We start from the raw sequence: 72089 nt of genomic DNA, 5'->3' as shown, positions 1-72089 counted from the left end.
GGCGCTTGGATGACCCTTAGTTCGCATTAAACACCCCACCCTCCTTCGGTGTGGGGCTCATGTTGGCAATGCCCCAGCCCCTGAAGCATTCAAGCTGATTTCTTGCAGCAGCTTGGCACTGTAACAGCTCCAGAGCTGCTATGTAATGCAAGTAAAAGTTTGTGGGCCCTGCAGCACTACCTGTAGTTTGCATTGTGCATTGGAAGGCACAAAGTAAGCAGACAGGAGGAGAAATCAGGATAGTGCACAAGGGTATAGAAGGGAGGGGCTCAAAAAAAAAGAAGTGGAAACAGACTGCAAACTAGGCTGGAGAGAGACCTGAGACAAAGAGATCTGAATTATATGAAAGCCGACCAGTGGAAACACAAATTATGCAGTCAAGTTTCCCACATTTGGGGAAATCACAGGGGCAGCACACCCAGAGTGCAATGGGTGAGCCTTGCCCTGGGAGAAGCACCTTCATGATCATAGTATCTCACCTGGCAGGTAAGTAGGAGTTGGGCTAGAGCTGGGGAGGGTCGCTGCTTGGGCACCCCCCTGTCAAGTGAAGGAGATCCAACTGAGGCAGCACAAGGGAACTCTCGAAAGAAGAACAAGGCTAGAGGAAGATCTGAGACAAAGAAATCTGACTTTTACCAGAGCTGACCAGAGGAAAGCACAAACACAGTCCCCCACTACCACAAATAATGCAGTCAAGTTTCCCACATTTGGGGAAATCACAGGGGTCAGCATACCCAGAATGCAATGAATGAACCTCACCCTGGGAGAACAATCTTCATGACCATGGTATCTCCTATGCAAAATAAGTATGATTTGGGATAGGGCTGGGGAGGGCCGCTGCTCAGGCACATCTCTGTCAAGTTAAGAAGATTCAACTGAGGCAGCACAAGGGAACTCTCATCTGGGGACAACAACTGCAGGGAGAACACATATTTTCAGATGAACATGGGAGGGCAGAAGGCTGCCTAATACTGAAGCACCCCCAAACAACAAACCAAATGCAACAACTAGTGCAAGCATTCCTGGGGGAAGGCCTGCAGCAGATGGATTTGCATATGGTGATGTCATCCAAGCAGTGGGTCAAAGTTGGCTTCAACCCTCGTCTGCATATGAAAAGAGAAAAGGGGCGTGCAGGGCATGGCGGCCTTTTGCGGCGCTTGGATGACCCCTAGTTCGCATTAAACACCTCCACCCTCCTTCGGTGTGGGGCTCATGTTGGCTATGCCCCAGCCCCTGAAGCATTCAAGCTGATTTCTTGCAGAAGCTGGGCACTGTAACAGCTCCAGAGCTGCTCTGTATGGCAAGTAAAAGGGTGTGGGCCCTGCAGCACTACCTGTAGTTTGCATTGTGCGTTGGAAGGCACAAAGTAAGCAGATGGGAGAAGTCAGGATAGTGCGCAAGGGCATAGAAGGGAGCGGCTCAAGAAAAGAGAAGTGGAAACAGACAGCAAACTAGGCTGGAGAGCTCTTCTGTCTATATTTTGCAAACCTGCTCTTGTCCTCTCCAGCTGCTCCATGTAGATTTGACGTCTGGAAAGGTGCATAACCCACTGACAAGCAGGCACACTCCTGCATGAGTTTTCTCTCTCACTAGCTGGATGATACACAATCATTTGCATGTGCTCCACCTCTGACACACCACCCACCCAACCACCCAGTGACCAGAGCCACCCACAAGCCAACTGGCTCCGTGATTTAATTTGCACAGTGTAGTCATCCAGGCAGCATGTCCTTCTCAATGGAAGGATCTCTGGTTCCATGGAATCTTCCACATTGGAATGCTGCGGAATAAAAAGGATTTAAATATTCAGCTTGCTAGCATTCAATGTACCTGCGGCTTGGCTTTAGCACATGGGTCTTCATCCTGTGGCCCTCCAGCTGCTGTGAAACTACACATCCCAGCATGCCCTGCCACAGTTTTGCTATTAAGGTATGCTAAAACTGAGGCAGGGCATGCTGGGATGTGTAGTTCCACAGCAGCTGGAGGGTCGCAGGTTGAAGACCCATGTTCTAGCATGCCTGTTCTATGATGCATGTACCGTGATGTCACAATCAGCTTGGAATGGGGTGTCTAGCAGGCATTTGCTGACAGCCACTTGAGGGAGACACACATCAGGAGATGCAGCATATCGGAGGTCTTCGATGCCTTTCCAGCAAATGCACACCACCTGCTGCTGGTCTGGACACAAAACAATGCCCACAATTGAAGTCCCAAAATGCCCAACTACAGGATTCATGTAAGTAGTGAATTTAGGAATGAATTTAGAAGTAGGAAATTAAGTTAGTTCACAAGTACATTCAAATTCAGATCTAAAGTCTAGGTAGGCCTCACATCCTGGCAGCCCCCAGCACTTAAAAATGCCTTGATTAGAGGTAGAGAATTAAATGTAGATAAAAAGTAGACACAAAATAAGACTCCACAGAGCAGTTATCAGGTGTCTTTATCAATTGTTGCATTTAAAAAATCAAGCAATTAGGGAACACAATGTTGCAACAATGTAACCCTATTTGCAAAAAAGTACTAAATAAGTTTGTCGATGTAAGACATTTGCAAAGGCGCATCCAAAACACGCTGGAAAATGCAACTGAATCTGTTTTTGGAGGCTAGAATAGGAAATGAGCATTGGTCCTACAAGTACTGAAAGCTCTTCTCCCATCTCCCTTTTCTGAAAAGCCATTTAATATATGGTTCCCAGATAGGGGACATATCAGATATTGCCTTTCAAAAGCAGCAAATATCATACCACTTCTATTGCCATCAAAGATAAACATTGATTGTTTTCAGATATTGGATTGAAAAAGCAGTCTTTATTGACATAAAGAAGCAAAAAAACATACATAAACATTACACACATAAGTACCGTGTTGCAGCACAGCCAAAACACAATACAAATGCTGTCGGTATAGTACAGTTCAAGAACTACAGCACAGGCCAGCCTACACTATAAATCATGAACTGCACTATACATTTAAACAATACAATAATACAACAGTTAATAAGGCTATGGGTGTGGAGTGTAAGAGGGTGAAGGAATCACAAGCCCGAAGCTTTATTGAAAGACAGACACATATAAAGGGAGGATTAATAAATACAAAGATATCCTTTACTATAGAATGTAGTCCAATCCGGTCTTTCAACTCTTCCACAACTGAAAAACGGATAGTGTTCCCAAGCCTTCCATCCTGGAATATCTTCAGTCTCTCGCCAATGAAGAAAACAATCCCTCCAGCAGACTCTTCAACCACGATACAAGATCACAGCCAAAAGGGCGAGAAGCAACTACACTTGCGTTTAACCAAAATGGCTAAAACTTAGTGAAGGAAAGTGCAGTGCACCAAAACATAAGCTGACACAATCATGGAGAATGCGCCAGCATATATGCTCTTCTATCTATATTTTGCAAACCTGCTCTTGTCCCCTCCAGCTGCTCCATGTAGATTTGACGCCTGGCAAGGTGCATAACCCACTGACAAGCAGGCACACTCCTGCATGAGTTTTCACTCTCACTAGCTGGATGATACACATTCATTTGCATGTTGTCACAAACTGAGGGCTGGTGCTGACCAGGGGGAAGCCTCAGTTGTAGGGGCTGAGGTATATGTGTACCTGGGAGGCAGTACAGGGTTCTTAGACAAGCAGGGAACCTTTAGAACAAATGCCCAAAGGCGTGACCAAGACAACGAAGGAAAGTTCAAAGGTTTATTAAACACAGTTCAGAGGAATACGGATGACTTGGTACAGGTAACAGGAATCACAGTTCAGAGAAATACTTGGGATCGATGGCGGAGCACCGATGGAGACTTGGGATCGATGGCGGAGCACCGATGGAGACTTGGGATCGATGGCGGAGCACCGATGGAGACTTGGGATCGATGGCGGAGCACCGATGGAGACTTGGGATCGATGGCGGAGCACCGATGGAGACTTGGGATCGATGGCGGAGCACCGATGGAGACTTGGGATCGATGGCGGAGCACCGATGGAGACTGGGGATCGATGGCGGGACACCGATGGTGACTGGGGATCGATGGCGGAACACCGATGGCTACTGGGGATCGATGGCGGAACACCGATGGTGACTTGGGATCGATGGCGGAACACCGATGGTGACTGGGTATCGATGGCGGAACACCGATGGTTACTGGGGATCGATGGCGGAACACCGATGGTTGCTGGCAGGGCAGAGCACCGCTGGAAGCTAGAAGCTGGAAGCCGGTCTCAGGTAACTGCCAGTCACAGGGAGCAATGTAGACACTGCAGAGTCAGGCTGTACAGCAGAGAAAGTCCATGGAAGGACTGCACACTGGAATCACTGAAGACAATTGAAGCACTGACAAATCTTTCCAGCCCAGGAACAAGATATTTATACCAGCTGGGAAACAGGGATTGGCTGGCTGATTAAGCAGAGTCCAGAGTGCAGCTGCTGGGTAATCAGGCCGAGAGCAGAGTACAGCTGATAGGCTGAAAAGTAACATGTGATGAAAACAAACATGGCTGCGCCCATGTTTGAACTTGGAGGGAAAGACTGTTTGTAACTTGCATGTGAAACTTAACCCTGATGCTGCCAGAATCACAGTAAAGAGATTAGAAACAATGAGATGCAGCGTGCTGCACACAGACAGTGCAGATGGAATCCAGGCTTGGAACACTGGGACAGTCTCAGGAGACATTTGGAAGGTAAATACTGATAAGGAATTACCTGGATCGTGACAGCACCCTCTCCTTTAGGAGTGGCCCCAGGACACTTCTTATAAATTCTTTACCTGAACAAACGGAAGGATCTAGATTGAATCCTGATGAACTTGAACTGGCTGGAACCAGATGAGACTGTACTGGACCTATGGACGAGACCAGATTGAGTCCAGACAAACTTGAACCAGCTGAGACCGGCGGAGACTTTGGGCCGACGGATAGGACAGGATTGAGTTTGGAGACCGTTGAATCAGCTGGAACTGAAGGAGTCTTTGGACCTACGGATGGAACCGGATTGGGTCCACAGATATCGGAATCGGCTGGAACTGAAGGAGTCAGAATCCGGTTAGAACCGGAATGAGTTGTATCAGAGTGTTCAGTTAGACCATCCTGGACATGGTCCATGCTGGATGCCAACAGGGTGGTGCTCTCTGAAGACGGCAAACTGGAGTTCATAACTGCATCTGTAGCACAAAAATTTCCATCTGGGAACTTGGCTCTGGATACTTCCCTTGGGGCTGAAACTTTGGTGACCCCTCCTGGGGTTGACGAATCAGACACCTCTCTCAGGGTTGTTTTCTCCAGCACCCCTCCTGGGGTTGACAGATCATAAACTCCTTTTTGAGAAGACTCATATGCCCCTACTAGAGCTTGAACATTGGATACCCCTCCTGGGGTTGTAGACACAGACGCCCCTTCTTGGGCTGTAGACACAGACGCCCCTGAACCACGGAGGGTTACTTGTATTCCATCCAGCCGAGAGGAGAGGTCCTGGAGACAGCGGATCACATGGCCCTGTGCAGTCTCCTGACGTTCAAGGCAGGCTGCAAGTTCTTGCATCGGCCTGGTCGCTTGGACCTGGTCTCCGGCCGGATCCATTGGGTCAGTGCTTACTGTCACAAACTGAGGGCTGGTGCTGACCAGGGGGAAGCCTCAGTTGTAGGGGCTGAGGTATATGTGTACCTGGGAGGCAGTACAGGGTTCTTAGACAAGCAGGGAACCTTTAGAACAAATGCCCGAAGGCGTGACCAAGACAACGAAGGAAAGTTCAAAGGTTTATTAAACACAGTTCAGAGGAATACGGATGACTTGGTACAGGTAACAGGAATCACAGTTCAGAGAAATACTTGGGATCGATGGCGGAGCACCGATGGAGACTTGGGATCGATGGCGGAGCACCGATGGAGACTTGGGATCGATGGCGGAGCACCGATGGAGACTTGGGATCGATGGCGGAGCACCGATGGAGACTTGGGATCGATGGCGGAGCACCGATGGAGACTTGGGATCGATGGCGGAGCACCGATGGAGACTTGGGATCGATGGCGGAGCACCGATGGAGACTGGGGATCGATGGCGGGACACCGATGGTGACTGGGGATCGATGGCGGAACACCGATGGCTACTGGGGATCGATGGCGGAACACCGATGGTGACTTGTGATCGATGGCGGAACACCGATGGTGACTGGGTATCGATGGCGGAACACCGATGGTTACTGGGGATCGATGGCGGAACACCGATGGTTGCTGGCAGGGTAGAGCACCGCTGGAAGCTAGAAGCTGGAAGCCGGTCTCAGGTAACTGCCAGTCACAGGGAGCAATGTAGACACTGCAGAGTCAGGCTGTACAGCAGAGAAAGTCCATGGAAGGACTGCACACTGGAATCACTGAAGACAATTGAAGCACTGACAAATCTTTCCAGCCCAGGAACCCAGGAACAAGATATTTATACCAGCTGGGAAACAGGGATTGGCTGGCTGATTAAGCAAAGTCCAGAGTGCAGCTGCTGGGTAATCAGGCCGAGAGCAGAGTACAGCTGATAGGCTGAAAAGTAACATGTGATGAAAACAAACATGGCTGCGCCCATGTTTGAACTTGGAGGGAAAGACTGTTTGTAACTTGCATGTGAAACTTAACCCTGATGCTGCCAGAATCACAGTAAAGAGATTAGAAACAATGAGATGCAGCGTGCTGCACACAGACAGTGCAGATGGAATCCAGGCTTGGAACACTGGGACAGTCTCAGGAGACATTTGGAAGGTAAATACTGATAAGGAATTACCTGGATCGTGACACATGTGCTCCACCTCCGACACACCGCCCACCCAACCACCCAGTCACCAGAGCCACCCACAAGCCAACTGGCTCCGTGATTTAATTTGCACAGTGCAGTCATCCAGGCAGCATGTCCTTCTCAATGGAATAATCTCTGGTTCCATGGAATCTTCCGCATTGGAATGCTGCGGAACAAAAATGATTTAAACATTCAGCTTGCTAGCATTCAATGTACCTGCGGCTTGGCTCTAGCACATGGGTCTTCATCCTGTGGCCCTCCAGCTGCTGTGAAACTACACATCCCAGCATGCCCTGCCACAGTTTTGCTATTAAGGTATGCTAAAACTGAGGCAGGGCATGCTGGTATATGTAGTTCCACAGCAGCTGGAGGGTCGCAGGTTGAAGACCCATATTCTAGCATGCCTGTTCTATGATGCATGTTCCGTTATGTCACAATCAGCTTGGAATGGGGTGTCTAGCATGCATTTGCTGACAGCCACTTGAGGGAGACACACATCAGGAGATGCAGCATATCGGAGGTCTTCGATGCCTTTCCAGCAAAATGCACACCACCAGCTGCTGGTCTGGACACAAAACAATGCCCACAATTGAAGGCTCAAAATGCCCAACTACAGGATTAATATAAGTAGTGAATTTAGGAATGAATTTAGAAGTAGGAAATTAAGTTAGTTCACAAGTACATTCAAATTCAGATCTAAAGTCTAGGTAGGCCTCACGTCCTGGCAGCACCCAGCATTTAAAAATGCCTTGATTAGAGGTAGGGAATTAAATGTAGATAAGAAGTAGACACAAAATAAGACTCCACAGAGCAATTATCAGGTGTCTTTATCAATTGTTGCATTTAAAAAAATCAAGCAATTAGGGAACACAATGTTGCGACAATGTAACCCTATTTGCAAAATAGTACTAAATAAGTTTGTCGATGTAAGACATTTGCAAAGGCGCAAACAAAACACGCTGGAAAATGCAACTGAATCTGTTTTTGGAGGTTAGAATAGATGGAGGATCAAGTAGCTCAATGGGTAGGGTATTTGATTAGAATTCAACAGGTTATAGGTTTGAATCCTGGGTATGATAGTTTGAGGTGTTATTTAATAAAGTATGTTTATATATTAGTCACACATGGTTTACTTGTACAAATGGCATGTCACCAGTTAGTGCTGACTGCTGATATGCCATTTGCACAAACACGCCATGTGTGACTGTATATGCATTTAAGGAGGGCACCCCGGCAATACCACAAACCATTGAGTGTCAAGTATACTAGATATATCTTCATATCTCATGTGCTTTCTCTGAGACCAATCTTGTTATGCCCCTTCCCCACAAGGCATGCGCCTTTTGTCCATATTGCAAAAATGGGGAGGGGGGAGGGGGGCATATAATTATCTGTCACAGGGCACCAAAAAGTCTAGTTATGGCTCTGGTATGCATTATGCATTCTGGCTGACCATATCTCCAACACTGGCTGGTTGGAATAGAAATCCGGTTATCTATGTGAGCAAATGACCATCAACGATTTACTCTCAAACACTAGAAAATGGACAAAAATGGTCCCCTAAACAAATTGGTTAAATTTTGGGTTTAACCAATTTGTGTAATGACCATTTTTGACCACTTTTCTAGTGTTTGGGAGCAAATGGTTAATTGACATTTGCTCCTATACATTACCAGATTTTCATTCCATCCATCCAGACTGGATAGATAGCCTGACAGATAATTGTGTAGTGTACGCCCAGGATAACTGTCAGTTGTGCTTTCTTTTATGACGGCACATAAATGGGTGGGCAGATCCAGAGCAAGCACTGCCCACTCATGCATAGTTGTCAACTGATGTGAAGTTCCAGTGGGCAATCTCAGTTATAAAGAAAAGTATCTGGAAATTGTCCCTAGTTTAAAAAATAAATAAAAAAAAATTGATCAACTCCATTTATTTAGTATGATATCCCAGGTGATAGGATGCCGGCAGTTAGAACAACATACTTTATTAAATAACACATCTCAAACTACCATACCCAGGATTCAAACCTATAACCTGTTGAATTCTAATCAAACACCCTACCTATTGAGCTATTTGATCCTGCATAAAAATTGTGAACATTATATGAAGCTATTGGTACTTTGAAAAAAAAAGTATCAGCATTACAACGCAGCAGATCCATGCAGTTTGCAGCCACACACTACATGTATCTGCTCAGCCACAATGCTGATTATTTCTTCACAAAGTACAAGGTGAGCTCCAAACAGAATTCTCTAGCTTAGAATTATGCCAAACCTAGAAGTCGGGCCCCCCACCCTGGGATCCCCCAGAGGGAGGCCTGCACCGTCATGCGGCAGGCTTGTCCGTTTTGGAAGCAGGCTGATGGGCAGCCCAGGCTTGCTTCAGTCTGGGCTTGGCAGGTCTGGAAGCATGAGCTTGCTTTGGGTATGCCTGACAGTAGTATAGTGAACCACTTTCCGTCAAACTCATTTTTGACAGGTGGGAACGCCTCTAATTATGCAAACCACACCCAGATCCTCCCCTAACCCCACCCAGATACACCCTTAACCACGCCCCTAACCACGCATCCTGATACGCCCACTTTTCATTCCCTTCTGCTGGTATTTTATATGAAATAAGCCTACAAAATCAGTTATAAGCGCTTTTTATACATTGTGTATTATCACTGATGATGCAACGATGTATATTATTTCAAAATGATTTATAAAATAAGTATTAACTCTTAATATTAATAATATTATATGAAGAAATCATTGTGTGTTTAAAGTATTTTTTTCTTCATACATTCACTGTGGTTCTGGGATCCTCTTACACGCTGAAAGTCCGGAGGGGGGATGATGAGTGGCCTGTTGTTTAAGATAAATGCTAATAATGAGGGCTACCAGCACCCAACATGACTTGTGTAATTAGATAAGAAATTGCTAACTTTAAAAAAAAAAAAAATGCATATTACAAATACTCAGCAAAACACAGTACACATTTTTTTTTTGATCAGAGTGCTGATGCTAATAATAAAAATACAATGTTTTACATGTCTATTTATAATATGCTGGTGCTTCATCTTTTTGACTTCGCCCTTGATATTTTAGGAACAATAGTATATATTGTATATGAATCAATGTTTTGGCTCATAGGACCGTTATCATGAGGTATACTGCAAATATGGCTTGTTTATAATCATTCTGATGTATAAGTGTATACTATTCCCAATTGATTTATCACTGATGATGGAGCGTTGTATATTATTACCAATTGATTTATAAAATAAACGTGCTGATTCGATCATGATATAATTTTGCATTTTAAAATGATTTTTAAAATGAGTCATTGCTGGAGGACGTATTTTTTTTTCTTCATACAGTCACTGATCTAAATATCTCACAGAAAATGGGGTGTATGATCTAACCATCATTTCAAAAAATATATACTTTATTCATGCTGGACATGCTCAGACATGTATATACATGTATTATTTTAAAAAAATATTTGCGTTATTTTTGCAAACATATGTAGAAACAGCATATTTGTGCTTAAGTCGTAGAATTTTTTTTTAAATATGTGCATTTTTGTTACATCAATAAGGTAAGTTTATTAAATATTAATTATATATTAAAGAAGCCTTGTTATCCATCACAAGAAGCAAATCAAAAGAAAATTCACTGATTCCGTAATTTTAACCAATTTAAATAAAGGTTGTATTTTATTTTAACTCAGTGTTTAAAATACCTTTTTTTCCCACCAAGTAATTGCTGGTGGGTTGCTCTAATGAAAGACCCTTACAAGACATGTACTGTGCCAGATAAGACTTTACTTACAATTCTGTTACAGGACATCTCTATTCTACAAAGTGATAACAACTGTTTAATATCACATTCATATCTTTCCTTGAAATGTAAGTGTACATTGTACTTATTGTATCCTCTTTTCATTTTCTGAACATGCTCTGCAAAATGATCTTTCACAGATTGCTGCAAGTACTGTTCACTAATTGTATACTGCAACTCTAGTAGTAGTATGACATCTTGTTCACTGGTGGTTAATACAGTATGTGCATTTTCGTAATAAAAAAAGTATATTTGCATTTTTGTTACATCAACAATACAAGTTTATTAAAGGTTTATGATATATTAAAGAAGCCTCCTTGTTATTCATCACAAGAAGCAAATCAAATAAATTATTTACACATATATTATATTACATTTTTCTTATGCCAGCACTGCTATTATATATTTGGTGCCACAGTAACTAAACAGGAAGGGAGAACAGTGTTATTGTGAGGCTGGACATGACAGGACAGGAAGCAGGCAGTGGTGATACAGTATGAAGTAGAGATGGTTCAATCTGCTGAAAAGCTCTTTGAGGTATGAATTTCAGAAGGCTGTGTATTTGGAATGGATGCATGTTTTTATGTAAAATGTGTGGTGTTATTGAGTGTAGATTGTGTTAGAAAGTGTTCAGTGAATGTACATGAACATTAATGTATCCACAGCAAGAAATCCACAGTTTCTAACATGTTGCTGCTTTGATGTAGCATATGGATAATCATTGATATATTTTTGTTACAGTACATATGATATAAAAAAATACTAAAAAAAATTCTAAAGTAAAAAATTAGGCTCCATTCAGAAATAGTAAAATGTAAAAATAAACAGTATGTAGGTTTGGTGCTTCCATTTTTGTAGATGTTGAATTGCCAGAAATAGGTGAACTTTTCTCAGTTGTCTGTTCATTGTAACATGTTTAACTTTTTTGAGTGGAGTCTATTTTATAAATATAGTACAATATTCTTGTATTAGAAAATAGCAGAACAGTGAACAAGGAGCAGCTAAGTTGTAAAAACAAAAGATTTCACTTTTGCATCTTTAAATGCTGCAAAAACAATTAGTATAATTCCACTTAATTCAGGAACAAATCATATTTTGCAGTTCTCTTTAAGGATACGTAAAAAAGACCAAAGCACATGCAACAGGACAACACCGTGTGACCAAGTATACGGAAACCTACTCACATGTATTAAATCCATTTAAAACATAATATAATAAGCCACCATACAGCAAGTTACCCCCCTTTTTGTGTAAGATTTCTACTTGATGTAAAGATGGCAATGAGCACTTCAAACCTACAATGCCCCAATCAAATTAGGTGCAGCTGGAAAATCCTACAGTCAGCAAAAATGACAAATACTTCTGATCCAAGGGAGCTGGTGCCGGTAGTAAACGTGATGTGTAAACAACTCTGCTAATTATCTAAAATATATGTGGAGTTTTCAGAAAACCAGAAGTAACATGGCCGCCAAACCAGTACTGCAAGTATTCCAGTAAGCGTTCCAAGTGCTCCAAACAGAAAGTAATGTGCCCATTCTTACACTGTATTCTAAAGACTTAAACAGGAAGTATATGCGTCCATTCATGCGGTCCACACCATCACTAGTGCAGGAGTTGCAGAGCACACGATATGATAATCATTAGGTATCTTCATTTTAAAGCTTTGAGTTCCATTGGCATCATAAGTTTTTCAAAGGATATTTGTTGCATTCAAAAAAAGATTTAAAAATATACAGTACATTAAAATAAACATAATACATAAATAGGTTTTTTTTCTCCAAGTCATAGGGCGATCACAAAAGTCTCTTACACGACATGTGTTGTTTTAGATAAGAGCTTAGATACAACACCACACCTTTGTGCAAAATTAACCCTTAGATGGTGCAACTTAGAGGAAGATTGATAAAGTCTCCATTTACATTATCCCAATATGGTATATTACTACTCTATACCAATATTCTTTACAAGCCAGCATACAACTAATATGGAATGGATCATGTTGTGCAGTAACTTAGAGGAAGAATTATGTATTTTATACCCAGAGAGGCACTGGTTACAGATACTCAATGCAGAGGAATGGCACATTAGGTGTAAAATGTCATATTTGTTTCTACACAGGGCAGTGGTATCTACAGCTCCCACACACCGCTGTGATTTAGTCTTCCGGGATATTACATGTTGATAGACCCATTTGAATTTGCTACCAGTATTAGCATTGGAAGACCTGAAAAAATACCAATTGTCACAGTAACAGGCTTATCTATAAATCTGGCATTGGAAAGGTATAGCGGATGAAATGTAGTTCAAAGGGGTTGTATTCTAATTCTACCTTTTCAGATTTTATACAGCATTAGTGGTTTATCTGAATGGGCATAACAATTTTTCTCCTTGTTATACAAGGCCTTGGGACTGTATAAGAGTTAAAATGACTCCAAGAAAAAATGGATTGATACTGCGTCCCACTGAGTGCCATCAGAAACAGCATTGCTGTAACAATTCCTGTCATTTGTAATAGTGGTTAAATAGACTTTAATCTGTGTTACCCATGGATATTTACATATGTATACATATGTATGGTTAATATTATTTATAGCACATTAATTGCCAGTTATTGATTTATAATTATTTGTATCTCTACATCTACTGTAATTTATATATGATAAATCCATGTTATCCATCTGGAAATAGTAAACTTTTCTTACAGTTGTTATCAAAGGATATATAATGTAAACTTCCTATCAAAATTTCCCTTAATATTTGCTTTTAGTAATAATACTGGACTTTGCTGTGGCAGTTTGCTAATATATCACCCCTAGACTATGAAAGCGGTGTTGAAACATTTATAAAATTAGATTACTTACATTTAAGAAGAAATAATTTGTGAATTAATCCTCTCAATCATGGACATATTGTGTTTCATTTTTGCATAATGTTATTTTACAGATTTTTCCAGTGAAACTTAATGTTAGTATTGTAAACGTGTGCTGTCCAATAGGCACACAGACATTTGCCCTCAAGGTTTACAGTCCCTGAGGCCCTCCACAGAGGGTTGTATGACTTTTTTTAATTATGCTGTGTGTATTTAGTACTTATTTTGTGCTTGTATAAATGAAATCCACATATGGAAATCCCTAAAACCTGGACTGTAGGGTGCCTTGAGGCCCGCGTTTGGGTACCACTTTACTAGTGAGTACAATTCAGACAAAACCAACTACAGAGGAGCAATGAAATTGTGCATGCAATCATCATTTCCAGGGATCTGCCAGTTTTTAATACAGAGTCACATGTGACAGTCATGCTCATTCTAATGGAAGCTGGAATCCAAGGGCGTAGCTACCATAGGTGCAGGCAGTGCAGCTGCTATGGGGACCAGAGCTGAGAGGGGCTCAACTTCCCTGTCACAGTTACATGTGTTATAACCATTTTTCGCCATTGGATGATACATAGGGGCTTTACAAACTTTTGCCTTGGGGCCTACAATATATCTAGTTATGCCCCAGTACCTGCTCATCATAATGTTGCTTAAAATAAACTGGAGGGCATTGGAATGTTACATAACATGAACCAGGGAACTGCAATGTGGCACAATATGAAGTGAAGGCACTATAATGTAGCATAATAGGTAGTATGTGCACTGTAATGTGGCATAATATGAACTGGGGACTCTATATGTCATAATGTGAATTGGGGATACTGTGTTATATAATATGAATTGGCAGCCCTACAAAGTGACATAATATGAACCACCAGAGCACTACTAATCATAAAATAAACTATTACACTTCCATAGGGAATACATTAACTAAGGCACTACTATGGATTAGATAATCAACTACTGTAGGGCACTATAATGGGGCATAAAATGAACAACTTCTGTGGTGAGGTGTCTCTCTAAAACCATTGGGACAGTGGCCTCTTCAAAATGTTGTTATGGGGCCCACAAAGTTCTGGCTACGCCCCTGCTGGAAGCCATGTGATTCACAGGTAATAGTATAAATGTCTGATAGGAGTTTCTGTGTGAACTTTGTGGGCCCCATAACAACATTTTGAAGAGGCCACTGTCCCAATGGTTTTAGAGAGACACCTCACCACAGAAGTTGTTCATTTTATGCCCCATTATAGTGCCCTACAGTAGTTGATTATCTAATCCATAGTAGTGCCTTAGTTAATGTATTCCCTATGGAAGTGTAATAGTTTATTTTATGATTAGTAGTGCTCTGGTGGTTCATATTATGTCACTTTGTAGGGCTGCCAATTCATATTATATAACACAGTATCCCCAATTCACATTATGACATATAGAGTCCCCAGTTCATATTATGCCACATTACAGTGCACATACTACCTATTATGCTACATTATAGTGCCTTCACTTCATATTGTGCCACATTGCAGTTCCCTGGTTCATGTTATGTAACATTCTAATGCCCTCCAGTTTATTTTAAGCAACATTATGATGAGCAGGTACTGGGGCATAACTAGATATATTGTAGGCCCCAAGGCAAAAGTTTGTAAAGCCCCTATGTATCATCCAATGGCGAAAAATGGTTATAACACATGTAACTGTGACAGGGAAGTTGAGCCCCTCTCAGCTCTGGTCCCCATAGCAGCTGCACTGCCTGCACCTATGGTAGCTACGCCCTTGGATTCCAGCTTCCATTAGAATGAGCATGACTGTCACATGTGACTCTGTATTAAAAACTGGCAGATCCCTGGAAACGATGATTGCATGCACAATTTCATTGCTCCTCTGTAGTTGGTTTTGTCTGAATTGTACTCACTAGTAAAGTGGTACCCAAACGCGGGCCTCAAGGCACCCTACAGTCCAGGTTTTAGGGATTTCCATATGTGGATTTCATTTATACAAGCACAAAATAAGTACTAAATACACACAGCATAATGAAAAAAAGTCATACAACCCTCTGTGGAGGGCCTCAGGGACTGTAAACCTTGAGGGCAAATGTCTGTGTGCCTATTGGACAGCACACGTTTACAATACTAACATTAAGTTTCACTGGAAAAATCTGTAAAATAACATTATGCAAAAATTAAACACAATATGTCCATGATTGAGAGGATTAATTCACAAATTATTTCTTCTTAAATGTAAGTAATCTAATTTTATAAATGTTTCAACACCGCTTTCATAGTCTAGGGGTGATATATTAGCAAACTGCCACAGCAAAGTCCAGTATTATTACTAAAAGCAAATATTAAGGGAAAATTTGATAGGAAGTTTACATTATATATCCTTTGATAACAACTGTAAGAAAAGTTTACTATTTCCAGATGGATAACATGGATTTATCATATATAAATTACAGTAGATGTAGAGATACAAATAATTATAAATCAATAACTGGCAATTAATGTGCTATAAATAATATTAACCATACATATGTATACATATGTAAATATCCATGGGTAGCACAGATTAAAGTCTATTTAACCACTATTACAAATGACAGGAATTGTTACAGCAATGCTGTTTCTGATGGCACTCAGTGGGACGCAGTATCAATCCATTTTTTCTTGGAGTCATTTTAACTCTTATACAGTCCCAAGGCCTTGTATAACAAGGAGAAAAATTGTTATGCCCATTCAGATAAACCACTAATGCTGTATAACATCTGAAAAGGTAGAATTAGAATACAACCCCTTTGAACTACATTTCAACCCCTTTGAACTACATTTCATCCGCTATACCTTTCCAATGCCAGATTTATAGATAAGCCTGTTACTGTGACAATTGGTATTTTTTCAGGTCTTCCAATGCTAATACTGGTAGCAAATTCAAATGGGTCTATCAACATGTAATATCCCAGAAGACTAAATCACAGCGGTGTGTGGGAGCTGTAGATACCACTGCCCTGTGTAGAAACAAATATGACATTTTACACCTAATGTGCCATTCCTCTGCATTGAGTATCTGTAACCAGTGCCTCTCTGGGTATAAAATACATAATTCTTCCTCTAAGTTACTGCACAACATGATCCATTCCATATTAGTTGTATGCTGGCTTGTAAAGAATATTGGTATAGAGTAGTAATATACCATATTGGGATAATGTAAATGGAGACTTTATCAATCTTCCTCTAAGTTGCACCATCTAAGGGTTAATTTTGCACAAAGGTGTGGTGTTGTATCTAAGCTCTTATCTAAAACAACACATGTCGTGTAAGAGACTTTTGTGATCGCCCTATGACTTGGAGAAAAAAAACCTATTTATGTATTATGTTTATTTTAATGTACTGTATATTTTTAAATCTTTTTTTGAATGCAACAAATATCCTTTGAAAAACTTATGATGCCAATGGAACTCAAAGCTTTAAAATGAAGATACCTAATGATTATCATATCGTGTGCTCTGCAACTCCTGCACTAGTGATGGTGTGGACCGCATGAATGGACGCATATACTTCCTGTTTAAGTCTTTAGAATACAGTGTAAGAATGGGCACATTACTTTCTGTTTGGAGCACTTGGAACGCTTACTGGAATACTTGCAGTACTGGTTTGGCGGCCATGTTACTTCTGGTTTTCTGAAAACTCCACATATATTTTAGATAATTAGCAGAGTTGTTTACACATCACGTTTACTACCGGCACCAGCTCCCTTGGATCTGAAGTATTTGTCATTTTTGCTGACTGTAGGATTTTCCAGCTGCACCTAATTTGATTGGGGCATTGTAGGTTTGAAGTGCTCATTGCCATCTTTACATCAAGTAGAAATCTTACACAAAAAGGGGGGTAACTTGCTGTATGGTGGCTTATTATATTATGTTTTAAATGGATTTAATACATGTGAGTAGGTTTCCGTATACTTGGTCACACGGTGTTGTCCTGTTGCATGTGCTTTGGTCTTTTTTACGTATCCTTAAAGAGAACTGCAAAATATGATTTGTTCCTGAATTAAGTGGAATTATACTAATTGTTTTTGCAGCATTTAAAGATGCAAAAGTGAAATCTTTTGTTTTTACAACTTAGCTGCTCCTTGTTCACTGTTCTGCTATTTTCTAATACAAGAATATTGTACTATATTTATAAAATAGACTCCACTCAAAAAAGTTAAACATGTTACAATGAACAGACAACTGAGAAAAGTTCACCTATTTCTGGCAATTCAACATCTACAAAAATGGAAGCACCAAACCTACATACTGTTTATTTTTACATTTTACTATTTCTGAATGGAGCCTAATTTTTTACTTTAGAATTTTTTTTAGTATTTTTTTATATCATATGTACTGTAACAAAAATATATCAATGATTATCCATATGCTACATCAAAGCAGCAACATGTTAGAAACTGTGGATTTCTTGCTGTGGATACATTAATGTTCATGTACATTCACTGAACACTTTCTAACACAATCTACACTCAATAACACCACACATTTTACATAAAAACATGCATCCATTCCAAATACACAGCCTTCCGAAATTCATACCTCAAAGAGCTTTTCAGCAGATTGAACCATCTCTACTTCATACTGTATCACCACTGCCTGCTTCCTGTCCTGTCATGTCCAGCCTCACAATAACACTGTTCTCCCTTCCTGTTTAGTTACTGTGGCACCAAATATATAATAGCAGTGCTGGCATAAGAAAAATGTAATATAATATATGTGTAAATAACTTATTTGATTTGCTTCTTGTGATGAATAACAAGGAGGCTTCTTTAATATATCATAAACCTTTAATAAACTTGTATTGTTGATGTAACAAAAATGCAAATATACTTTTTTTATTACGAAAATGCACATACTGTATTAACCACCAGTGAACAAGATGTCATACTACTACTAGAGTTGCAGTATACAATTAGTGAACAGTACTTGCAGCAATCTGTGAAAGATCATTTTGCAGAGCATGTTCAGAAAATGAAAAGAGGATACAATAAGTACAATGTACACTTACATTTCAAGGAAAGATATGAATGTGATATTAAACAGTTGTTATCACTTTGTAGAATAGAGATGTCCTGTAACAGAATTGTAAGTAAAGTCTTATCTGGCACAGTACATGTCTTGTAAGGGTCTTTCATTAGAGCAACCCACCAGCAATTACTTGGTGGGAAAAAAAGGTATTTTAAACACTGAGTTAAAATAAAATACAACCTTTATTTAAATTGGTTAAAATTACGGAATCAGTGAATTTTCTTTTGATTTGCTTCTTGTGATGGATAACAAGGCTTCTTTAATATATAATTAACATTTAATAAACTTACCTTATTGATGTAACAAAAATGCACATATTTAAAAAAAAATTCTACGACTTAAGCACAAATATGCTGTTTCTACATATGTTTGCAAAAATAACGCAAATATTTTTTTAAAATAATACATGTATATACATGTCTGAGCATGTCCAGCATGAATAAAGTATATATATTTTTGAAATGATGGTTAGATCATACACCCCATTTTCTGTGAGATATTTAGATCAGTGACTGTATGAAGAAAAAAAAATACGTCCTCCAGCAATGACTCATTTTAAAAATCATTTTAAAATGCAAAATTATATCATGATCGAATCAGCACGTTTATTTTATAAATCAATTGGTAATAATATACAACGCTCCATCATCAGTGATAAATCAATTGGGAATAGTATACACTTATACATCAGAATGATTATAAACAAGCCATATTTGCAGTATACCTCATGATAACGGTCCTATGAGCCAAAACATTGATTCATATACAATATATACTATTGTTCCTAAAATATCAAGGGCGAAGTCAAAAAGATGAAGCACCAGCATATTATAAATAGACATGTAAAACATTGTATTTTTATTATTAGCATCAGCACTCTGATCAAAAAAAAAATGTGTACTGTGTTTTGCTGAGTATTTGTAATATGCATTTTTTTTTTTTTAAAGTTAGCAATTTCTTATCTAATTACACAAGTCATGTTGGGTGCTGGTAGCCCTCATTATTAGCATTTATCTTAAACAACAGGCCACTCATCATCCCCCCTCCGGACTTTCAGCGTGTAAGAGGATCCCAGAACCACAGTGAATGTATGAAGAAAAAAATACTTTAAACACACAATGATTTCTTCATATAATATTATTAATATTAAGAGTTAATACTTATTTTATAAATCATTTTGAAATAATATACATCGTTGCATCATCAGTGATAATACACAATGTATAAAAAGCGCTTATAACTGATTTTGTAGGCTTATTTCATATAAAATACCAGCAGAAGGGAATGAAAAGTGGGCGTATCAGGAGGCGTGGTTAGGGGCGTGGTTAAGGGTGTATCTGGGCGGGGTTAGGGGAGGATCTGGGTGTGGTTTGCATAATTAGAGGCGTTCCCACCTGTCAAAAATGAGTTTGACGGAAAGTGGTTCACTATACTACTCCTGACCTTGGGTACGCTTTACCTTGAGGATGAAAGGGCCAAGGGAAAGTACTTTTAGCCTTCTGCGTGGTAGGAGTCATACTAGGTAGGCAAGCTGTTTTAGCAGTAGCCAGATCAGCTACAATCTTATTGAGGTCTTCTCCAAAGAGAGTGTCTCCCTTGAAAGGAAGCACCTCCAGGGTTTTCTTGGAATCCATATCCACCGACCAGGATCTCAACCAGCTGTATAAAGTATTACCTTGGAACTGGCTCTCCACTCCCCATTATCTGGTTATCATGGCTTCCTCCGCCAGTGTCCAGACTCGCTTGCTGAAGCTCGGCCACTTCTTCCTAGCAGCAGGCTCCTGGATCACTGGGCAGCAGAGGTGCTTGGGAGCCAGAAGGGGGCGGAGCAATCAGGCAGGCAGTTGCAGTGCTGCCCAGCTATCTGTGGTGTGAGAAGAAGCAGGGGCACCCCACCGCTTGCAGTGCTGCAGCTAGCGGTGGTGGCAGCGGCGAGGCTGCTGGGCTGGGTCTTGAAAAAGGTGGAAAGAAGGGTGTTACGGCATGGAATGTACAAACTGCGAGACCCTGCTGGTAGCGCCTTTGTCTATTTAGTAGGAAGGGCACGTAACAGCCGGAGGGCAATGGAGGAAGCCCCTTTAGGGCTGGAGCCCGGCGGCAACTGACTCCGTTGTCTCTGGCAGTTCCGCCCCTGGACTAGAGGAATGGTCAAGAACATGGCAACATTTAATGCCAAAAAATGCAAAATCATACACGTCTCAAAAATACAAAGGCTAACTATAATATTAAGGGCATTATAATGGCAAGAGGAAAGCTATCTAAGTATTACTATTTCAGGTGAGCAATGTAACAAAGCAATAGGAAAGGCAAGTCAGATGCTTGTTTGCATAGGTAAAGAACCAGTAGCAGAAAAAAGTAATACAGGTTGAGTATCCCATATCCAAATATTCCGAAATACGGAATATTCCGAAATACGGACTTTTTTGAGTGAGACTGAGATAGTGAAACCTTTGTTTTTTGATGGCTCAGTGTACACAAACTTTGTTTAATACTCAAAGTTATTAAAAATATTGTATTAAATGAACTTCAGACTGTGTGTATAAGGTGTATATGACACATAAATGAATTCTGTGAATGTACACACACTTTGTTTAATGCACAAAGTTATAAAAAATATTGGCTAAAATGACCTTCAGGCTGTGTGTATATGGTATATATGAAACATAAATGCATTCTGTGCTTAGATTTAGGTCCCATCACCATAATATCTCGCTATGGTATGCAATTATTCCAAAATACAGAAAAATCCGATATCCAAAATTCCTCTGGTCCCAAGCATTTTGGATAAGGGATACTCAACCTGTAATGCCACTGTATAGGTCCTTGGTACAGCCACATTTAGAATCCTGTGTTCAGTTCCAGAAGCCATATCTCAAGCGCCTTGAGTCCTGTTGGAGAAAGAGCACTATATAAATAATTAGTATCAAAATTTGTTTCACGGCACCCCTAGGCCAAAGTTTTTTTTATTGAGAAATTCAGAAAAAAATATAAAATTAAGTAAATTGTGTTTATAGCATGTCATCCTCAGGTTCAGTTATGTTGTGAGGGAATGGTTTTGCCAATTTAATAAAGTATAAATAATTTTAATTGGTCCTGGACCACCAAACTTTGCTACCAGTGCAAGAACCCCAGTTTGGAAACTACTGCCATAAAATAAACCTTTTTTGTTTTTTTTAAACTACATGTAATACACCTTAGATCTCAGTTCCTAAAAGGTTTTAAACCCTTGCATACAGTAAACTACACATATTTAAAAATCCTACACCGGGCACAAGTGCTCACGGGCCAATTTCATGGCAGTCTCGGATAGGAGGGCATTGTGGATTCATCAAGGGAATGCTGATGCTGACTCCAAGAAGCCTCTTCAAGATCGCAGGAGCAGAGTCCTCTGCTTCTGCCAAATCCACTGCATGACGCTGGGGCTCTCTTGCAGGAGCCCACACCAGTGGGGGGCACCAGGGGTGGAACTACTGGCAGGGCAGGCAGTGCATTGCACTGGGGCCCCGCCGCACTCAAGGGCCCACAGCCGCCGGCATTACAATGAGTCACAATGACTCATTGTATCATGCCGCAGCCGCACACCAGCGCTCCCGTCGGGTCTGCGTCCTGCGACTCCCGCCGCCCGTCGTAACGAACAGATCAGGCCAGGGCACTACGGGCAGCAGCCGCAGCACCAGACAGGCTGCCGCCTCTGTAACACACGAAGAGGGAGGAGGGTCGCTTGGAGATGAGAGGAGCAGCGGCACGGGGGGGAGGAGGAGGAGGAGGGAGGTGAAGGAAGGAGCCGCAGCAGCGCTTTGTTACTGGTGGAGGCGCTGCTGCTGCTGCCCCTCTGCTTCACTATAGGCTGTCTTCCGAGAACAGCCTATAGTGAAGCAGAGGGGCAGCAGCAGCAGCGCCTCCACCAATAACACAGCGCTGCTGCGGCTCCCTCCTCCACCTCCCTCCTCCTCCTTCTCTACTGCCCGGGAATCGTCAAGCTGCACGAGGAGCCTGAGCCAGCGGAGAGGGTAAGTATAATTCTTCTTTCTTTCTTTCTTTCTTTCTTTCTTTCTTTCTTTCTTTCTTTCTTTCTTTCTTTCGTCTTCTTCTTTCTTTGTTGGGACTGCCTGCCGCTATGTGTAAAAAGGGGGAATCTGCCTGCCGCTATGTGTAAAAAGGGGGAATCTGCCTGCCGCTATGTGTATAAAGGGGGAATCTGCCTGCCGCTATGTGTAAAAAGGGGGAATCTGCCTGCAGCTATGTGTAAAAGGGGGGAATCTGCCTGCAGCTATGTGTTAAAAGGGGGAATCTGCCTGCAGCTATGTGTAAAAAGGGGGACTGCCTGCCGCAATGTGTAAAAAGGGGGAATCTGCCTGCCGCTATGTGTAAAAAGGGGGAATCTGCCTGCAGCTATGTGTAAAAAGGGGGACTGCCTGCCGCAATGTGTAAAAAGGGGGAATCTGCCTGCCGCAATGTGTAAAAAGGGGGAAGCTGCTTGCCGCAATGTGTAAAAAGGGGGAATCTGCTTGCCGCAATGTGTAACAAGGGGGAATCTGCCTGCCGTAATGTGTAACAAGGGGGATGCTGTCTGCCGTAATGTGTAACAAGGGCACGCTGTCTGCCATAATGTGTAACAAGGGCAAGCTGTCTGCTGTAATGTGTAACAAGGGCAAGCTGTCTGCTGTAATGTGTAAAAAGTGTACGATGTCTGCCATTATGTGTAACAAGGGCAGGCTGACTGCTGTTATGTGAAAAAAGTGTACGCTGTCTGCCGCTATGTTTAACAAGGGCAGGCTGTCTGCCGTTATGTGTAAAAAGTGTACGCTGTCTGCCGCTATGTTTAACAAGGGCAGGCTGTCTGCCGTTATGTGAAAAAAATGTACGCTGTCTGCCGCTATGTGTAACAAGGGCACGCTGTCTGCCGTTGTGTAAAAAAGGGGGATGCTGTCTGCCGTAATGTGTAAAAAGGGGACGCTGTCTGCTGTAATGTGTAAAAAGAGGACGCTGTCTGCTGTAATGTGTAAAAAGAGGAATCTGTCCGCCGTAAGGTGTAAAAGGGTCTCTAGAAAGGAAGGCTGCGCTTGAGAGGAAATGAGCAATATCCACTAAATGTACTCAATTAATAACAATTTATTAAAAACATATATTTACTTAAAAAACTGTGATATTATGTGCAATTACATTATACCATATGCATGCTATGGAGTTGTAAATTTTACCCAGGTGTTATTCCGGACATGTATCATAAGACTCTGGAGGATCTGTTCCAAATATTGCCCAAAGACGGTTTATAACCAGTAATTTTCCACTATATAAGTCCCATTCAAATGGTACCAGAAGAGTCCTTTGTAAATTCCTTTGAAAAAGCTGCAAGGCATATGCAGCGAAACGCGTCAGGTTATCTGGATACTGCATGCTTTGAGCACGACTATCTTCAACCGGATCTGAACCAGCCCACAACAATTTCCAGCTACCCAGAGGAACTCCAGAGAGGCACCATCCAAACACCGCATTGCATGAGGTACCCACAAACTTTGGGACATTTACATCTTTTAAAATCCTCTAGCGGTCCATGGAATTTACAAAGGACTCTTCTGGTACCATTTTTGCATGCAGGGGTGGGGCTCCAATGCCGTTTCTTGCACACACTGCTAAAATGTCTAGTTACGGCACTGTTGCTAGGTATCCACTTCCCTGAGCAGGCCCCCCTCACCAGATCCTCTCCAGGGGTGAGGGGGTGGACTTGGATGGGAAGGGATGGGGGGGGGCCCAAGCCATTTTGTCGCACATGGGCCCACTGCTCGCTAGTTCCGCCACTGGGGGGCACGTCTAAAACTCTTCAGTCAGTTCTGGATTCATTCGGACCTGGACTCGTGGGTTTTACAAATAGTGTCCCAAGGGTACAAACTGGGGTTTCAAGAAGTTCCCCCTCACTGATTGTTCAAATCAGCCTTAGTCAGCAGGGAGAAGGTTTTTATTCAAGCCTCTTAGTGGTCCCGAAGCCGGACGGCTCAGTCAGACCAATCTTAAATCTGAAATCCCTTAATTTCTACCTAAAGAAATTCAATTTCAAGATGGAATCTCTCAGGGTAGTGATCTGCAGTCCGGGGGATAAAGGAGATTTCCTGGTTTTGGTAGACATAAAGGATGCCTACTTACATGTTCCCATTTAGCCACTGCATCAAGCTACCTGAGGTTTGCAATTCAGGATTGTCATTACCAATTTCAGACGTTGCCGTTTGGTCTGTCCACGGCTCCGAGGATTTTCACCAGGGTGATGGCGGAAATGATGGTTCTCCTTCGCAAGCAAGGAGTCACAATTATCCCGTACTTGGATGATCTCCTGATAAAGGCGAGATCCAGGTACCAGTTGGTGCAAAACATCTACTCTCCCTGACAGTTCTTTAACAACATGGTTGGCTCCTAAACTTGCCAAAATCGCAGTTGGTCCTAATGACGCGGTTGTTGTTTTTGGGAGTGATACTGGACACAGAAGAGGTTTTCTTCTAGTGGAATGGCTCTGGAGATCCAGAGTCTGGTCAAACAAATTCTGAAACCAGCAAGAGTGTTAATCCATCAATGCATTCGGTTGCTGGGGAAGATGGTTGCGGCCTACGAGGCCATTCAGTTTGGCAGGCTCCATGCCAGAGTGTTCCAGTGGGACCTGTTGGACAAGTGGTCCGGATCCCACCTACACATGCACCGGAGGATAATCCTGTCTTCCAAGACCAGAATCTCACTCCATTGGTGGCTGCACAGTTCTCACCACCTAGAGGGGCGATGGTTTGGGATCCAGGACGGGATCCTAGGGACCACGGATGCAACCCTCCGAGGCTGGGGAGCAGTCACACAGGGGGAAAACATCCAAGGAAGATGGTCAAGTCAGGAAAGTTGTCTCCACATAAATGTTCTGGAGTTAAGGGCCATTTAATAACTGCAGACACAGTACGCACTGGGACGGGTGCCCAGCATCCTCTACGGACTAAGAGAAAAGGATTTACCAGTAGGTATTAAAATCATATTTTCTCTAAAGTCCTAGAGGATGCTGGGGACTCCGTAAGGACCATGGGGATAGACTGGCTCCACAGTAGACATGGGCACTTTAAGAAAGACTTTAGTTCTGGGTGTGCACTGGCTCCTCCCTCTATGCCCCTCCTCCAGACCTCAGTTTGATACTGTGCCCAGTGGAGACTGGGTGCTTTTCAGGAGCTCTCCTGAGCTTTCTGACAGAAAGTATTTTGTTAGGTTTTTAATTTTCAGGGAGCACTGCTGGCAACAGACTCCCTCATCGAGGGACTGAGGGGAGAGAAGCAGCCCTACTCTCTGAGTTGCAAGGTCCTGCTTCTTAGGCTACTGGACACCATTAGCTCCAGAGGGATTGGTACGCAGGATCTCACCCTCGCCGTCCGTCCCAGAGCCGCGCCTCCGTCCTCCTCGCAGAGCCGGAAGATAGAAGCCGGGTGAGTATGAGAAGAAAAGAAGACTTCAGAGGCGGCAGAAGACTTCATGATCTTCACTGAGGTAACGCACAGCACTGCAGCTGTGTGCCTTTGCTCCCATACACCTCACATACTCCGGTCACTGTAAGGGTGCAGGGCGCAGGGGGGGCGCCCTGGGCAGCAATATAAACCTCTTTCGCAAAAATATAACATATATACAGCTGGGCACTGTATATATGTATGAGCCCCCACCAATTTTACAGTTTAAGCGGGACAGAAGCCCGCCTCCGAGGGGGCGGGGCTTCTCCCTCAGCACTCACCAGCGCCATTTTTTCTCCACAGCACCGCTGAGAGGAAGCTCCCCGGACTCTACCCTGCTTATACCACGTTAGACAAGAGGGTTGAAAAGAGGGGGGGGGGGCACATAATTCGCAAATTACATACAGCAGCACTACTGGGCAAACATTAAGTTACTGTTTTATTCCTGGGTTATATAGCGCTGGGGTGTGTGCTGGCATACTCCCTCTCTGTCTCTCCAAAGGGCCTTGTGGGGAAACTGTCTTCAGAAAAAGCATTCCCTGTGTGTGTGGTGTGTCGGTACACGTGTGTCGACATGTCTGAGGAAGAAGGCTATATTAGAGAGGAGCGGGAGCAAATGAATATGGTGTCTCCGCCGACAGCTGATTGGATGGATATGTGGAATGTTTTAAATGCTAGTGTAAACTCATTGCACAAAAGATTAGACAAGGCAGAAGCTTTGGGACAGTCAGGGTCTCAACCCATGCCTGATCCTATGTTGCAGGGACTGTCAGAGTCTCATAAGCGCCCACTATCCCAGTTTGTTGACACAGATACCGACACGGATTCTGACTCCAGTGTCGATTACGATGATGCAAAGTTACAGCCAAAATTGGCAAAATCCATTCGATTTATGATTATGGCAATAAAAAATGTTTTGCACATCACAGAGTAACCCCCTGTCGCTGACAAGAGGGTACATATGTACAAGGGAAAGAAGCCTGAGGTAACCTTTCCCCCCTCACACGAGCTGAACGAGTTATGTGAAAAAGCTTGGAAATCTCCAGATAAAAGACTGCAGATTTCCAAAAGGATTCTTATGGCGTATCCTTTCCCATCAACGGATAGGTTACGATGGGAATCCTCCCCTAGGGTGGACAAAGCATTAACATGCTTATCCAAGAAGGTAGCCCTCCCGTCCCAGGATACGGCTACCCTCAAAGAGTGTGCTGACTGCAAACAGGAGATTACCCTGAAGTCCATTTATACACATTCAGGTACCTTACTCAGACCGGCAATTGCGTCGACCTGGGTGTGTAGTGCTGTAGCGGCATGGACAAATGCCTTATCTGAGGGGATGGATAGCCTAGACAAGGATACTATTTTATTGACCCTGGGGCATATAAGAGATGCTGTCCTATATATGTGTGTATGCAAACTACCGGTGGTGCTGCAGGGCCCACACCCTTTTACTTGTCTTGTAGAGCAGCTCTGAAGCTGTTACAGTGCCCAGCTGCTGCAAGAAATCAGCTTGAATGCTTCAGGGGCTTGGGCATGGCCAACATGAGCCCCACACCGAAGGAGGGTGGGGGTGTTTAATGCAAACTTGGGGTTATCCAAGCGCCGCAAAAGACCGCCATGCCCCGCATGCCCCTTTTCTCTTTTCATATACAGATGAGGGTTCCAGCCAACTTTGGCCCACTGCTTGGATGACATCACCGAATGCAAATCCGTCTGCTGCAGACCTTCCCCCAGGAATGCTTGCAATAGTTGTTGCATATGGTTTAATGTCTGAGGGTGCTTCAGTATTAGGCAGCCTTCCGCCCTCCCATGTTCATCTGAAAAGATGTGGTCTCCCTGCAGTTGTTGTCCCCAGACGAGAGTTCCCTTGTGCTTCCTCAGTTAAATCTCCTTAACTTGACGAGGGTGTGCCCGAGCAGCCGCCCTCCCCAGCCCTTTCCCAACACATACTTATCTTGCATATGAGATCTCTTGATCATGAAGATAGTTCTCACAGGTTGAGGTTCATCCTGGCCCCGCTCCCCGCTGGAGAGCGCTGATGGGGACAGCAGCGGGGCTTCAGCAGCAGGGTGAGTATGTGTGGCCAGAGACCTCCCTTCCCATGTGCAGGCCTGCAGAGTGTGCCGCGCAGGATGGGGCATGTGACACTCTCCCTCCCTGGGGCTCTTCCAGATGTAGCTCCTCAGCAGTATTTTTCCCGGGCTGCGCGGCGCTCTCCCCGACTGGCATCCGCCCTGGAACACTGCCTTCCTCAACGCAACATCAGCAGGGGGCCCGGGCCTCATCACCTTCCCAGGTCTTTCTCATGTATGTATCATGTATGTGTGTGTGATATATGTATGAATCATATATGTTTGTGATATATATATATATATGTATCTATCTATCTATCTATCTATCTATCTATCTATCTATCTATCTATCTATCTATCTATCTATCGTATGTGTGTGTATATATGTATCTATCATGTATGTATGTATGTATCTATCTTGTATGTATGTGTTCTATCTATCTATCTATCTATCTATCTATCTATCTATCTATCTATCGTGTGTGTGATATATGTATGTATCTATCATGTATGTGTTATATGTATGTATCACACCTTCCTCTATACATATACATACATACATACATACATACACACACCTATATCTGTACGTACACTGACATACACACACCAACATCTATACATAAACACGCTGACCCCTAAACGTACACCAACGTACCCACATGTGAATCTATACATACATGTGCTGACACCTGGACATACACTGATGTACCCACACCTAACATCTATACATACACATGCTAACAACTGGACGTATACAGACGTACCCACATTTGCATCCATGCATATATAGATGTAGGTGTGTGTACGTCAGTGTACGTCCAGGTGTCAACGCGTGTATGTATAGATGCAGGTGTGGGTACGTCTGTGTATGTCCAGGTGTCAGAATGTGTATGTATAGATGCAGGTGTGGGAACGTCAGTGTAGGTTCAGGTGTCAGCGCGTGTATATATAGATGCAGGTGCTTGTATGTCCAGATGTCAGTGCATGTATGTATAGATGCAAGTGTGGGTACGTCGGTGTATGTCCATTTGTCAGCGCGTGTATATATAGATGCAGGTGCTTGTATGTTGGTGTATGTCCAGGTGTCAGCATGTGTATGTATAGATGCAGGTGTGGGAATGTTGGTGTATGTCCAGGTGTCAGGGCGTGTATGTATGGATATTAGGTGTGGGTACATCAGTGTATGCCCAGGTGTTAGCGCATGTATGTATAGATGCATGGTATCTCCTATGCAAAATAAGTATGACTTGGGATAGAGCTGGGGAGGGCCGCTGCTCAGGCACATCTCTGTCAAGTAAAGGAGATTCAACTGAGGCAGCACAAGGGAACTCTCATCTGGGGACAACAACTGCAGGGAGAACACATATTTTCAGATGAACATGGGAGGGCAGAAGGCTGCCTAATACTGAAGCACCCCCAAACAACAAACCAAATGCAACAACTAGTGCAAGCATTCCTGGGGGAAGGCCTGCAGCAGATGGATTTGCATATGGTGATGTCATCCAAGCAGTGGGTCAAAGTTGGCTTCAACCCTCGTCTGCATATGAAAAGAGAAAAGGGGCGTGCAGGGCATGGCGGCCTTTTGCGGCGCTTGGATGACCCCTAGTTCGCATTAAACACCTCCACCCTCCTTCGGTGTGGGGCTATGCCCCAGCCCCTGAAGCATTCAAGCTGATTTCTTGCAGCAGCTGGGCACTGTAACAGCTCCAGAGCTGCTCTGTAAGGCAAGTAAAAGGGTGTGGGCCCTGCAGCACTACCTGTAGTTTGCATTGTGCGTTGGAAGGCACAAAGTAAGCAGACGGGAGAAGTCAGGATAGTGCGCAAGGGCATAGAAGGGAGCAACTCAAGAAAAGAGAAGTGGAAACAGACAGCAAACTAGGCTGGAGAGAGACCTGAGACAAAGAGATCTGAATTATACGAGAGCCGACCAGGGGAAACACAAATTATGCAGTCAAGTGTCCAACATTTGGGGAAACCGCAGGAGCAGCACACCCAGAGTGCAATGGGTGAGCCTTGCCCTGGGAGAAGCACCTTCATGATCATAGTATCTCACCTGGCAGGTAAGTAGGAGTTGGGCTAGAGCTGGGGAGGGTCGCTGCTCGGGCACCCCCCTGTCAAGTGAAGGAGATCCAACTGAGGCAGCACATGGAAACTCTCGAAAGAAGAACAAGGCTAGAGGAAGATCTGAGACAAATAAATCTGACTTTTACCAGAGCTGACCAGAGGAAAGCACAAACACAGTCCCCCACTACCACAAATAATGCAGTCGAGTTTCCCACATTTGGGGAAATCACAGGGGTCAGCATACCCAGAATGCAATGAATGAACCTCACCCTGGGAGAACAATCTTCATGACCATGGTATCTCCTATGCAAAATAAGTATGATTTGGGATAGGGCTGGGGAGGGCCGCTGCTCAGGCACATCTCTGTCAAGAATTTATAAAGTCTATACATATATATAACCAAATGTCAATATATATATATAGAACCCAGCGCTCCTATCAAAACGTATCTATTTCACCAATTTGTTGCTTATTTAATCTTTATACTAGAGATGAGCGCCTGAAATTTTTCGGGTTTTGTGTTTTGGTTTTGGGTTCGGTTCCGCGGCCGTGTTTTGGGTTCGAACGCGTTTTGGCAAAACCTCACCGATTTTTTTTTGTCGGATTCGGGTGTGTTTTGGATTCGGGTGTTTTTTTCCAAAAACACTAAAAAACAGCTTAAATCATAGAATTTGGGGGTCATTTTGATCCCAAAGTATTATTAACCTCAAAAACCATAATTTACACTCATTTTCAGTCTATTCTGAATACCTCACACCTCACAATATTATTTTTAGTCCTAAAATTTGCACCGAGGTCGCTGTGTGAGTAAGATAAGCGACCCTAGTGGCCGACACAAACACCGGGCCCATCTAGGAGTGGCACTGCAGTGTCACGCAGGATGTCCCTTCCAAAAAACCCTCCCCAAACAGCACATGACGCAAAGAAAAAAAGAGGCGCAATGAGGTAGCTGTGTGAGTAAGATTAGCGACCCTAGTGGCCGACACAAACACCGGGCCCATCTAGGAGTGGCACTGCAGTGTCACGCAGGATGGCCCTTCCAAAAAACCCTCCCCAAACAGCACATGACGCAAAGAAAAAAAGAGGCGCAATGAGGTAGCTGTGTGAGTAAGATTAGCGACCCTAGTGGCCGACACAAACACCGGGCCCATCTAGGAGTGGCACTGCAGTGTCACGCAGGATGTCCCTTCCAAAAAACCCTCCCCAAACAGCACATGACGCAAAGAAAAAAAGAGGCGCAATGAGGTAGCTGACTGTGTGAGTAAGATTAGCGACCCTAGTGGCCGACACAAACACCGGGCCCATCTAGGAGTGGCACTGCAGTGTCACGCAGGATGTCCCTTCCAAAAAACCCTCCCCAAACAGCACATGACGCAAAGAAAAAAAGAGGCGCAATGAGGTAGCTGTGTGAGTAAGATTAGCGACCCTAGTGGCCGACACAAACACCGGGCCCATCTAGGAGTGGCACTGCAGTGTCACGCAGGATGTCCCTTCCAAAAAACCCTCCCCAAACAGCACATGACGCAAAGAAAAAAAGAGGCGCAATGAGGTAGCTGACTGTGTGAGTAAGATTAGCGACCCTAGTGGCCGACACAAACACCGGGCCCATCTAGGAGTGGCACTGCAGTGTCACGCAGGATGTCCCTTCCAAAAAACCCTCCCCAAACAGCACATGACGCAAAGAAAAAAAGAGGCGCAATGAGGTAGCTGTGTGAGTAAGATTAGCGACCCTAGTGGCCGACACAAACACCGGGCCCATCTAGGAGTGGCACTGCAGTGTCACGCAGGATGTCCCTTCCAAAAAACCCTCCCCAAACAGCACATGACGCAAAGAAAAAAAGAGGCGCAATGAGGTAGCTGACTGTGTGAGTAAGATTAGCGACCCTAGTGGCCGACACAAACACCGGGCCCATCTAGGAGTGGCACTGCAGTGTCACGCAGGATGTCCCTTCCAAAAAACCCTCCCCAAACAGCACATGACGCAAAGAAAAAAAGAGGCGCAATGAGGTAGCTGACTGTGTGAGTAAGATTAGCGACCCTAGTGGCCGACACAAACACCGGGCCCATCTAGGAGTGGCACTGCAGTGTCACGCAGGATGTCCCTTCCAAAAAACCCTCCCCAATCAGCACATGATGCAAAGAAAAAGAAAAGAAAAAAGAGGTGCAAGATGGAATTGTCCTTGGGCCCTCCCACCCACCCTTATGTTGTATAAACAAAACAGGACATGCACACTTTAACCAACCCATCATTTCAGTGACAGGGTCTGCCACACGACTGTGACTGATATGACGGGTTGGTTTGGACCCCCCCCAAAAAAGAAGCAATTAATCTCTCCTTGCACAAACTGGCTCTACAGAGGCAAGATGTCCACCTCATCTTCACCCTCCGATATATCACCGTGTACATCCCCCTCCTCACAGATTATCAATTCGTCCCCACTGGAATCCACCATCTCAGCTCCCTGTGTACTTTGTGGAGGCAATTGCTGCTGGTCAATGTCTCCGCGGAGGAATTGATTATAATTCATTTTAATGAACATCATCTTCTCCACATTTTCTGGATGTAACCTCGTACGCCGATTGCTGACAAGGTGAGCGGCGGCACTAAACACTCTTTCGGAGTACACACTTGTGGGAGGGCAACTTAGGTAGAATAAAGCCAGTTTGTGCAAGGGCCTCCAAATTGCCTCTTTTTCCTGCCAGTATAAGTACGGACTGTGTGACGTGCCTACTTGGATGCGGTCACTCATATAATCCTCCACCATTCTATCAATGTTGAGAGAATCATATGCAGTGACAGTAGACGACATGTCCGTAATCGTTGTCAGGTCCTTCAGTCCGGACCAGATGTCAGCATCAGCAGTCGCTCCAGACTGCCCTGCATCACCGCCAGCGGGTGGGCTCGGAATTCTGAGCCTTTTCCTCGCACCCCCAGTTGCGGGAGAATGTGAAGGAGGAGATGTTGACAGGTCGCGTTCCGCTTGACTTGACAATTTTGTCACCAGCAGGTCTTTCAACCCCAGCAGACCTGTGTCTGCCGGAAAGAGAGATCCAAGGTAGGCTTTAAATCTAGGATCGAGCACGGTGGCCAAAATGTAGTGCTCTGATTTCAACAGATTGACCACCCGTGAATCCTTGTTAAGCGAATTAAGGGCTGCATCCACAAGTCCCACATGCCTAGCGGAATCGCTCCCTTTTAGCTCCTTCTTCAATGCTTCCAGCTTCTTCTGCAAAAGCCTGATGAGGGGAATGACCTGACTCAGGCTGGCAGTGTCTGAACTGACTTCACGTGTGGCAAGTTCAAAGGGCATCAGAACCTTGCACAACGTTGAAATCATTCTCCACTGCACTTGAGACAGGTGCATTCCACCTACTATATCGTGCTCAATTGTATAGGCTTGAATGGCCTTTTGCTGCTCCTCCAACCTCTGAAGCATATAGAGGGTTGAATACCACCTCGTTACCACTTCTTGCTTCAGATGATGGCAGGGCAGGTTCAGTAGTTTTTGGTGGTGCTCCAGTTTTCTGTACGTGGTGCCTGTACGCCGAAAGTGTCCCGCAATTCTTCTGGCCACCGACAGCATCTCTTGCACGCCCCTGTCGTTTTTTAAAAAATTCTGCACCACCAAATTCAAGGTATGTGCAAAACATGGGACGTGCTGGAATTGGCCCAGATTTAATGCACACACAATATTGCTGGCGTTGTCCGATGCCACAAATCCACAGGAGAGTCCAATTGGGGTAAGCCATTCCGCGATGATCTTCCTCAGTTGCCGTAAGAGGTTTTCAGCTGTGTGCGTATTCTGGAAAGCGGTGATACAAAGCGTAGCCTGCCTAGGAAAGAGTTGGCGTTTGCGAGATGCTGCTACTGGTGCCGCCGCTGCTGTTCTTGCGGCGGGAGTCCATACATCTACCCAGTGGGCTGTCACAGTCATATAGTCCTGACCCTGCCCTGCTCCACTTGTCCACATGTCCGTGGTTAAGTGGACATTGGGTACAGCTGCATTTTTTAGGACACTGGTGACTCTTTTTCTGAGGTCTGTGTACATTTTCGGTATCGCCTGCCTAGAGAAATGGAACCTAGATGGTATTTGGTACCGGGGACACAGTACCTCCAACAAGTCTCTAGTTGGCTCTGCAGTAATGATGGATACCGGAACCACGTTTCTCACCACCCAGGATGCCAAGGCCTCAGTTATCCGCTTTGCAGTAGGATGACTGCTGTGATATTTCATCTTCCTCGCAAAGGACTGTTGAACAGTCAATTGCTTACTGGAAGTAGTACAAGTGGGCTTACGACTTCCCCTCTGGGATGACCATCGACTCCCAGCGGCAACAACAGCAGCGCCAGCAGCAGTAGGCGTTACACGCAAGGATGCATCGGAGGAATCCCAGGCAGGAGAGGACTCGTCAGAATTGCCAGTGACATGGCCTGCAGGACTATTGGCATTCCTGGGGAAGGAGGAAATTGACACTGAGGGAGTTGGTGGGGTGGTTTGCGTGAGCTTGGTTACAAGAGGAAGGGATTTACTGGTCAGTGGACTGCTTCCGCTGTCACCCAAAGTTTTTGAACTTGTCACTGACTTATTATGAATGCGCTGCAGGTGACGTATAAGGGAGGATGTTCCGAGGTGGTTAACGTCCTTACCCCTACTTATTACAGCTTGACAAAGGGAACACACGGCTTGACACCTGTTGTCCGCATTTCTGGTGAAATACCTCCACACCGAAGAGCTGATTTTTTTGGTATTTTCACCTGGCATGTCAACGGCCATATTCCTCCCACGGACAACAGGTGTCTCCCCGGGTGCCTGACTTAAACAAACCACCTCACCATCAGAATCCTCCTGGTCAATTTCCTCCCCAGCGCCAGCAACACCCATATCCTCCTCATCCTGGTGTACTTCAACACTGACATCTTCAATCTGACTATCAGGAACTGGACTGCGGGTGCTCCTTCCAGCACTTGCAGGGGGCGTGCAAATGGTGGAAGGCGCATGCTCTTCACGTCCAGTGTTGGGAAGGTCAGGCATCGCAACCGACACAATTGGACTCTCCTTGTGGATTTGGGATTTCAAAGAACGCACAGTTCTTTGCGGTGCTTTGCCTTTTGCCAGCTTGAGTCTTTTCAGTTTTCTAGCGAGAGGCTGAGTGCTTCCATCCTCATGTGAAGCTGAACCACTAGCCATGAACATAGGCCAGGGCCTCAGCCGTTCCTTGCCACTCCGTGTGGTAAATGGCATATTGGCAAGTTTACGCTTCTCCTCCGACAATTTTATTTTAGGTTTTGGAGTCCTTTTTTTACTGATATTTGGTGTTTTGGTTTTGACATGCTCTGTACTATGCCATTGGGCATCGGCCTTGGCAGACGACGTTGCTGGCATTTCATCGTCTCGGCCATGACTAGTGGCAGCAGCTTCAGCACGAGGTGGAAGTGGATCTTGATCTTTCCCTAATTTTGGAACCTCAACATTTTTGTTCTCCATATTTTAATAGGCACAACTAAAAGGCACCTCAGGTAAACAATGGAGATGGATGGATTGGATACTAGTATACAATTATGGACGGGCTGCCGAGTGCCGACACAGAGGTAGCCACAGCCGTGAACTACCGCACTGTACTGTGTCTGCTGCTAATATAGACTGGTTGATAAAGAGATAGTATACTCGTAACTAGTATGTATGTATAAAGAAAGAAAAAAAAACCACGGTTAGGTGGTATATACAATTATGGACGGGCTGCCGAGTGCCGACACAGAGGTAGCCACAGCCGTGAACTACCGCACTGTACTGTGTCTGCTGCTAATATATAGACTGGTTGATAAAGAGATAGTATACTCGTAACTAGTATGTATGTATAAAGAAAGAAAAAAAAACCACGGTTAGGTGGTATATACAATTATGGACGGGCTGCCGAGTGCCGACACAGAGGTAGCCACAGCCGTGAACTACCGCACTGTACTGTGTCTGCTGCTAATATAGACTGGTTGATAAAGAGATAGTATACTCGTAACTAGTATGTATGTATAAAGAATGAAAAAAAAACCACGGTTAGGTGGTATATACAATTATGGACGGGCTGCCGAGTGCCGACACAGAGGTAGCCACAGCCGTGAACTACCGCACTGTACTGTGTCTGCTGCTAATATATAGACTGGTTGATAAAGAGATAGTATACTCGTAACTAGTATGTATGTATAAAGAAAGAAAAAAAAACCACGGTTAGGTGGTATATACAATTATGGACGGGCTGCCGAGTGCCGACACAGAGGTAGCCACAGCCGTGAACTACCGCACTGTACTGTGTCTGCTGCTAATATATAGACTGGTTGATAAAGAGATAGTATACTCGTAACTAGTATGTATGTATAAAGAAAGAAAAAAAAACCACGGTTAGGTGGTATATACAATTATGGACGGGCTGCCGAGTGCCGACACAGAGGTAGCCACAGCCGTGAATTACCGCACTGTACTGTGTCTGCTGCTAATATAGACTGGTTGATAAAGAGATAGTATACTACTAATATTATATACTGGTGGTCAGGTCACTGGTCACTAGTCACACTGGCAGTGGCACTCCTGCAGCAAAAGTGTGCACTGTTTAATTTTAATATAATATTATGTACTCCTGGCTCCTGCTATAACCTATAACTGGCACTGCAGTAGTGCTCCCCAGTCTCCCCCACAATTATAAGCTGTGTGAGCTGAGCAGTCAGACAGATATATAATATATATGGATGATGCAGCACACTGGCCTGAGCCTGAGCAGTGCACACAGATATGGTATGTGACTGACTGAGTTACTGTGTGTATCGCTTTTTTCAGGCAGAGAACGGATATATTAAATAAACTGCACTGTGTGTCTGGTGGTCACTCACTATATAATATATTATGTACTCCTGGCTCCTGCTATAACCTATAACTGGCACTGCAGTAGTGCTCCCCAGTCTCCCCCACAATTATAAGCTGTGTGAGCTGAGCAGTCAGACAGATATATATAATATTATATATAGATAATAGATGATGCAGCACACTGGCCTGAGCCTGAGCAGTGCACACAGATATGGTATGTGACTGAGTCACTGTGTGCTGTGTATCGCTTTTTTCAGGCAGAGAACGGATTATATTATGTACTCCTGGCTCCTGCTATAACCTATAACTGGCACTGCAGTAGTGCTCCCCAGTCTCCCCCACAATTATAAGCTGTGTGAGCTGAGCAGTCAGACAGATATATATAATATTATATATAGATAATAGATGATGCAGCACACTGGCCTGAGCCTGAGCAGTGCACACAGATATGGTATGTGACTGAGTCACTGTGTGCTGTGTATCGCTTTTTTCAGGCAGAGAACGGATTATAAATAAAAGTGGTGGTCACTGGTCACTATCAGCAAAACTCTGCACTGTACACTACTGAGTACTCCTAATGCTCCCCAAAATTAGTAAATCAAGTGTCTCTCTAATCTATTCTAATTCTAAACGGAGAGGACGCCAGCCACGTCCTCTCCCTATCAATCTCAATGCACGTGTGAAAATGGCGGCGACGCGCGGCTCCTTATATAGAATCCGAGTCTCGCGATAGAATCCGAGCCTCGCGAGAATCCGACAGCGTCATGATGACGTTCGGGCGCGCTCGGGTTAACCGAGCAAGGCGGGAAGATCCGAGTCGCTCGGACCCGTGAAAAAAAACATGAAGTTCTGGCGGGTTCGGATTCAGAGAAACCGAACCCGCTCATCTCTACTTTATACATCTATTAATTTTCACCATATATTATAAAATGCTGCTCCCATAGGTAGTACTGTTCTACCAATAATAAACCAAATTTTAAAGATAATCACACTTGTTATCAAGGGAGCGCAAAAAATAAAATATACAAGCTCTTTTTAAAAAAAATATATATATAGACAGAAGAAACCCACATTCAATAAAATACAATGGAGTCAACATATATAGGCACCACTATCCATATCTAAATGTAATCAGGATCTATTTCATATTGCCCTTGATGACAACGGAATGTTTATTAAAGTGTCCAAAAAATCCTCCTGGATACAGCTGTTGTAATTTAATCGTTACTTTCCAATTGTAATTGATACATTAAATTCCTTCTTGTGGATGAACAGCAACAGTTGTAACCAACGCCTCTTATTTACTGCAGTTAAAGTTCATATGTAACTCACGTGAGTAATGAAAGAAAACAGGGGGAGAGCGCTGTGATGGTTGGTGAAACACAGCGGTATGCTACGACCCCCGTTAACCGTGGCTGGATCTTATTGGCACTCGCGGTCGGGATATTTCTCCCTGCCGTGGGGTAGAGACCTCCTTTTGCTCGGTCTCAAATTGCTTTTTCCCCTTCACCGCTGTCTTTACATCAGACGTCCGCCGTGATGTAGCTCGTTCATGAACGGGCTTATATCTCAGCAATCAGAGTGTCCGGTAATCACTTTCTCCGCTGTTATCCAAGAGCGGTTTCGTCAGAGGATACATCAGCAGCCTAGCAGGCTCTTTTTAAAATACACCGGACCAATAGCATTACTAATTAGTTGATTGGATACATACATGTACTAATTGGATGCATACATGTAATGACCCACATATGGAACAACTTTCTAATTGCAATTGCACATATAAAGGCATTTCATAATATAAAAATAAGCAACATGGTGATTAAAAATAATAATAAAATAAGCAACAAGGTGGTTTAAAAAATAACAGAAAATATATAATCTATATACAGATTAACCTATAATCTTTCAATCAATACCTCATATCTATAATCACATATACATAATTCAGAGACTCAGCACTAAGGATCCCCATTTACTTATATAAAACCTTTTAGGGTAACATAAATCCATGCCACTACTAAAGCAGTTCTTATGGCGCAGGGGAAACATCAAATGCACTCTATGCAGCTAGTCCCATGTTCGAATCCAACCCGCTCAGCTTAACATCCATATTATTTATTTACTTTTAATGGGATCATTCTATCAATTCATTTTTACCTTTAATTTTTGTTAATATTATTTCTATATTTCATTATTTTAACCCCTGGAATAATTACATTGCTGTTTAAACAACAAAAAGAAATGAAGAAAAAATAAATATTAAACAGACAATTTAAGGATTCGAAGATTTAAATATTTAAAGAATTTAAAATTTAAAACAGGGAGGGGGGGGGGGGGAGGGGGGCCTTTTGGGAGAAGGAGGGAAAAAAAAAAGAAAAAAAAATATATATATAGAACCAAGAGAAAGTGTAAAAAGAGGATGGAGGAAGAAATCTGATGTTCATCATTACTAGTGGATTTTACTAAAGAACTTTAAAGGAACCCACACAACAGGATTATACAGTTTCATCCTAAGAGGAAAGCTGTTTCCAAAATAGCTACTTCTAATAATTTTGTTTATTTATTAAACATACAATAAATGGATATTCAATAAATAATATATTAGGTAAATCAATAGATAAAATCTTCAGAGACTGCCAATGTTGTTCAGTTCGATGCTCTCATTCAGACCATCAGGTGTAAGGGTACCCAAAGAAAAAATCCAAAATGCCTCCCTTGTCAAGTAAAGGAGATTCAACTGAGGCAGCACAAGGGAACTCTCATCTGGGGACAACAACTGCAGGGAGAACACATATTTTCAGATGAACATGGGAGGGCAGAAGGCTGCCTAATACTGAAGCACCCCCAAACAACAAACCAAATGCAACAACTAGTACAAGCATTCCTGGGGGAAGGCCTGCAGCAGATGGATTTGCATATGGTGATGTCATCCAAGCAGTGGGTCAAAGTTGGCTTCAACCCTCGTCTGCATATGAAGAGAGAAAAGGGGCGTGCAGGGCATGGCGGCCTTTTGCGGCGCTTGGATGACCCCTAGTTCGCATTAAACACCTCCACCCTACTTCGGTGTGGGGCTCATGTTGGCTATGCCCCAACCCCTGAAGCATTCAAGCTGATTACTTGCAGCAGCTGGGCACTGTAATAGCTCCAGAGCTGCTCTGTAAGGCAACTAAAAGGGTGTGGGCCCTGCAGCACTACCTGTAGTTCGCATTGTGCGTTGGAAGGCACAAAGTAAGCAGACGGGAGAAGTCAAGATAGTGCGCAAGGGCATAGAAGGTAGTGGCTCAAGAAAAGAGAAGTGTAAACAGACAGCAAACTAGGCTGGAGAGAGACATGAGACAAAGAGATCTGAATTATACGAGAGCCGACCAGGGGAAACACAAATTATGCAGTCAAGTTTCCCACATTTGGGGATATCGCAGGAGCAGCACACCCAGAGTGCAATTGGTGAGCCTTGCCCTGGGAGAAGCACCTTCATGATCATAGTATCTCAAATGGCAGGTAAGTAGGAGTTGGGCTAGAGCTGGGGAGGGTCGCTGCTCGGGCACCCCCCTGTCAAGTGAAGGAGATCCAACTGAGGCAGCACAAGGGAACTCTCGAAAGAAGAACAAGGCTAGAGGAAGATCTGAGACAAAGAAATCTGACTTTTACCAGAGCTGACCAGAGGAAAGCACAAACACAGTCCCCCACTACCACAAATAATGCTGTCAAGTTTACCACATTTGGGGAAATAACAGGGGTCAGCATACCCAGAATGCAATGAATGAACCTCACCCTGGGAGAACAATCTTCATGACCATGGTATCTCCTATGCAAAATAAGTATGATTTGGGATAGGGCTGGAGAGGGCCGCTGCTCAGGCACATCTCTGTCAAGTAAAGGAGATTCAACTGAGGCAGCACAAGGGAACTCTCATCTGGGGACAACAACTGCAGGAGGTACACATATTTTCAGATGAACATGGGAGGGCAGAAGGCTGCCTAATACTGAAGCACCCCCAAACAACAAACCAAATGCAACAACTAGTGCAAGCATTCCTGGGGGAAGGCCTGCAGCAGATGGATTTGCATATGGTGATGTCATCCAAGCAGTGGGTCAAAGTTGGCTTCAACCCTCGTCTGCATATGAAAAGATAAAATTGGCATGCAGGGCATGGCGGCCTTTTGCGGTGCTTGGATGACCCCTAGTTCGCATTAAACACCTCCACCCTCCTTCGGTGTGGGGCTCATGATGGCTATGCCCCAGCCCCTGAAGCATTCAAGCTGATTTCTTGCAGCAGCTGGGCACTGTAACAGCTCCAGAGCTGCTCTGTAAGGCAAGTAAAAGGGTGTGGGCCCTGCAGCACTACCTGTAGTTTGCATTGTGCGTTGGAAGGCACAAAGTAAGCAGACGGGAGAAGTCAGGATAGTGCGCAAGGGCATAGAAGGGAGCAACTCAAGAAAAGAGAAGTGGAAACAGACTGCAAATTAGGCTGGAGAGAGACCTGAGACAAAGAGATCTGAATTATACGAGAGCCGACCAGGTGAAACACAAATTATGCAGTCAAGTGTCCAACATTTGGGGAAACCGCAGGAGTAGCACACCCAGAGTGCAATGGGTGAGCCTTGCCCTGGGAGAAGCACCTTCATGATCATAGTATCTCACCTGGCAGGTAAGTAGGAGCTGGGGAGGGTCGCTGCTCGGGCACCCCCCTGTTAAGTGAAGGAGATCCAACTGAGGCAGCACAAGGGAACTCTCGAAAGAAGAACAAGGCTAGAGGAAGATCTGAGACAAAGAAATCTGACTTTTACCAGAGCTGACCAGAGGAAAGCACAAACACAGTCTCTCACTACCACAAATAATGCAGTCCAGTTTCCCACATTTGGGGAAATCACAGGGGTCAGCATACCCAGAATGCAATGAATGAACCTCACCCTGGGATAACAGTCTTCATTACCATGATATCTCCTATGCAAAATAAGTATGATTTGGGATAGGGCTGGGGAGGGCCGCTGCTCAGGCACATCTCTGTCAAGTAAAGGAGATTCAACTGAGGCAGCACAAGGGAACTCTCATCTGGGGACAACAACTGCAGGGAGAACACATATTTTCAGATGAACATGGGAGGGCAGAAGGCTGCCTAATACTGAAGCACCCCCAAACAACAAACCAAATGCAACAACTAGTGCAAGCATTCCTGGGGGAAGGCCTGCAGCAGATGGATTTGCATATGGTGATGTCATCCAAGCAGTGGGTCAAAGTTGGCTTCAACCCTCGTCTGCATATGAAAAGAAAAAAGGGATGTGCAGGGCATGGCGGCCTTTTGCGGCGCTTGGATGACCCCTAATTCACATTAAACACCTCCACCCTCCTTCGGTGTGGGGCTCATGTTGGCTATGCCCCAGCCCCTGAAGCATTCAAGCTGATTTCTTGCAGCAGCTGGGCACTGTAACAGCTCCAGAGCTGCTCTGTAAAGCATGTAAAAGGGTGTGGGCCCTGCAGCACTACCTGTAGTTTGCATTGACGTTGGAAGGCACAAAGTAAGCAGACAGGAGAGGTCATAATAGTGCGCAAGGGCATAGAAGGGAGCGGCTCAAGAAAAGAGAAGTGGAAACAGACAGCAAACTAGGCTGGAGAGAGACCTGAGACAAAGAGATCTGAATTATACGAGAGCCGACCAGGGGAAACACAAATTATGCAGTCAAGTTTCCCACATTTGGGGAAATCGCAAGAGCAGCACACCCAGAGTGCAATGGGTGAGCCTTGCCCTGGGAGAAGCACCTTCATGATCATAGTATCTCACCTGGCAGGTAAGTAGGAGTTGGGCTAGAGCTGGGTAGGGTCGCTGCTCGGGCACTTCTCTGTCAAGTGAAGGAGATCCAACTGAGTCAGCACAAGGGAACTCTCGAAAGAAGAACAAGGCTAGAGGAAGATCTGAGACAAAGAAATCTGACTTTTACCAGAGCTGACCAGAGGAAAGCACAGACACAGTCCCCCACTACCACAAATAATGCAGTCAAGTTTCCCACATTTGGGGAAATCACAGGGGTCAGCATACCCAGAATGCAATGAATGAACCTCACCCTGGGAGAACAATCTTCATGACCATGGTATCTCCTATGCAAAATAAGTATGATTTAGGATAGGGCTGGGGAGGTCCGCTGCTCAGGCACATCTCTGTCAAGTAAAGAAGATTCAACTGAGGCAGCACAAGGGAACTCTCATCTGGGGACAACAACTGCAGGGAGAACACATATTTTCAGATGAACATGGGAGGGCAGAAGGCTGCCTAATACTGAAGCACCCCCAAACAACAAACCAAATGCAACAACTAGTGCAAGCATTCCTGGGGGAAGGCCTGCAGCAGATGGATTTGCATATGGTGATGTCATCCAAGCAGTGGGTCAAAGTTGGCTTCAACCCTCGTCTGCATATGAAAAGAAAAAAGGGATGTGCAGGGCATGGCGGCCTTTTGCGGCGCTTGGATGACCCCTAATTCACATTAAACACCTCCACCCTCCTTCGGTGTGGGGCTCATGTTGGCTATGCCCCAGCCCCTGAAGCATTCAAGCTGATTTCTTGCAGCAGCTGGGCACTGTAACAGCTCCAGAGCTGCTCTGTAAAGCATGTAAAAGGGTGTGGGCCCTGCAGCACTACCTGTAGTTTGCATTGACGTTGGAAGGCACAAAGTAAGCAGACAGGAGAGGTCATAATAGTGCGCAAGGGCATAGAAGGGAGCGGCTCAAGAAAAGAGAAGTGGAAACAGACAGCAAACTAGGCTGGAGAGAGACCTGAGACAAAGAGATCTGAATTATACGAGAGCCGACCAGGGGAAACACAAATTATGCAGTCAAGTTTCCCACATTTGGGGAAATCGCAAGAGCAGCACACCCAGAGTGCAATGGGTGAGCCTTGCCCTGGGAGAAGCACCTTCATGATCATAGTATCTCACCTGGCAGGTAAGTAGGAGTTGGGCTAGAGCTGGGTAGGGTCGCTGCTCGGGCACTTCTCTGTCAAGTGAAGGAGATCCAACTGAGTCAGCACAAGGGAACTCTCGAAAGAAGAACAAGGCTAGAGGAAGATCTGAGACAAAGAAATCTGACTTTTACCAGAGCTGACCAGAGGAAAGCACAGACACAGTCCCCCACTACCACAAATAATGCAGTCAAGTTTCCCACATTTGGGGAAATCACAGGGGTCAGCATACCCAGAATGCAATGAATGAACCTCACCCTGGGAGAACAATCTTCATGACCATGGTATCTCCTATGCAAAATAAGTATGATTTAGGATAGGGCTGGGGAGGGCCGCTGCTCAGGCACATCTCTGTCAAGTAAAGAAGATTCAACTGAGGCAGCACAAGGGAACTCTCATCTGGGGACAACAACTGCAGGGAGAACACATATTTTCAGATGAACATGGGAGGGCAGAAGGCTGCCTAATACTGAAGCACCCCCAAACAACAAACCAAATGCAACAACTAGTGCAAGCATTCCTGGGGGAAGGCCTGCAGCAGATGGATTTGCATATGGTGATGTCATCCAAGCAGTGGGTCAAAGTTGGCTTCAACCCTCGTCTGCATATGAAAAGAGAAAAGGGGCGTGCAGGGCATGGCGGCCTTTTGCGGTGCTTGGATGACCCCTAGTTCGCATTAAACACCTCCACCCTCCTTCGGTGTGGGGCTCATGTTGGCTATGCCCCAGCCCCTGAAGCATTCAAGCTGATTTCTTGCAGAAGCTGGGCACTGTAACAGCTCCAGAGCTGCTCTGTATGGCAAGTAAAAGGGTGTGGGCCCTGCAGCACTACCTGTAGTTCGCATTGTGCGTTGGAAGGCACAAAGTAAGCAGATGGGAGAAGTCAGGATAGTGCGCTAGGGCATAGAAGGGAGCGGCTCAAGAAAAGAGAAGTGGAAACAGACAGCAAACTAGGCTGGAGAGCTCTTCTGTCTATATTTTGCAAACCTGCTCTTGTCCTCTCCAGCTGCTCCATGTAGATTTGACGTCTGGAAAGGTGCATAACCCACTGACAAGCAGGCACACTCCTGCATGAGTTTTCTCTCTCACTAGCTGGATGATACACAATCATTTGCATGTGCTCCACCTCCGACACACCACCCACCCAACCACCCAGTGACCAGAGCCACCCACAAGCCAACTGGCTCCGTGATTTAATTTGCACAGTGTAGTCATCCAGGCAGCATGTCCTTCTCAATGGAAGGATCTCTGGTTCCATGGAATCTTCCACATTGGAATGCTGCGGAATAAAAAGGATTTAAATATTCAGCTTGCTAGCATTCAATGTACCTGCGGCTTGGCTTTAGCACATGTGTCTTCATCCTGTGGCCCTCCAGCTGCTGTGAAACTACACATCCCAGCATGCCCTGCCACAGTTTTGCTATTAAGGTATGTTAAAACTGAGGCAGGGCATGCTGGGATGTGTAGTTCCACAGCAGCTGGAGGGTCGCAGGTTGAAGACCCATGTTCTAGCATGCCTGTTCTATGATGCATGTACCGTGATGTCACAATCAGCTTGAAATGGGGTGTCTAGCAGGCATTTGCCGACAGCCACTTGAGGGAGATGCAGCATATCGGAGGTCTTCGATGCCTTTCCAGCAAATGCACACCACCTGCTGCTGGTCTGGACACAAAACAATGCCCACAATTGAAGTCCCAAAATGCCCAACTACAGGATTCATGTAAGTAGTGAATTTAGGAATGAATTTAGAAGTAGGAAATTAAGTTAGTTCACAAGTACATTCAAATTCAGATCTAAAGTCTAGGTAGGCCTCACGTCCTGGCAGCCCCCAGCACTTAAAAATGCCTTGATTAGAAGTAGAGAATTAAATGTAGATAAAAAGTAGACACAAAATAAGACTCCACAGAGCAGTTATCAGGTGTCTTTATCAATTGTTGCATTTAAAAAATCAAGCAATTAGGGAACACAATGTTGCAACAATGTAACCCTATTTGCAAAATAGTACTAAATAAGTTTGTCGATGTAAGACATTTGCAAAGGCGCATCCAAAACACGCTGGAAAATGCAACTGAATCTGTTTTTGGAGGCTAGAATAGGAAATGTGCATCGGTCCTACAAGTACTGAAAGCTCTTCTACCATCTCCCTTTTCTGAAAAGCCATTTAATATATGGTTTCCAGATAGGGGACATATCAGATATTGCCTTTCAAAAGCAGCAAATATCATACCACTTCTATTGCCATCAAAGATAAACATTGATTGTTTTCAGATATTGGATTGAAAAAGCAGTCTTTATTGACATAAAGAAGCAAAAAAACATACATAAACATTACACACATAAGTACTGTGTTGCAGCACAGATAAAACACAATACAAATGCTGTCGGTATAGTACAGTTCAAGAACTACAGCACAGGCCAGCCTACACTATAAATCATGAACTGCACTATACATTTAAACAATACAATAATACAACAGTTAATAAGGCTATGGGTGTGGAGTGTAAGAGGGTGAGGGAATCACAAGCCCGAAGCTTTATTGAAAGACAGACACATATAAAGGGAGGATTAATAAATACAAAGATATCCTTTACTATAGAATGTAATTCAATCCGGTCTTTCAACTCTTCCACAACTTAAAAACGGATAGTGTTTCCAAGCCTTCCATCCTGGAATATCTTCAGTCTCTCGCCAATGAAGAAAACAATCCCTCCAGCAGACTCTTCAACCACGATACAAGATCACAGCCAAAAGGGCGAGAAGCAACTACACTTGCGTTTAACCAAAATAGCTAAAACTTAGTGGAGGAAAGTGCAGTGCACCAAAACATAAGCTGACACAATCATGGAGAATGCGCCAGCATATATGCTCTTCTATCTATATTTTGCAAACCTGCTCTTGTCCCCTCCAGCTGCTCCATGTAGATTTGACGTCTGGCAAGGTGCATAACCCACTGACAAGCAGGCACACTCCTGCATGAGTTTTCCCTCTCACTAGCTGGATGATACACATTCATTTGCATGTGCTCCACCTCCGACACACCGCCCACCCAACCACCCAGTCACCAGAGCCACCCACAAGCCAACTGTCTCCGTGACTTAATTTGCACAGTGCAGTCATCCAGGCAGCATGTCCTTCTCAATGGAATAATCTCTGGTTCCATGGAATCTTCCGCATTGGAATGCTGCGGAACAAAAAGGATTTAAACATTCATCTTGCTAGCATTCAATGTACCTGCGGCTTGGCTCTAGCACATGGGTCTTCATCCTGTGGCCCTCCAGCTGCTGTGAAACTACACATCCCAGCATGCCCTGCTACAGTTTTGCTATTAAGGTATGCTAAAACTGAGGCAGGGCATGCTGGGATGTGTAGTTCCACAGCAGCTGGAGGGTCGCAGGTTGAAGACCCATGTTCTAGCATGCCTGTTCTATGATGCATGTTCCGTGATGTCACAATCAGCTTGGAATGGGGTATCTAGCAGGCATTTGCTGACAGCCACTTGAGGTAGACACACATCAGGAGATGCAGCATATCGGAGGTCTTCGATGCCTTTCCAGCAAATGCACACCACCTGCTGCTGGTCTGGACACAAAACAATGCCCACAATCGAAGTCCCAAAATGCCCAACTACAGGATTCATGTAAGTAGTGAATTTAGGAATGAATTTAGAAGTAGGAAATTAAGTTAGTTCACAAGTACATTCAAATTCAGATCTAAAGTCTAGGTAGGCCTCACGTCCTGGCAGCCCCCAGCATTTAAAAATGCCTTGATTAGAGGTAGGGAATTAAATGTAGATAAGAAGTAGACGCAAAATAAGACTCCACAGAGCAGTTATCAGGTGTCTTTATCAATTGTTGCATTTAAAAAATCAAGCAATTAGGGAACACAATGTTGCAACAATGTAACCCTATTTGCAAAATAGTACTAAATAAGTTTGTCGATGTAAGACATTTGCAAAGGCGCATTTAAAACACACTGGAAAATGCAACTGAATCTGTTTTTGGAGGCTAGAATAGGAAATGTGCATCGGTCCAACAAGTACTGAAAGCTCTTCTACCATCATCCTTTTCTGAAAAGCCATTTAATATATGGTTCCCAGATAGGGGACATATCAGATATTGCCTTTCAAAAGCAGCAAATATCATACCACTTCTATTGCCATCAAAGATAAACATTGATTGTTTTCAGATATTGGATTGAAAAAGCAGTCTTTATTGACATAAAGAAGCAAAAAAACATACATAAACATTACACACATAAGTACTGTGTTGCAGCACAGCCAAAACACAATACAAATGCTGTCGGTATAGTACAGTTCAAGAACTACAGCACAGGCCAGCCTACACTATAAATCATGAACTGCACTATACATTTAAACTATACAATAATACAACAGTTAATAAGGCTATGTGTGTGGAGTGTAAGAGGGTGAGGGAATCACAAGACCGAAGCTTTATTTTAACACAGACACATATAAGGGGAGGGGCAATAAATAGAAAGGTATCCTTTACTATAGAATGTAGTCCAATCCGACCTCTGTGCTCTTCCACAACTGAAAAACGGATAGTGTTCCCAAGCCTTCCATCCTGGAATATCTTTGGTCTTTCGCCAATGAAGAAAACAATCCCTCCCTCCAGCAGACCCTTCAACCACGATACAAGATCACAGCCAAAAGGCCGAGAAGCAACTACACTTGAGCTTAAAAAAAATGGCTAAAACTTATTGGAGGAAAGTGCAGTGCACCAAAACATAAGCTGACACAATCATGGAGAATGTGCCAGCATATATGCTCTTCTATCTATATTTTGCAAACCTGCTCTTGTCCCCTCCAGCTGCTCTATGTAGATTTGACGTCTGGCAAGGTGCATAACCCACTGACAGGCAGGCACACTCCTGCATGAGTTTTCTCTCTCACTAGTTGGATGATACACAATCATTTGCATGTGCTCCACCTCCGACACACCACCCACCCAACCACCCAGTCACCAGAGCCACCCACAAACCAACTGGCTCCGTGATTTAATTTGCACAGTGTAGTCATCCAGGCAGCATGTCCTTCTCAATGGAAGGATCTCTGGTTCCATGGAATCTTCCGCATTGGAATGCTGCGGAACAAAAAGGATTTAAACATTCAGCTTGCTAGCATTCAATGTACCTGCGGCTTGGCTCTAGCACATGGGTCTTCATCCTGTGGCCCTCCAGCTGCTGTGAAACTACACATCCCAGCATGCCCTGCCACAGTTTTGCTATTAAGGTATGCTAAAACTGAGGCAGGGCATGCTGGGATGTGTAGTTCCACAGCAGCTGGAGGGTCGCAGGTTGAAGACCCATGTTCTAGCATGCCTGTTCTATGATGCATGTACCGTGATGTCACAATCAGCTTGGAATGGGGTGTCTAGCAGGCATTTGCTGACAGACACTTGAGGTAGACACACATCAGGAGATGCAGCATATCGGAGGTCTTCGATGCCTTTCCAGCAAATGCACACCACCTGCTGCTGGTCTGGACACAAAACAATGCCCACAATCGAAGTCCCAAAATGCCCAACTACAGGATTCATGTAAGTAGTGAATTTAGGAATGAATTTAGAAGTAGGAAATTAAGTTAGTTAATTTAGCACCCAGGGGTGCTGGGGACAGCCTCGGGCTTCACCTCTGGCCCTTGGGTGCCTCGAGGGGAGGAACCTCTTGATTTAAGGGGTCCCCACTCCTCCAGGGAACCCCGGCCAGGGGTGACTAGTTGGAGGGGTAATGCCAGGGCCGCAGGGACCTACATAAAAGTGTCCCCCGGCTGTGGCATTATCTCTCTGGCTAGTGGAGCCCGGTGCTGGTTTTAAAAATATGGGGGACCCCTACATCTTTTGTCCCACGTATTTTTGGAACCTGGACCGTTCTAAGAGCCCGGTGTTGGTTGTCTAAATACGGGGAACCCCTGTCCAATTTTTCCCCCAGTATTTAAATAACCAGGACCGGCTCAAAGAGCCCGAGGCTGGTTATACTAAGGAGGGGGGACCTCACACATTTTTTTGTAACCCATTCAGACCCTTCTCCTTTAAGTTAATGGAAGCCCTGGACAACAAAATTGCATTCATGTCCTCCTCCCTCACCCTTCCCAGTCCCAAACACTCATTTTTTTTTCTTTAAAAATGTATAATATATAACAAGAACAATGAGCAGGCAGGCAGCGGGCATTGGCGGCATCGGACTGAGATAGAAATTAGTGGTGGAGGGCTGGGTCAGTTGATTGTGGGAGAGTTTGTAAGCCATTGGTGGTGGCAGCGGGTATCGGCTCAGAGGCAGTAGCGGGCATTGGCTAAGGGTCATCGGCAGGATTCGGCGGAAATTATGGCTGTAGTGCCTCACTAGCCACTGACCTCACCGCACGCCACTGTGGGACAGATGTAACATGCAGAGAGAGGTAGATTTGGGAGGGGGAATGTCCTAGCATAACTGTTAATTGCAGTGTAATACTGTAATTCAGCTGTGCAGCATTTGTGGCTAAATGTCAAAGAAGCCAGTATTTACCCTGCATGCAAAACAATAAATGTATTTGAACATACCTCCCAACTATACCAATTTTTGCAGGACAGTCACTTTTTTTGGGAATGTCCAGCTAACCCAAACACCCCCCCCCCCCCTGTGGGGGCCGCAGTGTCCCATAGTCATGGGGAAGGGGGGGGGGGTGGAAGGCTCCCTGTAGCTTGTTGCTCTGCAAATATGCACATTGTGGGTAATTCAGACCTGATCGCTAGGGTGTGTTTTTTGCATCCCTGTAATCAGGTAGTTGCCGCCTACAGCGGAAGGGAAAATTTGCTGTGCAGGTGTGTGATCACATGTGCACAAGAGCTGCACAGCTCAGCACTTACTCAGCCATTGAGGTGACGTCACAAATCCTCCCACAAAACGCCGGGTCCCTCCAGTGTTTTTCCGGACACTCCCTAGAAACATTCAGTTGCCACCCACACAAACACCCTCTTCTTGTCAATCTTCTTGTGATCTCCGGACCGTCGCACTTACGCATTGTGGCGCATACGCATGTGCAGTGCAGACCTGATTGCCCGCTGGGTGAAAATAAATTGAAGTGATCTGGTCTGAATAAGCCTCAATGTCTATTCACGGGAGACAGAGGGGCTGGGGCATGGCCAGCAGCTCACAGAGCACCTATAATGACAAAAATGGGAGACATGGCTCATGATCGCGATATACCTGCGAAGGTACGCCCTCTACTGATTGAGAGGCAGAGGCATTCGCATTTTCTCCGGGGCACCCGGAGAAAATGTAGGCACACGCACAGGATGGACCCTGCGTATATGCCCCCATCCTCTTCATAGTTTTTGCGGTTGTAACGCGTATTACGATCCAAACTATGTCTTATATACACGAGCAGTATGAAAATGGGGGTAATTCGATGGGGGTAATTCCAAGTTGATCACAGCAGGAATTTTGTTTGCAGTTGGGCAAAACCATGTGTACTGCAGGGGAGGCAGATATAACATGTGCAGAAAGAGTTAGATTTGGGTGAGTTATTTTGTTTCTGTGCAGGGTAAATACTGACTGCTTTATTTTTACACTGCAAATTAGATTGCAGATTGAACACACCACACCCAAATCTAACTCTCTCTGCACATGTTAAATCTGCCTTCCCTGCAGTGCACATAGGTGGTCATTCCGAGTTGTTCGCTCGGTAATTTTCTTCGCATCGCAGCGATTTTCCGCTTAATGCGCATGTGCAATGTTCGCACTGCGACTGCGCCAAGTAAATTTGCTATGCAGTTAGGAATATTACTCACGGTTTTTTCATCGTTCTGGTAAACGTAATGTGATTGACAGGAAGTGGGTGTTTCTGGGCGGAAACAGACCGTTTTAGGGGCGTGTGGGAAAAAATGCTACCGTTTCTGGGAAAAACGCGGTAATGGCTGGAGAAACGGAGGAGTGTCTGGGCGAACGCTGGGTGTGTTTGTGACGTCAAACCAGGAACGACAAGCACTGAACTGATCGCACTGGCAGAGTAAGTCTCGAGCTACTCAGAAACTGCACAGAGATGTCTTATCGCAATATTGCAAATCTTTCGTTCGCAATTTTAAGATGCTAAGATTCACTCCCAGTAGGCGGCGGCTTAGCGTGTGCAATGCTGCTAAAAGCAGCTTGCGAGCGAACAACTCGGAATGAGGGCCATGGGGGGTAATTCTGAGTTGATCGCAGCAGGATTTTTGTTAGCAGTTGGGCAAAACCATGTGCACTGCATTTACGAACAGATGATTTTTTATATAAATTTTAAAATGTTAGTAAATGTGTGTTTTTTTTCCAACCTGGAAGCCCAACATCAATTAAGATCGATCTTAAATAGACCCCTGGGTTTTAAGGATAACCATGGTTGAGTCCAATGGTTAATTCACATTGACCGAAGTTCTAATTAAGTCACCTGTGCTCAAGCATGATATCCTTAAAATCTGGATTGCAATGACAGCATTTGGGAACTATGCCTAAGGGTTTAATTTTTACATTTATCCACTGACAATAAATCTACCTACAATATCCCTGTAACTGTTATGATTACAGTATTTCACTAAATAATTTAATTTGCTGAACCTTCTGTAAAAAGAAATATTAAGATGCTGTAATTCCCAGATGCAGCAAATTTGTTAGCTAGTGGGCAAAACCATGTGCACTGCAGGGATGGGAGGGGGGGCAGATATAACATTTGCAGAGAGATTTAGGTGGGTTATATTGTTTGTGTGCAGGGTAAATACTGGCTGTTTTGTTTTTACACTGCAATTTAGATTTCAGTTTGAACACACCGCACCAAAATCTAACTCTCTCTGCACATATTATACACCCCCCCCCCCTGCAGTGTACATGGTTTTAGCTAATAAATTTGCTGCTGTGATCAGATCTGAGTTAAGCCCTATGTATTTGGCACTGGCAAAGGGTTAGAGGCCTTGCTGTAGAGCTCACACCTTTCTTATCATGCATTGTAATATTTCTTATGTCCTGATGTTGTGCTCTCTGCTCCATCCAAGTAAACAGCAATGTAGCGTGGCTATCAAAGAGCGTTAAGATTGCAGATTTCCTGGGATTAATGCTAAAGAATGCTATTATAGAGGCTGCTGCTTTAATTCAAGTGTCACTGGGGTTAAATGGTGTTTTTACCTTAAAAACACAGGTAGAGTATACAGTACAGTGGTAGAGTGGGAGCATGTAGTGCTATTGATTACAGATTTGATGGAGCTTAAACATGGATAAGGTCCATAGCTATAAGAGTTTATCTTGTGTATCCTTTATTCTTAGTCATGGTCAGATAAGATTAGAAAATACCATTTAAGTGGAAATTTCCTGTTAGCTGTTTTAGCTAAATTGCACCAGTTAAAAAAAAAAAAAAACTAAGCTGCTGTAATTCCTGGATGTTTCCTTACTGCATCAACAGGAAGTGACAAGAAACAATGTAATGTGGAACCGTACAGCAGAAGGGATTGCGGCTACCCCACAATAAGTGCAGCGGAATGTAAGAAGAGGAATTGTTGCTTTGACTGCAGCATTCCCGGGGTTAACTGGTGTTTCTTCAAGTCACAAGGTATGGAGCTGCTGTATAGTTACTCGCAAGTCCGTAGTTGTATGATGCTCACACCTGTTAAGCTGGATACACACAGAATGCCCTACACAGGGGGTGAAATGAGCGCCCCCCCACCCCCCGTACGCTCAGCACACATCACGCTGTGCTGAGCGGGGGGAGAGATGTGTGCTGAGCAGTTCGCTCAGCACACATCTCCCCAAAATCGGGCCGTGAATACGGACCTTTAAACTGGATCCATACTTAGATTATCTGTCCAATTTTTTTTTTTTCTAGTTGAAACAAAATGATGCTAATATGTGGCAGCAAATGACAATTGACCATTTGCTCACAAACACTGGAAAACATCCAAAAATGGTCATTTTAGATAAATTGGTTAAATCCATTTCATTTAGCTAATTTATCCAAACTACCTTTATTGTATCTTTGTGGGTGAATGATGTGTGGGTCAGTGTTGAGGGTGGTGGAGGAGATGGGTAATAGGCACAGCAGGGTGTGGACAGTCAAATAGTGTGCTTAGAGGTTCAGAGTCATTGTATGAGACTCTGGCAACAGTGACTTGATGAGTCTGGTGTCCATAGGGTGGGACGCACTAACCTTTTTTATGCTATTGAAATAGTTCTCCTCCTGACCGACGCAGTTCCTTGCTCCGAGGTTGGTGTATTGTCCTGTTGCAGCGCCTCTCCACTGTGGTCACAGTGAGCTGTGTGGTGTTGCTGGCGCATGCCAATCTCCCCCCAACCTCCCTCTGGCATTTCAGACCTACGTACGCATGATGGGATCTTGTATGATATGCGCGTGTGCTGTAGAGATGAAAGTGGCGGTGAGGAGGCAGATCGTGAGATGGGGAAACTTTGTGGACTGTTAGCGAAGGGGAGCACTGGGCAATCTGAGTTGCAAAGAGGGCAGCAGAAGAGGTTATTGCATGTGCACTGGTGACAGGTCCATCCTTGGTGGCTAGCCTCAGTGGTAAAGGGGTACATGAGCTAGTGTCCCTTGGTCAGCCATGTACCATGGCCACCTCCCTACCTCCTATATATTCTCCCTAATCTGTCACTTTGTTACGGTCTGCTGCTGGCACTGGTGTATCGTCCTGCAGATGCCGTCTCCGCCCATTGATGTGACTTCCCCCAGAGTTAGCCACACAGAGTGACAGATCTGGGAAAATATATAGGAGATCATTACTTTCACTTGCAGCCTACCTTATTTTTTGCAGCCTAGCATGCTCCTGACCCCTTCTCTCACTAATACTTTTACAACATTCATGAACTCATCTTAAGGTTTCTTTATTATTCAGTCACACTGTCTTGGATCCAAACCATTTCCTGTGGCATTGCAGTCAAACAATTGAGCTATTTACCCTTGCATAGAAAGGTATAATCTAAGCTAGAGAATTCTATTTGGAGCTCACCTTGTACTTTGTGAAGAAATAATCAGCATTGTGGCTGAGCAGATATATGGAGTGTGTGGCTGCACACTGCATTGATCTGCTGAGTTGCAATGCTAATAATATTTTTTTGCAAAGTACCAATAGCTTCATATAATGTTCACAATTTTTATGCAGGATCAAGTAGCTCAATGGGTAGGGTGTTTGATTAGAATTCAACAGGTTATAGGTTTGAATCCTGGGTATGGTAGTTTGAGGTGTTATTTAATAAAGTGTGTTTATATATTAGTCACACATGGCTTACTTGTACAAATGGCATGTCACCAGTTAGTGCTGACTGCTGATATGCCATTTGCACAAGCAAGCCATGTGTGACTGTATATGCATTTAAGGAGGGCCCCCCGGCAATACCACAAACCATTGAGTGTCAAGTATACTAGATATATCTTCATATCTCATGTGCTTTCTCTGAGACCAATCTTGTTATGCCCCTTCCCCACGAGGCATGCGCCTTTTGTCCATATTGCAAAAATAGTGGGGGGGGGCATATAATTCTCTGTCACAGGGCACTGAAAAGTCTAGTTATGGCTCTGGTATGCATTATGTAATCTGGCAGACCATCTCTCCAACACTGGCTGATTGGAATAGAAATCCGGTTATCTATGTGAGCAAATGACCATCAACGATTTACTCTCAAACACTAGAAAATGGACAAAAATGGTCCCCTAAACAAATTGGTTAAATTTTGGGTTTAACCAATTTGTGTAATGACCATTTTTGACCACTTTTCTAGTGTTTGGGAGCAAATGGTTAATCGACATTTGCTCCTATACATTACCAGATTTTTATTCCATCCATCCAGACTGGATAGATAGCCTGACAGATAATTGTGTAGTGTACGCCCAGGATAACTGTCAGTTATGCTTTCTTTTATGATGGCACACAAATGGGTGGGCAGATCCAGGGCAAGCACTGCCCACTCATGCATAGTTGTCAACTGATGTGAAGTTCCAGGGGGCAATCTCAGTTATAAATAATAGTATCTGGAAATTGTCCCTAGTTTAATTAAAAAAAAAAAAAAATTGATCAACTCCATTTATTTAGTATGATATCCCAGGTGATAGGATGCCGGCAGTCAGAATAACATGCTTTATTAAATAACACATCTCAAACTACAATACCCAGGATTCAAACCTATAACCTGTTGAATTCTAATCAAACACCCTACCCATTGAGCTATTTGATCCTGCATAAAAATTGTGAACATTATATGAAGCTATTGGTACTTTGAAAAAAAAAAGTATCAGCATTGCAACGCAGCAGATCCATGCAGTTTGCAGCCACACACTACATGTATCTGCTCAGCCACAATGCTGATTATTTCTTCACAAAGTACAAGGTGAGCTCCAAATAGAATTCTCTATCTTAGAATTATACCTTTCTATGCCAAACCTAGAAGTCGGGCCCCCCACCCTGGGATCCCCCAGAGGGAGGCCCGCCCCGTCATGCGGCAGGCTTGTCCGTTTTGGAAGCAGGCTGACGGGCAGCCCAGGCTTGCTTCAGTCTGGGCTTGGCAGGTCTGGAAGCATGAGCTTGCTTTGGGTATGCCTGACCATGGGTACGCTTTACCTGGAGGATGAAAGGGCCAAGGAAAAGTACTTTTAGCCTTCTGCGTGGTAGGAGTCATACTAGGTAGGCAAGTTGTTTTAGCAGTAGCCAGATCAGCTACAATCTTATTGAGGTCTTCTCCAAAGAGAGTGTCTCCCTTGAAAGGAAGCACCTCCAGGGTTTTCTTGGAATCCATATCCACCGACCAGGATCTCAACCAGCTGTATAAAGTATTACCTTGGAACTGGCTCTCCACTCCCCATTATCTGGTTATCATGACTTCCTCCGCCAGTTTCCAGACTCGCTTGCTGAAGCTCGGCCACTTCTTCCTAGCAGCAGGCTCCTGGATCACTGGGCAGCAGAGGTGCTTGGGAGCCGGATGGGGGAGGAGCAATATGGCAGGCAGCCTTTGGCACCCACCCACACCCACACCCACCCACACCCACACCCACCCACACCCACCCACACCCACCCACCCACACCCACACACACCCACACACACCCACACACACCCACACACACCCACCCACACACACACACACACACACACACACACTAAAAAAGAACATATCCCAGTTTAACATAACGCTATGTGGTGCAAGGTATGGAGCTGGTCACTTGTATCAGACCTCTGACATTTGCCTTTTCACCCATATTGCATACTTTTTCTTGCAGGTTGTGTCTTAATTCAAGAAGTGTTCTAAGTACTTCAGCTTAGTATCTTTACTGACCCCTCTTTACCCCACACTACATAACTGACCCCTCTATACCCTACACTACATCACTGACCTTTCTATAACCATCACTGCATTACTGACCCCTCTTTACAGTACACTGACCTCTATATACCTGCTAGTACATCCCTGATGCCTATATTCCCTACGCTACATCCCTGACACCTCTATTCCCTACGCCACATCCCTGATGCCTCTATTCCCTACGCCACATCCCTGACGCCTCTATTCCCTACGCCACATCCCTGACGCCTCTATTCCCTACGCCACATCCCTGACGCCTCTATTCCCTACGCCACATCCCTGACGCCTCTATTCCCTACGCCACATCCCTGACGCCTCTATTCCCTACGCCACATCCCTGACGCCTCTATTCCCTACGCCACATCCCTGACGCCTCTATTCCCTACGCCACATCCCTGACGCCTCTATTCCCTACGCCACATCCCTGACGCCTCTATTCCCTACGCCACATCCCTGACGCCTCTATTCCCTACGCCACATCCCTGACGCCTCTATTCCCTACGCCACATCCCTGACGCCTCTATTCCCTACGCCACATCCCTGACGCCTCTATTCCCTACGCCACATCCCTGACGCCTCTATTCCCTACGCCACATCCCTGACGCCTCTATTCCCTACGCCACATCCCTGACGCCTCTATTCCCTACGCCACATCCCTGACGCCTCTATTCCCTACGCCACATCCCTGACGCCTCTATTCCCTACGCCACATCCCTGACGCCTCTATTCCCTACGCCACATCCCTGACGCCTCTATTCCCTACGCCACATCCCTGACGCCTCTATTCCCTACGCCACATCCCTGACGCCTCTATTCCCTACGCCACATCCCTGACGCCTCTATTCCCTACGCCACATCCCTGACGCCTCTATTCCCTACGCCACATCCCTGACGCCTCTATTCCCTACGCCACATCCCTGACGCCTCTATTCCCTACGCCACATCCCTGACGCCTCTATTCCCTACGCCACATCCCTGACGCCTCTATTCCCTACGCCACATCCCTGACGCCTCTATTCCCTACGCCACATCCCTGACGCCTCTATTCCCTACGCCACATCCCTGACGCCTCTATACAGTACAATGCATTACTGATCCCTCTAGACCATACATCCTCATTACATCAGAGAGTTAGTGAAACACTGGAAAAAATAAGGGTATAAGTGGACTACAGAAACTGATGCTCTAAACAAAGGAGAGAGAGAGAGAGAGTAAAGCACAAGGGAAAGTGGGCAATTGGAACACCATAGAGAGAGGAGAGATAGAAATGCCTGAAAAAGTAAAGGGGGTTGGGTATGGCATCCGGCGCTCGGGATTCCAGAGGTCACATGATCCCCAATCCTAATACTAACCCTCTGGGGGGGTGGCGGATAGGGCTAACCCTCAGGGGGTGGCAGCTAGGGCTACCCCCCCCCCCTCCTAGTGCCTTCCCTTACACCACCTCCCCTGGTCCGACTCCTAACCCTCCCTCCAATACTCACCTTCGGGATGTTGGCTGTCTGTGTGCCGGCACCAGTCTCCCAAGTGGTGTCAGGATTCCAACATCGGTCAAATGACCGCCGGTATACCGTCTGCCAGGATGGTAAATGTATCCTGAGGACAGGTAGTGAGTGTGGAGGGATAGGTGGTTCAGTAAAATGTAACGGCTCAAACTGCGATCATTCACTGATAAATTGATTTATAGCTCTCCCTTTTTAACCATTGCAATTATAAAAGCAATGTTTTTTAAACTTTTAAATAAAGCTTGTTAGCATCCCCAGCACACTGTATATGCTGGGAGATGTAGTTCTCAATATGAAAACATTTAATTACTGTATGAACTCTAATCCCCCAACTGAAACCTGGATGGTGCTCCTGGCAAGTGACATCCTGGCCAAGGGGTAGATACGCCCCTGAGGGTCAGGGCCAGCAACAGAAATCTTGGGCCCCAGTACACTGATATCTCTGGGGCCCCCTTAAGCCCCCCTTAACTTGGCAGAGGGATCTTTAAAAAAAAAATGGAGCCTTTGACTCGGACCGTCAGTGAGGCCGGCAGGTGGTTTTCATACTGGGCTATCCAGCTCTTCGGTGGCGGTGGCAGGGACATTCAGAAAAGGGCCAGCACAGCAACATGCATAATAATGGCAATACAGTATGGACCACAGGGACTGGACAAAGTGATGGGGTAAAAGGAGGGGGGAGGGTTTAGTTGGCCTGTTGACACTGCAGCATACTTACGACTGCAAGGGATATAGGACTCTTGAGTTCACGGGCCAATTTCATGGCAGTCTCGGATAGGAGGGCATTGTGGATTCACCAAGGGAATGCTGATGCTGACTCCAAGAAGAAAGGGAGTCTCTTCCCTATGAAGGTGAAGCCTTGTTTGGCGACGGCCTAGTTAATTTGATCTCGGCAGCTCCCGCAGGTAAGTCAACCTTCTTGCCCTATGTTCCCTCTCAACGGATGAAGATGCATCATTATCTACCGCAGTCATTTTGGCCCAATAGATATGCAAGAAGTTAAGATTCCCCTTTCTTTGCAGGTAGAGGAAGGAGAAGGAAGAGGTCTGTAGCCTCTTCAAGATCGCAGGAGCAGAGATTGTCCTCTGCTTCTGCCAAATCCACTGCATGACGCTGGGGCTTTCTTGCAGGAGCCCACACCAGTGGGGGCACGTCTAAAACTCTTCAGTCAGTTCTGGATTAATTCGGACCTGGACTCGTGGGTTTTACAAATAGTGTCCCAAGGGTACAAACTGGGGTTTCAAGACGTTCCCCCTCACCGATTGTTCAAATTGGCCTTAGTCAGCAGGGAGAAGGTTTTTATTCAAGCCTCTTCGTGGTCCCGAAGCCGGACGGCTCAGTCAGACCAATCTAAAATCTGAAATCCCTCAATTTCTTCCTAAAGAAATTCAATTTCAAGATGGAATCTCTCAGGGTAGTGATCTCCAGTCCGGAGGAAAGAGATTTCATGGTTTTGGTAGACATAAAGGATGCCTACTTACATGTTCCCGTTTAGCCACTGCATCAAGCTACCTAAGGTTTGCAATTCAGGATTGTCCTTACCAATTTCAGACATTGCCGTTTGGTCTGTCCACGGCTCCGAGGATTTTTACCAGGGTGATGGCGGAAATGATGGTTCTCCTTCGCAAGCAAGGAGTCACAATTATCCCGTACTTGGATGATCTCCTGATAAAGGCGAGATCCAGGGACCAGTTGGTGCAAAACATTGCACTCTCCCTGACAGTTCTTCAACAACATGGTTGGCTCCTACACTTGCCAAAATCGCAGTTGGTCCCAATGACGCGGTAGTTGTTTTTGGGAGTCATGCTGGACACAGAAGAGGTTTTCTTCCAGGGGAAAGGCTATGGAGATCCAGAGTCTGGTCAAACAAATTCTGAAACCAGCAAGAGTGTTAATCCATCAATGCATTCGGTTGCTGGGGAAGATGGTTGTGGCCTACGAGGCCATTCAGTTTGGCAGGTTCCATGCCAGAGTGTTCCAGTGGGACCTGTTGGACAAGTGGTCCGGATCCCACCTACACATGCACCGGAGGATAATCCTGTCTTCCAAGACCAGAATCTCACTCCATTGGTGGCTGCACAGTTCTCACCTCCTAGAGGGGCGATGGTTCGGGATCCAGCACTGGATCCTAGGGACCACAGATGCAACCCTCCGAGGCTGGGGAGCAGTCACACAGGGGGAAAACGTCCAAGGAAGATGGTCAAGTCAGGAAAGTTGTCTCCACATAAATGTTCTCGAGTTAAAGGCCATTTAATAACTGCAGACACAGTACACACTGGGACGGGTGCCCAGCATCCTCTACAGACTAAGAGAAAAGGATTTACCGGTAGGTATTAAAATCCTAGTTTCTCTAACGTCCTAGAGGATGCTGGGGACTCCGTAAGGACCATGGGGATAGACGGGCTCCGCAGAGTTCATGATCTTCACTGAGGTAACGCACAGCACTGCAGCTGTGCGCCATTGCTCCCATACACCTCACATACTCCGGTCACTGTAAGGGTGCAGGGCGCAGGGGGGGCACCCTGGGCAGCAATATAAACCTCTTTTTGGCAAAAATATAACATATATACAGCTGGGCACTGTATATATGTATGAGCCCCCGCCAATTTTACAGTTTAAGCGGGACAGAAGCCCGCCGCCGAGGGGGCAGGGCTTCTCCCTCAGCACTCACCAGCGCCATTTTTTCTCCACAGCACCGCTGAGAGGAAGCTCCCCGGACTCTCCCCTGCTTATACCACGGTAGAGAAGATGGTTGAAAAGAGGGGGGGGGGGCACAAAATTCGGCGCAAATTACATACAGCAGCGCTACTGGACAAACATTAAGATACTGTGTTGTTCCTGGGTTATATAGCGCTGGGGTGTGTGCTGGCATACTCTCTCTCTGTCTCTCCAAAGGGCCTTGTGGGGAAACTGTCTCCAGAAAAAGCATTCCCTGTGTGTGTGGTGTGTCGGTACACGTGTGTCGACATGTCTGAGGAAGAAGGCTATATTAGAGAGGATTGGGAGCAAATGAATGTGGTGTCCTCGCTGACACCTGATTGGATGGATATGTGGAATGCTTTAAATGCTAGTGTAAACTCATTGCACAAAAGATTAGACAAGGCTGAAGCTTTGGGACAGTCAGGGTCTCAACCCATACCTGATCCTATGTTGCAGGGACTGTCAGGGTCTCATAAGCGCCCACTATCCCAGATTGTTGACACAGATACCGACATGGATTCTGACTCCAGTGTCGATTACGATGATGCAAAGTTACAGCCAAAATTGGCAAAATCCATTCGATATATGATTATGGCAATAAAAGATGTTTTGCACATCACAGAGGAACCCCCTGTCCCTGACAAGAGGGTACATATGTACAAGGGAAAGAAGCCTGAGGTAACCTTTGAGGGGGTCACACGAGCTGAACGAGTTATGTGAAAAAGCTTGGGAATCTCCAGATAAAAGACTGCAGATTTCCAAAAGGATTCTTATGGCGTATCCTTTTCCATCAACGGATAGGTTACGATGGAAATCCTCCCCTAGGATGGACAAAGCATTAACACGCACAGCTACAGTTGGAAAATCAAATTTTTACCTTATGTTCCCTCACAGCATAAGAAAGCTCCGCATTATCAAATGCAGTCCTTTCGGTCACAAAGAAACAAGAAAGTGCGAGGTGCGTCCTTTCTTGCCAGAGGTAGGGGCAGAGGAATAAAGCTGCACAACACAGCTAGTTCCCAGGAACAGAAGTCCTCCCCGGCCTCTACAAAATCTACCTCATGACGCTGGGGCTCCACTGGCAGAGTCCGGCCCATGTGATGTCATGCAGCTGCTCTGACCACACCTCCTGTTTCTCCGTTGCCGACCCCATTTTGAAACCGTGCCCCCGCACCGCTCCATCTCCGACTTGGAAATGGAGTGTTGTTGACCCCCCTCCCCTTCACCGATTCACAGGCAGAGGCGATCGCATTATCTGCGGGGTGCCGCAGAAAATGCAGGCGGATGCGTATGCTCTTAGCAGTTTTTGCAGTTGGATTGCGATCCAACCTGAATCAGGCCCCATTACCTATCACAATGCACTGCGGGTAGTACAAAATGGGGTTAATATAGGAGAAAAAACCCCAGAGCTGTGGTGGCTAGTGGAGCGGCTGCCCAGTAATCAGTGTCCACGCCAGTGCGCACACGGCCCGCCGCCATCAGCGGCCTCGTGATCCCGGAGGGTGGTGTGTGTGTGTGACTGACCTTAGGAAGAAACCGGAGCCTCCGCTGCAGTGACCCAGCAACCGGGGCACGGGAGTATACTGCGCCACTGGGAGTGATGGAGCTGCAGTATAGAAGTCTATTAGACCTAGCCTGCTGCAGCCCTTGTAGATTCTTATGAAAAAAGTTCTTCTTTTCTTGCCAAAATTAATAGCTAAGAATAGGCTGCCTGAGGCAGCTCCCTGTTAAGTGGCCTGCTACTGAAGGCACCAACTACAAACTGAGCTCCCTGTTCATGGAAGCGAGGTTATAGAGGAGGGGGCGCTGAGCATTTTGGGAACAGTCAAAAGCTTTGAGCCTGTTGGTGCCTCAGATCAAGATCCTACTCTACACCCCAATGTGAATCCTTGTGGAGTCCAGTGTACCCCACAGAAGAAATTAATGTGTCACACCCATTGGCAGCAACATTAGAATAGCTGCTGATGGGCACAATTGAGAAAGGAAGGGGGGAAAACATTTGAATCCAGCACATATATGTAATTTGAATATGTAATTTGTACCTTCCTACTTTAAAATGTAATGGATGAACCTCACCCTTTGAGAACTATCTTCATGATCAAAAGATCTCATATGCAAGATAAGTATGTGTTGGGATAGGGTTGTGGAGGGCGGCTGCTCGGGCACACCCCTGTCAAGTTAAGGAGATTCAACTGAGGCAGCACAAGGGAACTCTCATCTGGGGACAACAACTGCAGGGAGAACACATTTTCAGACGAATGTGGGAGGGCAGAAGGCTGCCTAATACTGAAGCACCCCCAAACAACAAACCAAATGCAACAACTAGTGCAAGCATTCCTGGGGGAAGGCCTGCAGCAGATGGATTTGCATATGGTGATGTCATCCAAGCAGTGGACATAGTTGGCTGCAACCCTCGTCTGCATATGAAAAGCGAAAAGGGTCACGCAGGGCATGGCGGCCTTTGTGGGGTTGCGCTTGGATGACACCTAAATCGCTTTATACACCCCCACCCCCCATCAGTGTGGGCTCATGTTGGCCATGCCCCAGCCCCTGAAGCATTCAAGCTGATTTCTTGCAGCAGCTGGACCCAGTAACAGCTCCAGAGTTGCTCTACAAGACAAGTAAAAGGGTGTGAGCCCTGCAGCACCACCTGTAGTTTGCATACACACATATATAGGACAGCATCTCTTATATGCCCCAGGGTCAATAAAATAGTATCCTTATCTATGGTATCCATCCCCTCAGATAAGGTAACCGTCCATGCCGCTACAGCACTACACACCCAGGCCGACGCAATTGCCGGTCTGAGTAAGGTACCTGAATGTGTATAAATGGACTTCAGGGTAATCTCCTGTTTGCGGTCAGCAGACTCTTTGAGGGTAGCCGTATACTGGGACGGGAGGGCTACCTTCTTGGATAAGCGTGTTAATGCTTTGTCCACCCTAGGGGAGGATTCCCCTCGTAACCTATCCATTGATGGGAAAGGATACGCCATAAGAATCCTTTTGGAAATCTGCAGTCTTTTATCTGGAGATTCCCAAGCTTTTTCACATAACTCGTTCAGCTCGTGTGACCCCCTCAAAGGTTACCTCAGGCTTTTTTCCCTTGTACATATGTACCCTCTTGTCAGGGACAGGGGGTTCCTCTCTGATGTGCAAAACATATTTTATTGCCATAATCATATATCGAATGGATTTTGCCAATTTTGGCTGTAACTTTGCATCATCGTAATCGACACTGGAGTCAGAATCCGTGTCGGTATCTGTGTCAACAATCTGGGATAGTGGGCGCTTATGAGACCCTGACAGTCCCTGCAACATAGGATCAGGCATGGGTTGAGACCCTGACTGTCCCAAAGCTTCAGCCTTGTCTAATCTTTTGTGCAATGAGTTTACACTAGCATTTAAAACATTCCACATATCCATCCAATCAGCTGTCGGTGGAGACACCACATTCATTTGCTCCTGCTCCTCTCTAATATAGCCTTCTTCCTCAGACATGTCGACACACGTGTACCGACACCACAAACACAGGGAATGCTTTTTCTGAAGACCGTTTCCCCACAAGGCCCTTTGGAGAGACAGAGAGAGAGAGTATGCCAGCACACACCCCAGCGCTATATAACCCAGGAATACACAGTAACTTAATGTTTGCCCAGTAGTACTGCTGTATGTAATTTGCGCCGAATTATGTGCCCCCCCCCTCTTTTCAACTCTCTTGTCTACTATGGTATAAGCAGGGGAGAGTCCGGGGAGCTTCCTCTCAGCGGTGCTGTGAAGAAAAAATGGCGCTGGTGAGTGCTGAGGGAGAAGCCCCGCACCCTCGGCGGCGGGCTTCTGTCCCGCTTAAACTGTAAAATTGGTGGGGGCTCATACATATATACAGTGCCCAGCTGTATATGTGTTATCGTTTTGCCAAAAAGAGGTTTATATTGCTGCCCAGGTGCCCCCCCCCCTGCGCCCTGCACCCTTACAGTGACTGGAGTGTGTGAGGTGTATGGGAGCAATGGCGCACAGCTGCAGTGCTGTGCGTTACTTCAGTGAAGATCATGAAGTCTTTTGCCACCTCTGAAGTCTTCTTTTCTTCTCATACTCACCCGGCTTCTATCTTCCGGCTCTGCAAGGGGGACGGAGGTGCGGCTCTGGGACGGACGGCGATGGTGAGATCCTGCGTACCAATCCCTCTGGAGCTAATGGTGTCCAGTAGCCTAAGAAGCAGGACCTTACAACTCGGAGAGTAGGGCTGCTTCTCTCCCCTCAGTCCCTCGATGAGGGAGTCTGTTGCCAGCAGTGCTCCCTGAAAATTAAAAACCTAACAAAATACTTTCTGTCAGAAAGCTCAGGAGAGCTCCTGAAAAGCACCCAGTCTCCACTGGGCACAGTATCAAACTGAGGTCTGGAGGAGGGGCATAGAGGGAGGAGCCAGTGTACACCCAGAACTAAAGTCTTTCTTAAAGTACCCATGTCTCCTGCGGAGCCTGTCTATCCCCATGGTCCTTACGGAGTCCCCAGCATCCTCTAGGACGTTAGAGAAAATAGGATTTTAATACCTACCGGTAAATCCTTTTCTCTTAGTCCGTAGAGGATGCTGGGCACCCGTCCCAGTGCTTACTGTGTCTGCAGTTATTAAATGGCCCTTAACTCCAGAATATTTATGTGGAGACAACTTTCCTGACTTGACCATCTTCCTTGGATGTTTTCCACCTGTGTGACTGCTCCCCAGCCTCGGAGGGTTGCATCCGTGGTCCCTAGGATCCAGTCCTGGATCCCGAACCATTGCCCCTCTAGGAGGTGAGAACTGTGCAGCCACCAATGGAGTGAGATTCTGGTCTTGGAAGACAGGATTATCCTCCGGTGCATGTGTAGGTGAGGTCCGGACCACTTGTCCAACAGGTCCCACTGGAACACTCTGGCATGGAACCTGCCAAACTGAATGGCCTCGTAGGCCGCAACCATCTTCCCCAGCAACAGAATGCATTGATGGATTAACACTCTTGCTGGTTTTAGAATTTGTTTGACCAGACTCTGGATCTCCATAGCCTTTCCACTGGAAGAAAGCATCTTCTGTGTCCAGTATGACTCCCAAAAACAACAACCGCGTCATTGGGACCAACTGCGATTTTGGCAAGTTTAGGAGCCAACCATGTTGTTGAAGAACTGTCAGGGAGAGTAGATGTTTTGCACCAACTGGTCCCTGGATCTCGCCTTTATCAGGAGATCATCCAAGTACGGGATAATTGTGACTCCTTGCTTGCGAAGGAGAACCATAATTTCCGCCATCACCCTGGTGAAAATCCTCGGAGCCGTGGACAGACCAAACGGCAACGTCTGAAATTGGTAATGACAATCCTGAATTGCAAACCTCAGGTAGCTTTATGCAGTGGCTAAACGGGAACATGTAATTAGGCATCATTATGTCTACCAAAACCATGAAATCTCCTTCCTCCGGACTGGAGATCCCTACCCTGAGAGATTCCATCTTGAAATTGAATTTCTTTAGGTAGAAATTGAGGGATTTCAGATTTAAGATTGGTCTGACTGAGCCGTCCGGCATCGGGACCACGAAGAGGCTTGAATAAAAACCTTCTCCCTGCTGACTAAGGCCGATTTGAACAATCGGTGAGGGGGAACGTCTTGAAACCCCAGTTTGTACCCTTGTGACACTATTTGTAAAACCCACGAGTCCAGGTCTAAATTAATCCAGAACTGACTGAAGTGTTTTAGACGTGCCCCCACTGGTGCGGGCTCCTGCAAGAAAGCCCTAGCGTCATGCAGTGGATTTGGCAGAAGCAGAGGACGATCTCTGCTCCTGCGATCTTGAAGAGGCTACAGACCTCTTCCCTCTTTTCCTTCCTCTACCTGCAAAGAAAGGGGAATCTTAACTTCTTGCATATCTATTGGGCCAAAATGACTGCGTTAGACAATGATGCGTCTTCATCCGTTGAGAGGGAACATAGGGCAAGAAGGTTGACTTACCTTCGGGAGCTGCCGAGATCAAATTAACTAGGCCGTCACCAAACAAGGCTTCACCTTCATAGGGAAGAGACTCCCTTTCTTCTTGGAGTCAGCATCAGCATTCCCTTGGTGAATCCACAATGCCCTCCTATCCGAGACTGCCATGAAATTTGCCCGTGAACTCAAGAGTCCTATATCCCTTGCAGTCTCACGTAAGTATGCTGCAGTGTCCTTGATATGATCCAACGTAAGGAGTATCCCATCTCTCCAAGATATCTATATCGGATGATGAGGTATTCGACCAATTCTTGAATACTACTACTCACCCATGCGCATGTAATGGCAGGTCTAAGTAATGTACCCGAGGTTACATAACTAGAAATAATGTAGCTTCCTGCATACGATCCGCTGGATTTGTGACAGGGCCCCGTGCAGAAGAGGGGGTGACTCCCACTTTATTCTGTCCGCAGCAGGAAATGAATAAACAACCGGAAACCTTTTGGGGATTTGAAACCATCTTGTCGAGCTGGCCCAGACTTTCTCAAACAGAGATGGAGGAACATTACATCAGCTTTCATTATATATCTATATATACATACATATATACCCCTTTGTCAGGAACAGCAGGGTCCTCAGTGATGTTAATATGTCCTTAATATCCACAATCATGTACTGAATGCTCCTTGCCAATATTGGATCTAATCGGGAAATATTATGGCCGACATATGAATCAGTATCCGAGTCAGTATCGATGTGTAGTAACATTTTTGCGGGCCTGAGTGAAAAGAAGCATAGCCATGAACATCACATCTTTTCTCTACGTCTGTGTCTGGGACACAGATTTATCCAACCTCACTCTGATATTACTGAAACTTTCACCTAGTCAGTTATTGGTGGTGCCAACAGGGCCACCATCATATGTCTGCATTCCTAATATAGTTTCCTCTTGGGAAAAACATTCAGCCACCGACATGTTGACACACATGTACCAAGTACCCACAGACACATCGGCTTATGGGGGATAGACCTACAGTAAATCTGTCAGAGGGACAGAGGATTTTTCAGCTCACAATCCAGCGCCAAAAGTACACAGTCTGGGAAATAATAAACTCTATAGTGATAGACTTGTTACGCTCTATAGATGTGCTGGTGAGGTGAGGAAGAAGCCCCGCCGCTGTAATGGCACGCTTCTGTCCCGCTCAGAAACAAATAATTAATTACGCTGGCGGGGTAAGTACAGTGCCCAGGCACTAATGTCCACTTTTGCCAGCCTTTTGTGAGGAATTTATGCTGCCCAGGGTGCCCCCCTTCCCCACCCACACGCCCTGCACCCTGCAGTGCCTGTGTTTGTGTGGGAGCATGGCGCACAGCATTCCGCTCGCTGCGTGGTACCTCAGAATGCCGTCACTGGAGAAGAAGTTTTCTGTTCTTCTGCTACTCACCTGTCTTCTGACTTCTGGCTCTGTAAGGGGGTGATGGCAGGCTACGGGAGTGGGCATCTAGGCGTACCTAGCGATCAGCACCCACAGGAGCTAATGGTGTCCTGTCAGCCAGAAGCATAGCCATTTAACTCACTAGAAGTTGGTCATACTTCTCTCCCCTAAGTTCCACGAAGCAGGGAGACTGTTGCCAGCAGCCTCCCTGAAAATAAGAAAAACTAACATAAGTCTTTTCAGAGAAACTCAGTAGAGCTCCCCTGTAGTGCATCCAGTCTCACTGGGCACAATTCTAAAACTGGAGTCTGGAGGAGGGCAGAGCCGAAACTAGGGAGGGGCTAGGGGGGCATGTGACCCGGGCGCGGGATTTGATAGGGCGCTGGGATCAGCTGGGTCTGACACAGCAGAGAATCTATTGAAGAAAATGGGATTTGTAGTCATGTGTGCTACTGCTTAGACTTTATGCAGTAGCATAGAGACTACAAATCCCATGAGGCATTGCAGAAAGCTGGCCACGGCTGCTGGAGCTAGGGAGTCAGGGTAACGTCTAGTTTCCCTTCCTAAGCAGCGGCGGCAAGCCCAAAAAAGTATACTGCCCGCCCGCACGAGCTACGAATGTGGTCAGCTACTGACCTTTTTCTGGCCCCACACAGCATTGCATTCAGCCCGACAGCACAGTGATGGATGGAAGCAGGACAGCGAGAGACGGAGGTAAAACACACACACATATTCACTGTGACTGGTGTTAACCCCTGCAGCTCATTCAAACTACTGCTCATTTTCACCACTGTGACAGCTACAGATATACAGATATATACAGATATATATATATATATATATATATATATATATATATAATTATATATATAATAAAATAGAAAAATAAAAATAAAAAAAATAAGAAACAAACAAATTCAACACAGATATCCCTCAGACCAGCAGACACCAGTAATACACACATGATATATATATATATATATATATATACACACACACACACGCGTGTATATATGTACACAGCCACATACATATATTATATATATATATTTATTTATTTATTTATGGGGGGGGGCACAAAATTTCTGTCTTGCCCCGGGTGCCGTTAGTCCTAGTTTCGGCCCTGAGGAGGGGCATAGAGGGAGGAGACAGTTCACACCCTTTGAAAGTCTTAAAGTGCCCATGTCTCCTGCGGATCCCGTCTATACCCCATGGTTCTTAATGTGATCCCAGCATCCTCTAGGATGTATGAGAAAACAAATAACGCACACACGAGGAGGAGAGAACAAAGGAAGCTATAAGGAGGGGAGGGGGGGGGGGAAGGTAAGGTAGTAAAGGGATATTGGATAAACTACAACCTTATACATATTCATTAATGTACCAGTAGTTAGAAGTAGAAGAGCTCTAACAGAATCCACAAAGCTTATCTAAAGCCACACCACACTGGATATGCCCAATCTCATTTGATCTTTGAAGCAAAGCAGTATTGGACTTTGTTACTACCAAGCAGTCTCCCATCCATGTATTATCAGATTATTTAGGTGTTTTTAAACTACCAACACCCTTTTCTTGGTACTGTACATTTAATTTTTACACATATTCTTTTATGTAGCAGAAGTTAGAAGTAGAAGAGCTCTAACAGAAACCACGAGCTCATCTACAGCCACAGCACACTGGATTTGCCCAATCTCTCCTGATCATGGAAGCTGAGCAGTGTTGGTCCTGGTTTTAGTACTTGGATGGGAGACCACCAGGAAATACCAGGAGCTGTGTGTATTTTTACAATACCAACACCGTTCTCTTGATGCATTCCATTTTGAAACATTGGGGCAGATCTATTAAGCCTGGTGAACTGATAAAGTAAAAAAATACAAAAGAATATAACCAGGCGCTAATACATCATCACCATATTCTGGTGATCAAATTACTGGTATTAAAAATTATGTACAAATAATACTGCAATTAATGTATACTTAAGCTGCAGGAGAGAGCTTGACTTGGGGTAAATCAAGTAAAAAAGAACCGGCACTTTAAAGTCTCCGGTAACACTGGAACACTGAACTAATCTCCTCTTGCGCTATAAATAGTATGATATGGCTCAAAGTTCAATAAAAACAAATAAATAATTTCATATATTCTATATTTTTTATTACTATATATATATATATATATATATATATATATATATATATATATATATATATATATATATACTTTACAATAAACTATTAGACCGGTCAAATAAAATCACTAACAATATATTTGCATAGCTATAGGAGGTGGATCTTAGATAAACTCTGTGCACAGAGAAATTTTCAAAAATAAAAATCAGTCCATATATTGGATTAAAAAATCAATTTACCAGCTGTAATTCGCTCCCATGTAGTAGATAACATATTTATAAGTTGTTATATATTGGAATTCCTCAATATGCTGCCACTTGGCAAAGGAGATGATATTGTGCAAAATAACCGCTCCACACTGGAGCCTTACGTGTAGCTTGCACCAGTTGTTATAACACGGGAGAGTCCAATGACAGAAGAGACGGTCTCGGGCTGCGGGAACGGCGCTTCACTGGCGCCTGCTGTGCTGAATAATTACCCGTCTTCCAAGCTCTATGAGTCCACGCCTCCAAGTGCCGTATGCAGACACCACAGTCACGGTTGTGTTCTCCCGATCTCCGTTTAGTCCACGGATATTACCGCTAGATGATGGTATATTTTGGGGGTGCAAATAAGGCTGGTATAAGGGTCCAATGACTCTCCCGTGTTATAACAACTGGTGCAAGCTACACGTAAGGCTCCAGTGTGGAGCGGTTATTTTGCACAATATCATCTCCTTTGCCAAGTGGCAGCATATTGAGGAATTCCAATATATAACAACTTATAAATGTTATCTACTACATGGGTGCGAATTACAGCTGGTAAATTGATTTTTTAATCCAATATATGGACTGATTTTTATTTTTGAAAATTTCTCTGTGCACAGAGTTTATCTAAGATCCACCTCCTATAGCTATGCAAATATATTGTTAGTGATTTTATTTGACCGGTCTAATAGTTTATTGTAAAGTATATATATTTATATGTAATAAAAAATATAGAATATATGAAATTATTTATTTGTTTTTATTGAACTTTGAGCCATATCATACTATTTATAGCGCAAGAGGAGATTAGTTCAGTGAACTGATAAAGTGCAAGGTGATAAAGTACAAGCCAGTCTGCTCCTAACTGTCATTTTTCAAAC

General features: G+C 44.9%; 12 non-coding genes across 12 annotated transcripts; all 12 read right to left on the bottom strand.

The window, feature by feature from the left end:
- Window positions 1–331: 331 nt before the first annotated feature.
- LOC134952226 (U1 spliceosomal RNA) lies at window positions 332–494 on the bottom strand. The gene has a single exon (XR_010184796.1). It is a non-coding gene; the product is annotated as a U1 spliceosomal RNA (small nuclear RNA).
- Window positions 495–646: 152 nt separating this feature from the next.
- LOC134950538 (U1 spliceosomal RNA) lies at window positions 647–810 on the bottom strand. The gene has a single exon (XR_010183439.1). It is a non-coding gene; the product is annotated as a U1 spliceosomal RNA (small nuclear RNA).
- A 29165-nt stretch (window positions 811–29975) lies between these two features.
- On the bottom strand, window positions 29976–30138 carry LOC134952897 (U1 spliceosomal RNA). The gene has a single exon (XR_010185276.1). It is a non-coding gene; the product is annotated as a U1 spliceosomal RNA (small nuclear RNA).
- Window positions 30139–30290: 152 nt separating this feature from the next.
- Window positions 30291–30454, bottom strand: LOC134950353 (U1 spliceosomal RNA). The gene has a single exon (XR_010183287.1). It is a non-coding gene; the product is annotated as a U1 spliceosomal RNA (small nuclear RNA).
- A 9874-nt stretch (window positions 30455–40328) lies between these two features.
- LOC134953554 (U1 spliceosomal RNA) lies at window positions 40329–40491 on the bottom strand. Its single transcript, XR_010185633.1, has one exon. It is a non-coding gene; the product is annotated as a U1 spliceosomal RNA (small nuclear RNA).
- A 152-nt stretch (window positions 40492–40643) lies between these two features.
- LOC134951283 (U1 spliceosomal RNA) lies at window positions 40644–40807 on the bottom strand. The gene has a single exon (XR_010184052.1). It is a non-coding gene; the product is annotated as a U1 spliceosomal RNA (small nuclear RNA).
- A 671-nt stretch (window positions 40808–41478) lies between these two features.
- LOC134953031 (U1 spliceosomal RNA) lies at window positions 41479–41641 on the bottom strand. The gene has a single exon (XR_010185377.1). It is a non-coding gene; the product is annotated as a U1 spliceosomal RNA (small nuclear RNA).
- A 141-nt stretch (window positions 41642–41782) lies between these two features.
- On the bottom strand, window positions 41783–41946 carry LOC134952346 (U1 spliceosomal RNA). The gene has a single exon (XR_010184892.1). It is a non-coding gene; the product is annotated as a U1 spliceosomal RNA (small nuclear RNA).
- A 670-nt stretch (window positions 41947–42616) lies between these two features.
- Window positions 42617–42779, bottom strand: LOC134952288 (U1 spliceosomal RNA). The gene has a single exon (XR_010184846.1). It is a non-coding gene; the product is annotated as a U1 spliceosomal RNA (small nuclear RNA).
- A 152-nt stretch (window positions 42780–42931) lies between these two features.
- Window positions 42932–43095, bottom strand: LOC134950885 (U1 spliceosomal RNA). Its single transcript, XR_010183724.1, has one exon. It is a non-coding gene; the product is annotated as a U1 spliceosomal RNA (small nuclear RNA).
- A 670-nt stretch (window positions 43096–43765) lies between these two features.
- LOC134952287 (U1 spliceosomal RNA) lies at window positions 43766–43928 on the bottom strand. Its single transcript, XR_010184845.1, has one exon. It is a non-coding gene; the product is annotated as a U1 spliceosomal RNA (small nuclear RNA).
- Window positions 43929–44080: 152 nt separating this feature from the next.
- On the bottom strand, window positions 44081–44244 carry LOC134950884 (U1 spliceosomal RNA). Its single transcript, XR_010183723.1, has one exon. It is a non-coding gene; the product is annotated as a U1 spliceosomal RNA (small nuclear RNA).
- Between the last annotated feature and the right edge of the window lie 27845 nt (window positions 44245–72089).

This window comes from Pseudophryne corroboree, chromosome 8 (genome assembly GCF_028390025.1).
Source record: "Pseudophryne corroboree isolate aPseCor3 chromosome 8, aPseCor3.hap2, whole genome shotgun sequence".
Classification (NCBI taxonomy): Eukaryota; Metazoa; Chordata; class Amphibia; order Anura; family Myobatrachidae; genus Pseudophryne; species Pseudophryne corroboree.
Note: the sequence above shows the minus strand (reverse complement) of the source record. Positions and strands in the feature narration are given on the sequence as shown.